Below are 72,089 nucleotides of genomic sequence, written 5' to 3' on the forward strand. Positions count from 1 at the left end.
CCTTTTTGGGGTCGTTACAGATTGGTATCAGAGCCCTAGGTTCACATGATCGGACCTATAGAGACAGTGTTGGGCTCAGACAGGTTAGAAGTGGTCAAGCACAATAGGAAATCATGTCCACTAGGATAGGGTCTTGAGTCCTATCTGCTATGATATGCCATGAGTGTTGTCTGTGTATGCTTGATATGTGGTGTTTATGTGCTAAAGTGGTATGTTATATGTTATGTTTCCAGAGTAAAGATGCGAGGAGCTCGTCGATCAGCTCGATTGACTGGAGTCCCACCAGAGAATGAGAGACCAGCTGCTCGTCCTCCTGCATTGCCAAGGGCAAGGTCTCAGAGATCTAGCAGGGAAGGTACGTCAATAGACCCGAGAAGGTCTGTCGACGAGAGCAGAAGAGGAACAGTGAGGGGAGAAAGATCAGAGGAAAGGAGGGAAGCTGTGGAGATTGATCAGTCTGGAGATGACAGCATGGGTATAGGCAGTTTTGAGGAAGGTATGGGAGAGTCGCAGGGAGGTGCTCAGGCCTCAGGTTTTGGTTATCCATCCTTGTTTCAGGAGCCAGAGTATCCGATGGAGGGGATGTCGGAGTACTCTCGATTTGACCCATATCCTACATACATGCCATATATGCCATATCCTCACTATTACCCATCATATCCACCATATCCTATGTATCCATCTTCCCCTACCCATCTAAGTGCAGCACACCTAGAGCCAAATGACCCAGTACTACCACCAGAACCAGTAGCCCCTGTTGTTGACAGACATGAACCTAGCTCATCTGGAGGTAAAGTCCAAATGACGGAGTACTTGAAATTGGATGCTCCTAAATATAACACGGGAGATGATCCATTTGATTACCTCAGAGCAGTTAGGATGATCACCAGCGAATTGGGAGCAGATGATAGGAGAGCCATTGAGATGGCAGGTTTCACATTAAAATGCAGGAAAGCCAGAGAATGGTTTAAGAATTATGTGGAGCCTAGAATGGACAGCATGTCATGGGGAGAGTTCGCTAATGAGTTTGCAGGGTGGGCTTTTCCTGACAGTTCCAGAGAGATGAAGATAATTGAGTTTGAACAGTTGAGACAAACAGATGAGATGACTGTTGATGAGTTCACAGATAAGTTCTTAGATCTGCTTCAGTACGTGGGACAGGCCTATGATACTGATCAGAAGAAGGCGAGGAGATATACCATGAGACTTCATCCCAGGTATTCTTCTTTGATCCTTCCAGCAGAAAAGGAGAGTTTTCACTCGATTATAGATGCAGCTAGGAAGATGGAAGCTAGTGCTAACAGTCAGAAACAGTCAAAGGCACAGGCTTCGGGTGCTAAGGCCCCCAGTTCAGGTTCGACAGGCAGTAAGAGATGGGATAGAGTGAGAGGAACAAGGAAAGGGTTCTGGAGTAAAGTAAAGTCAGGTCTGGGAATAGGTAGTGGCTCAAGCTCTGGCACAGCTCCAGTCTGCAGACGATGCGGAAAACCACATGGAGGAGTTTGTCGGTTGGGATCTACAGCTTGTTTTCGATGTGGACAGGAAGGGCATATTGCTCGGGATTGTCCGCAGATGACTTTTGCACCATCCCAGCAGATGAGTTCAGGCAGTGTGGTACAGCCAGTTGTACGGCCAGCAGCTCCAGTCATGCCTCAGACTAGTGGCAGAGGTAGAGGGAGAGGGGTAGCCTCTACTTCAGTAGCAGGTTCCCGAGGTGGAAATCCGGTAGCCCCAGCACGGATTTTCACGGTGACACAGGAGGAGGCTAACACGTCGAACACAGTGGTGTCAGGTAATCTCATCATTGGGTGTTCAGATGTGTATGCTTTGATGGACCCCGGTGCTTCTCATTCCTTTATTGCTTTGAGAGCCATAGAGCGTTTGGGTTTGATCAGTTCTGAGTTAGAGTATCCTCTCTGGGTCAGTGGACCTAGATGTGACCCATCAGTGGCAGTGTCAGTCTGTCGTTTCAGTCCAGTATTCATAGAGGGTAGATGCCTTCCAGCTGACCTTGTGGTTCTAGACTTGACAGATTTTGATGTCATTCTAGGGATGGATTGGCTATCTGCATATAGTGCTACGTTGGACTGTCGAGAGAAGTTAGTGAGTCTCAGAGACCAGGATGGGTCAGAGTGTGTCTTCAGAGGAGACAGGAGAGGTACACCCAGAGGTATGATTTCAGCCCTTCAGGCTCGTCGTTTGCTTAGGAGGGGTTGTCAGGGGTTTCTAGCTCATGTGAGGGAGCTAGATAGTCAGGTTAGGGAACCAGCCACAGTACCAGTCGTCCGAGAGTTTCTTGATGTGTTCCCAGACGATTTGCCAGGACTACCACCTGATAGGGAGATAGGGTTTGAAATTGAATTATTGCCAGGTACTAGACCTATCTCTATTCCTCCCTACAGGATGGCGCCAGCTGAGTTATCAGAATTGAAAGAACAGTTGCAGGACTTGGTAGATAAGGGTTTCATCCGCCCTAGTACCTCACCTTGGGGTGCTCCAGTGCTCTTTGTCAGAAAGAAGGATGGATCCCTTAGACTTTGTATCGACTACAGACAGTTGAACAAGGTCACTATCAAGAATAGATATCCTTTACCTAGGATTGATGATCTATTTGACCAGCTAGCTGGAGCAGGTTGTTTCTCGAAAATAGATCTGAGATCTGGGTATCATCAGTTGAGAGTCAGAGAGGCAGATGTGCCTAAGACAGCTTTCCGGACCAGATATGGGCATTATGAGTTCTTAGTGATGCCGTTCGGGTTGACTAACGCCCCTGCAGCATTTATGGATCTCATGAACAGGGTATTCAGTGAGTTTCTGGATCACTTTGTCATTGTGTTTATCGATGATATTTTAGTGTATTCCAGAGATGCAGAGGAGCATGCCCAGCATCTGAGGATAGTTTTGCAGACACTGAGAGAGCATGGTTTATATGCCAAGTTCTCAAAGTGTGAGTTTTGGTTACGGAGCATTGCCTTCTTGGGACATGTGGTATCAGCAGAGGGTATTGAGGTAGACCCCAAGAAGATAGAGGCTGTAGCTAACTGGCCCAGACCCACGACAGTGACTGAGATTAAAAGCTTTCTGGGACTGGCAGGGTACTACAGGAGGTTCGTTCAGAACTTCTCAAAGATAGCAGCTCCTATGACCAAATTGACTCAGAAGAACCAGAAGTTTATCTGGTCAGACCAGTGTGAAGAGAGCCTTGAAGAGCTCAAGAGGAGATTGACAACAGCACCAGTGTTAGCTCTGCCTGTCAGTCATGAGGATTTCACCGTGTTCTGCGATGCATCTCGAGTGGGATTGGGTTGTGTATTGATGCAGAGTGATAGAGTAATCGCTTATGCTTCTAGACAGTTGAAGAAGCACGAGTTGAATTACCCTACCCATGACCTCGAGATGGCAGCAGTTATCTTTGCACTTAAGATGTGGCGGCATTACCTCTACGGGGTTAAATGCGAGATCTTCACTGATCACAAGAGTTTACAGTACATCTTAAGTCAGAGAGAGCTGAATTTGCGGCAAAGAAGGTGGGTCGAATTGCTCAGTGATTATGATTGTAAAATCCAGTATCATCCGGGAAAGGCAAATGTTGTCGCAGACGCCCTAAGCCGGAAATCACTAGGCAGTTTATCCCATATAGCAGCAGAGCGGAGACCAGTTGTGATGGAGCTTTATAAGCTCTTTGATGAGGGATTACAGCTAGAGTTGTCTGGTACAGGTGCGTTGATAGCACAGATGAGAGTGACACCTGTGTTTCTGGAGCAGATAGCTCAGAGACAGCACGAGGACCCTGAGTTGATGAAAATTGCCAAGACTGTTCAGTCAGGCAATAGTGTAGAGTTCAGATTTGACAGTAAAGGGATCCTTCGCTATGGGAGTCGACTTTGTATACCAGATAGGGGCAGTGTGAAGGAAGACATTATGAGGGAAGCTCATAATGCGAAGTATAGTGTTCACCCAGGAGCTACCAAGATGTATCAGGATCTGAAAAGGGTCTATTGGTGGCCAGCCATGAAGAAAGAAGTGGCGCAGTTTGTGACAGCCTGTGAGGTGTGTCAGAGGGTGAAATTAGAGCATCAGAAACCAGCCGGAATGCTTAACCCATTACCGATTCCAGAGTGGAAATGGGAGAACATAGCCATGGATTTTGTAGTGGGTTTACCAGTAGCGTCCAACAGGATAGACTCGATATGGGTGATTGTGGACAGACTCACGAAATCTGCTCATTTTCTTCCAGTACGGAGTAACTATTCTGTGGATAAGTTGGCACAGGTCTATCTGGATGAGATAGTGAGATTACATGGAGTTCCATTGTCTATAGTTTCAGACAGAGGACCTCAGTTTACCTCCCGCTTTTGGCGGAGTCTGCAAAGTGCGATGGGCACGAGATTGGATTTTAGTACTGCTTTCCACCCACAGACTGATGGACAGTCAGAAAGGACCATCCAGACCATAGAGGATATGCTTCGCCTTTGTGTGTTAGACTTTGGCAGTTCTTGGAGGCAGCATCTACCTTTGGTGGAATTTGCCTACAATAACAGTCATCATGCTAGCATTGGGATGGCTCCTTATGAAGCATTATATGGGAGGAAGTGCAGATCCCCTGTTTGCTGGGAAGAGGTAGGAGAGAAGGCTCTTGCAGGGCCAGAGTTAGTAGACATTACCAGTAGAATGGTGCCCATGATCAGAGAGAGAATCAGAACAGCTCAGAGTAGACAGAAAAGTTATGCAGACGTTCGCAGAAAGCAGTTGGAGTTTCAAGAGGGTAATTGGGTATTGCTGAAAGTGTCTCCAATGAAAGGAGTGGTTCGTTTTGGGAAGAAAGGTAAATTAGCTCCACGGTACATTGGACCCTTTGAGGTGTTGCAGAGGATCGGAAATGTGTCGTATAAGCTGGATTTACCTGCTTCTATGGAGAGAATTCACCCGGTATTTCATGTTTCTATGCTACGGCAGTTTGTGTCAGATCCGAATCAGGTTCTGAGTGAACCTGAGGTGGAGATTCTTACAGATCTCACCTATATAGAGCAGCCAGTGCGGATTCTGGACACGCAGATCAGACAGCTAAGGAACAAGGAGATTCCGATGGTGAAAGTTCTATGGAACCACCATAATCTAGAAGAATGCACATGGGAGACGCGGGAGTCTATGCTCCAGCAGTATCCATATTTGTTTTGAGGTTTGTTTCCTCCTTTTGTTGTGATTGTTGTTTATTTTAGGAACATTCGAGGACGCATGTTCTTAAGGAGGGGAGAATGTAATATCCGGCTCGAGTCCGGCACCGGAATTCCTATTGTCTGATGGAATCCAGGGTGCTGGGAGTCGAGAAAAAGGGTAGGAGTTTTGTTTGCTAAGTGTTATGATGTGTTTTAGGGAAATGAGTTTTGAGTTGAAATGACCTAATGCAGTTGAGCCAAGTTCGGCCGCCGAAAGTAAGTTCGGCCGCCGAAAGTGTTTGGCTTCCGAAGGGAAGTTCGGCCTCCGAATGGTGCATGGTCTTGCCTGTGATTGGGCAGCCGACGATGAGTTGGCTAGTGAGCTGAGTCATGTTTGTTTTGACAAGTGTTGGCCTCAGATTCTTGCCATGGAATGCCCACGTTTTCTATGACTCATCTGCAAGTGTTTTGAGCAGCTCATGCAGGAGTTTGCTCATTTACCAACTTGTGAAGGTTTTGAAGCAAAAAGTAAGCTTTGGAGAGTTAGTGAGGGTGAAGAGAGTTGAACCGTTTTCCCTTGTTCAGAGTGTGTAGCTTCTTACTACAGGAGGTAAGTGATGTGTTGGCTATGGTTTTATATGTTTTCTGAAGGTTTTATGGGATAGGTGAAAAGAGAGATGCATGTTTAGGTTTTCAATGGAAGGGGTGTGATATATGCATGAATATATGTTTCTGTGTTATGTATGTTTTGTTGTTTGGGGTTATAAGCTAGTTTTGGACCCCTGGGAACATATACTTGAGTATATGTGTGTTGAATACGTGAAGGATGCATGTTAGAAAGTGTTGAAGGGAAGAAGGAGAGGGTTTGCCATGGAAACTGAGTTCTGGATGAACTCAGGTTCGGCAGCCGAAAGTTCATTCGGCCGCCGAACCTCTTGCATGGTGGCTTAGGCTGCCACAGCTTGCCCCCGTGAGTTTTGCATGTTCGGCTCTGTTTGGGGACTTCGGCCGTCGAAGGTGCCGCCGAAGGGTAGAGACTTTCGTCTCTGGAGTATGTTTTGGCCCCCGAAACTTGCCCCCGAAAGGGTTCGGCCGCCGAAGCCTGAGATTCGGCCGCCGAAGGTGCTTGAGTTTCGTCTCTGGAGAGGACATTCGGCCGCCGAACCTGCCGCCGAAAGTGTCCTGTCCAGCTTTCTTTTGCATGCTTTGCATGGATAGGTGAGTGAGCTTCAGGGGAGTCTTGGGGAGTTGAATAGAAGGATTGATAAGTTAGTTTGGTCACTCATGTGAGTCTATCTATATAGGTACAGACCAGAGGAACCAGAGAGAGCAGCAGTGAGTACTGCTCCAGAGGTTCAGAACCTGCAGAGTCAGTCAGTCAGATAGCCAGAGGTGAGTGGAACTAAACTCTAATCTTTTAATTGGAACATAAACTGCTTTCAGCATCAGTCATGCATCATGATTATGCCATAGGTTGCGTGCATTAGTATCCACGAATATGTTGCATTGCATAGTTCTCTGTTTATGTGAGTAAATGCTGAATGATCCAATAGTCACAGACAGGAAGTCCAGGAGCCTTTGACTACGCCCTGGCACGTATAGCAAAGATCAGGAGCCTTTGACTACGCCCTGGCAGGTATATAGTAAAGTCCAGGAGCCTTTGACTACGCCCTGGCACTGGTAAGTTCACAGGTGTTATATACGCATATACATATATGACAGGAAGACCAGGTGCTCGATTCTACGCCCTGGCACAGAGTTACTGGGACTATGTGGCGACAGGTTTACTCTTGATGTGAATTGTCTGTGATATGGTGCATTCCATGAGATCATATTTTACTGAGATGTTTTACTATTCTACTCACTGGGCTATAGAGCTCATCCCACTCCCTTAACCCCAGTTTTACAGGTTCAATGTACAGTGTACAGGGACAGTCCAGCAGAGTGCAGAAAAAGTAAAGAGATCTGTAATAGCGTAGAGTGGACATGTAATATTAAAGAGATGTAATAGTTGTTGCTTGACCTAGACCTAGTGATGTATGTTGTGTACATGATCTGTATATGTATATATGTTTTCTTGTATGTGAAAACCAGGCTTAACAGGTATGAGTTAACCCATCTAGAGCCAGCTCTAGTCAGGGATACAGAGTACAGCGTACATGAGTACAGAGTACAGAGACAGTGCATGCACAGGTTAAGCCTTGGTTCAGAAAAGAGTTTTATTTTCACATAAAATGTATGATCATGTATGAGGTTTACAGGTACACAGAGAGTATAGCAGGCTTGCTACGGGTTCTGGCGGCCTTAAGCCGACCTGAATCCTAGCGCCGGTGACGGTCCTTTTTGGGGTCGTTACATACCTCATCAAAACTACCATTCCTAACCTAAACATGCATCTCTTTCCTTAATCCCCATAAAACCTTCAGAAAACATATAACAAGGTCCGGATCTTCCCTTACCTCTATAAACAGGAAGATGAACGTTCTGAATCCAAGGAAAAACAGATCAACTCTGCTTCAACCGTACTCACTCTCAACCCTCACCTTTTTGCTTCAAACTCTCACAATCTCTTGACCACTAGCAAACTTCTGCATGAGCTGCTCAAACTACAAATAAAGCATGGGAGACGTGACCACCTTCTGGACATGATCTGGTGATAACACCTGTCCACAATGCTAACTAAGGGATACAAAACTGCTGGCTCAGCAACTCAGCTTCGGCTGCCGAAGCGCATGCAAAACCATGCTACATTCGGGGGCCGAACCTGAATTCGGAAGCCAAACATTGAGCACTTTCGGCGGCCGAACTTACCTTCGGCGGCCGAACTTGGCTCCTCTGCCTTGGGTCATTTCAGCTCAAAACTTAATTACCACAGTAAAACACATCATAACCCTTAGTCAAACATAAAGCCTACCCTCCTCTAGAAGTCCGACACCCCGGATTCCACCGGACGACAGGAATTCTGATGCCGACTTCTAGCCGGGTATTACAATAGTGTGGAAACTCTCCTTTTCTGCTGGAAGAATCAAGGAAGAATACCTGGGATGAAGTCTCATAGTATATCTCCTTGCCTTCTTTTGATCAGTATCATAGGCCTGACCCACATACTGAAGCAAATCCAGGAACTTATCTGTGAATTCATCAACACTCATCTCATCTGTCTGTCTCAACTGTTCGAACTCTATTACTTTCATCTCCCTGGAACTGTCAAGAAAAGCCCACCCTGCAAACTCATTGGCGAACTCTCCCCATGACATACTGTTCATCCTGGGTTCCACATAATTCTTGAACCATTCTCTGGCCTTCTTGCATTTAAGTGTAAACCCTGCCATCTCAATGACTCTACTATCATCAGCTCCCAATTCATTGGTTATCATCCTCACTGATCTGAGGTATTCAAATGGATCATCTCCCGTGTTATATTTAGGAGCATCCAATTTCAAGTACTCCGTCATTTGCACTTTACCTCCGGATGAGCTAGGTTGATGTCTGTCAACAACAGGGGCTACTGGTTCTGGTGGTGGTGGTACTGGGTCATTTAGCTCTGGGTGTGCTGCACTTGGATGGGTAGGGGAGGGTGGATACATCGGATATGGTGGGTAATAAGGAGGATAAGGCATATATGGCATGTAAGTAGGATATGGGACAAAACTAGAGTACTCCGACATACCTCCCATCGGATACTCTAGGTCCTGCGGAAAGGCTGGATAGCCAAAACCTGAGGCCTGAGCACCTCCCTGCGACTCTCCCATACCTTCCTCAAATCTGCCTATACTCATGTTGTCATCTCTAGACTGGTCAATCTCCATAGCCTCCCTAACTTCCTCTGATCTTTCTCCTCTAGCTGTTCCCCTTCTGCTTTCGTCGACAGACCTTCTAGGGTCTATTGACGTACCTTCCCTGCTAGCTCTCTGAGACCTTGCCCTTGGCAATGCAGGAGGACGAGCAGCTGTTCTCTCACTATCTGGTGGGACTCCAGTCAATCGAGCTGATCGACGAGTTCCTCTCATCTTTACTCTCTCTGGAAAACAACACAGAAGATCACACTTTAGCACATAAACATCACATATCAATAAGGCACATACATAACTCATGGCATTAAACAGATAGGACTCAATACCCTATCCTAGTGGACATGATTTCCTATTGTGCTTGACCACCTCTAGCCTCTATGAGCCCGACACTCTCTCTATAGGTCCGACCATATGAACCTAGGGCTCTGATACCAATCTGTAACGACCCCAAAATGGACCGTCACCGGCGCTAGGATTCAGGTCGGCTTAAGGCCGCCAGAACCCGTAGCAAGCCTGCTATACTCTCTGTGTACCTGTAAAACTCATACATGATCATACATTTTCTGTGAAAATAAAAACTCTTTTCTGAACCAAGGCTTAACCTGTGCATGCACTCTCTGTGTACTCTGTACTCTGTACTCTGTACCCCTGACTAGAGCTTGCTCTAGATGGGTTAACTTATACCTGTTAAGCCTGGTTTTTCACACACAGTAAACCATATATACATATACAGATCATGTACATAACAAAAGAGTTACAACACAAACATCACTAAGTCAAGCACATTTCTAACTTTATACACAACTATTACATCTCTGTTATATGACATGTCCACTCTAAGCTATTACACATCTCTTTACTCTTTCTGTACTCTGTGGATCTCCTCTGTATATTGTATACTGAACCTGCAAAACTGGGGTTAAGGGAGTGGGATGAGCTCTATAGCCCAGTGAGTATAACAGTAAAATAGTCATTAACACATGCTCTGATGGAATGCATCAAACCACAGACAATCCACATCAAGGGTAAACCTGTCACCACATAGTCCCGGTAACTCTGCCGTGCCAGGACGTAGAATCGAGCACCTGATCTTCCTGTCATATATGTATATGTGTATATAACACCTCTGTACTTACCATTGCCAGGGCGTAGTCAAAGGCTCCTGGACTTTGCTATACCTGCCAGGGCGTAGTCAAAGGCTCCTGGACTTCTCTATACCTGCCAGGGCGTAGTCAAAGGCTCCTGGACTTCTCTCAGAGACTATTGGATCATTCAGCATTCACCCACATCAACAAATAACGATGCAATGTAACATATTCGTGGATTCTAATGCAAACCACCTACTATATACTCATGATGCATGAACTATGCTCCAAGCATTTCATTACGCAATTAAAAACATTAAGTTTAATTTAGTTCCACTCACCTCTGGCTAACTGGACTGACTCTGCAGGCTCTGAAAACTCTGGAGCAGAACTCACTGCTGCTCTCTCTGGTTCCTCTGGTCTGTGTAAGCACAGATAAACTCAAATGAGGGACCAAACTAGCTTATGAACAACTCTATGAAACTCCCCAAGAATCCTCTTAAACTCACTCTAACATCCATGCAAAGCATGCAAAGGAAAGCTGGACAGGACACTTTCGGCGGCAGGTTCAGCGGCCGAAAGTCCTCTCCAGAGACGAAACTCATGCACCTTCGGCGGCCGAAGCTCTACTTTCGGCAGCCAAACCCTTTCGGGGGCAAGTTTCGGAGGCTGAAAGGCACTCTAGAGACGAAAGTCTCTAACCTTCGGCGGCACCTTCGGCGGCCGAACTCCCCTCCAGAGCCGAAAGTCCAACAGTTCGGGGGCAAGCTTGGGCAGCCGAAGCTACCTCCTCATGGGTTCGGCGGCCGAATGTACCTTCGGCGGCCGAACCTGAGTTCATCCGCAAGGCAGAAACTTGCTCTGCCTCTCGCCAAAAGCACCAAAACCCTCTCAATCTCAACCACCTCAATTCCTCAACTTGCATATACCCAAGTATATGCTCAAAGGGGTCAGAAACTACCTTAAAACCCCAAACACACAACACAAACAACACAGAAACAAGCTTTACTCACAAAATCATCAAAACCTCACAAATAACCCTATTCATGCAACTCTCCCCCAAAACCACATAAAACCTTCAGAAAACATAAAAACAAGCTCAGGATCTTCACTTACCTCTTGAAACCAAGAAGATGAACGATCCTAACGTGGAGTTTTGGAGCAACTCTCCTTCAAACTCTCCAAACTTCACAACTTTGAGTTTTGAGCTTAAAACCTTCAAAATAACATAAAAACTAATCAAACCTTTGCAAGATTTGATGAAAACATGTAAAATACTCAAGAAGGACAGAGTCTCACCTCAGAAATCGAAAGGAATCGGCGTGCCTTATCCTTTCAACTGACTGAGGGCCTTTTATAGGTGGCTAGCCAGACCACCTTCGGCGGCCACACGTGAAACCGAAAGCCATGCATGTTCGGCGGCCGAACCTCAACTTCGGCGGCCGAACCTGGCTTTTCTGCCTTGGTTCATTTCACTCAAAAACTCATTTCCTTATGCTTTAAAACTTATGAACATATCAAAACAAGATAGAAAAACATAAATCTAACCCTTCTAGAGTCTTCCGGCATCCGAAACTCCATCGAAAAATAGAATTCCGACGCCGGACTCTAGCCGGGTATTACAGAAGGCATCTACTCATAACTCGCACTAAACTCATCTGGCAGACTGACTTTGCCTGATGGATCACACTTGAGTCTATTGACCCAAAGAGGACATTCTAATCCCAGAAGCTATCAAACCTTTACTTTCTATGGCTCTCAAAGCCCTAAGGAAAGCAAAACATCAGAGTCTCTAATAGCAGACACATCAAAACATGTGGAAGTGAAAAGTATCTGTCACCGCCATGTCCGATGTGTGAGCCTCCTGCTGCGTCAAAGCGAAGATCCGTGCTGGTACTGATGGACCTTCACCTGGGGAACCTGTGGAAGAAGGAGTGATCTCGCCCCTCTGCCTCTGCCCTGTGCCATGGCTAGAGCTCCTGGCTGAGCCACTCTGTTTGAGGCTGTCTGCTGGGACTGTGTTATCAAAGTCGCGGTGGAACACTCACGTGCTATGTGCCCCTCCTGTCCGCACCTGAAACATGCTGTTGTCCCTACTAGACAGACTCCTTTGTGCCTCCTACCGCACCTCGTACATCTAGAACTATCCCAACCAGAACTCGAGCCATCGCTAAAACCCATACTAGATTTGACCCTCTTCCAGAACTCTCTTTTCTTTGACCCTTTCAGGCCTCTAACTTTCTTTTTATTCTTTGCAGCAACCTCACCCAAAGGGAAACGATCACTATCCTCTGGGTAATTTTCTACACTCATGTTTTCTGTCTGCCCTAGCTGCTCAAAGTTACTCTCCTTACGCTCCCTTAAGCTATCTGGAAAATCCCATCCGGCAAACTCTGTAGCAAACTGCTCCCAGGATAAGCTTTCTACCCTCGGGTCCACATACTGTTTAAACCATTCCCTTGCCTTCTTACATTTCAATGTGACCCCTGCCATCTGAATGGCTCTACTCTCACTGGCTCCCAACTCATCATTTATCATCTTGACCGTTCTGAGATACTCAAAAGGGTCATCACCTATCTCAAATTTGGGAACATCCAACCTCAAATAGTCTGTCATTTGTACCATACTTCCTCCAGGTGAACTAGGCTTGGGTGTTTGGACAACTGGGGCTACTGGTTCTACTGGTGGTGGAGGAGGTGCAACATGCCCTGGGTTAGGGTTTGCTGAACCTGGGTAACCAAAGAAGGGTGGAAACATGGTATACTGTGGATATGGCGAGTAGAAGGAAGGATAGGGCATAAAGGTGGGATATGGGTTATACCTAGGAAACTCCGATGTACCACCCATCAGATACTCTGCCCCCCAAGGGTAGGGTGGATACTAAGGTGGAACAAATCTCGAGGCCTGAGTGCCTCCTTGAGACTCACCCATATCTCCTCCTAACCTACTCATGCCAAAGCTACCATCTCTGCTCTGCTCATCCTCCTCTACTTCCCTCATATCCCCTGACATACCACTCCGAACGACTCCCCTTCTACTCTCATTAACAGACCTTCTAGGGTCCCTTGATGTACCTTCTCTGCTTAATCTATCTAATGTTGCCCTTTACAGAGCAGGGAGATGGGCATCCATGTCCTCATTCTCTGGCGAAGCTCCATTCAATCTAGCAGATCGACGAGTTCCTCTCATCCTGCCTTTGAAAAGCACAACATCACACAAAATATCATCAAATAATCCATGTGAGAACATATGAATCCTCAGCACATATCAAACATATCAATAATGCACATGCAGCTCATCATGGCATTTCACATCATCATGCAAGACAGGACTCCACATCCTATCCTAGTGGACATGATTTTACCTATTGTGCTTACCCTCCTATACAAGACAACACCTCTTTCCGATGTGGGATTTCTCTAGTCCTTGAACAAAGATGCTCAACACACCGTACTCTTGAGGCCCTATGCTCTGATACCAATCTGTAACAGCCCAGAAATCGGTACCCCTCTGTAACGGTCCGAACCATCACTGGCACTAGGATCTTGATCGGCTTAAGGCCGCCGGGACCCGTAGCAAGCCGACTATACTCTCTGTGTACCTGATAAATCCCATACATGATCAAAAATACTCAACAATCCTGTAAAACTTTCCAGGCTTAACTACTGCTATTCAGATATGCAAATCTAAAATGGCCCTCAGGGCCTATACCATTGACTACTATCTGTTGTGGGTCAAGGGATTGAAACCCTTTTAATCTGTAACACAATCCACTGGTATCTCATCAAAGCCATACATTAAGCCTGATACACACATTTCTCATCAAGAAACGTAAAACAGGATTCATGTACAAGGGATTAATCATACATCACACTAAAGCAAAGACATTAGGGAAAGCACAAGTCTATCCAGTAAATGACAGTATATCTCTATACATTACATTACAAACTAATCTTTAATTACATCATGTCCACTATACTATTACAAACATACATTCATGCATATCTTTTCTCTTTACTCTTGCTGACTTTGACTTTCCATAGCTATCTTAGCACCTGCAAAACTGGGGTTAAGGGAGTGGGATGAGCTCTATAGCCCAGTGAGGAGGAACAAATAAACAATTCATTTATTACATACGCTTATGGAATGCATCACATCACAAACATATCATCTCACGGATGAATTTGTCACCAATAGCCCTCTACTATATGTCATAATATGTCCTGCTGTGCCAAGGAGATTAGGTCATCACCTGGACTTCTCTTATCTGTCTCATATCATAACATGTCCCACTGTGCCAAGGAGACTAGGTCATCACCTGGACTTCTCTGATCTCTGATCTGACAAGCTGTCTGTCTAGGTCATAGTACCAGGAGCGACCTGGACTATCCAGGAGCGACCTGGTATGGCTACCTCATGCCATATCTCAACTCATAATCTCTGATCTCATATCAAGGGCTAAGGATCATCCAACATTCATCCACATGAACAACATTTTATGCAATGCATCATATTCGTGAATTCTAATGCAACACAACCTAATACATAACATGGCATTTTATGATGCATGGATCATGCTAGAAACGTGTCCTTGCTCAATTAAAATATCAAGTTTAGTTCCACTCACCTGTAACCAATGCTTGGCTAACTCTGGGCTATCTTTAACTCTGAAACAGCTATTACTGCGAAACCCCTCGGTTCCTCGGGTCCAATCCTACAATGGAGGACGCAAATGAGGCACCAAATATACTCTATGCAACTGATAAACAACTCCCCAAAACCCTTCTAGAACACCTCAAAACATGCATGCAAAACAAGCAAAGGAAGGTTGGACAGGACACCTTCGGCAGCACCTTCGGCGGCCGAATGTCTCCTCCAGAGACGAAAGTCGGGCATGTTCGGCGGCCGAATCCTCCTTCGGCTGCCGAACCTGAGTTCATCCAGAACTCAGCTTCGTGCATAAACACGCCTCCCACACCTTCCAATCCTTCCTAACATGCATCCAACCTCTCTAACTCATCCATATCTCAAACCAACAAGCATATAGGAGCTTAAGACAACTTAAACTCCAACAAACAAGCTCAACAAGCAAACATAAAGCATAAAGGGTCCATAAACCCTAATATGCACAACTCATGCAAACTCAAGCATTAACTCCCCTTCCCTTCATAAAACTCATAGAAAACAGTATAAAAACCAAGGATCTCCACTTACCTCTTGAAGAACAAAGGCTGGTGTGATCCAAACTCGAAGATATGGAGATCCAAGCTCCAAACTTCTCCAAGCTTTCACTCTTCACAAACACATAAAACTTACTTAAAACTTGTTTAACTTTGAAAGATTTGATGAAAGACCATGAAAACAATCCAAGGAGATCAAGAACTCACCTAGGCCAGAAAGAGAGAAGAATCCTCCTCCTTTTTTCTGGACTCGGTGCCCTTAATAGATGAATAACCGCCTCAGCTTCGGCAGTCGAATCGCATGCAAAACCATGCAACGTTCGGCGGCCGAACTTAGACTTTTGGGGGCCGAATCTCGGGCACTTTCGGCGGCCGAATATTACCTTCGGCGGCCGAACATGGCAAAATGCCTCCTTGGCCTTTTCTCTTCAACACTTCATCCATTTCCATTCTAAACCTTTAAAACACTTGAAAACATTTTAGAAAACCTTTCTCTTACCCTTCTAGAAACCTCTGACATCCTCGCATTCCACCGGACGGTAGGAATTCCGATGTCTGAATCTAGCCGGATATTACAATTTCAGTTGTGAGAATTGATTATTGAAGCAAAAATATATTTATTCATTCCAATAGATTGGTTCTAGTTATGGGAGACGCTCCTCACAACCAATCTCTCCTTAAATGTAAATTAATTAGGAAATATTCGCTATTTAACCCTAGTCAACAAGCAATCCAAAAAAATTCTATTGGGTTTAATTTATCAACCACCTTAAGAATTAGAGAGATCCAATTCTGACTAACAAACCAAACGACGTGGTGAGTTTAAATTAGATAATGCCGTAAAATTTGGAACGAAACGTGTGAGATCGCGTATCTTTAATGGGAAAATCTTATTTTCTTTGTTTTCACAGACTGTAGATTTTCTTAAGAGTCTGAGCAAGGCTCACGTCAAAGATTGACTGGGTCATTTGGCAGTTTCTATCTAGAGCCTTAGGTAATTTTTGGTAGTGGACGAATAAAAATAGTCAGTAGGTTTATCCAAATCGTTGGTTAAGGCTTTGTTTAGCAGTTTTTTTCAAGATATTTGTCAAATTAACTGATTCTTTGTTTTACAGTAAAAACATGACAACAGACACAAAATTAATAGAAAGTTACTTACATTAGTGTTAAATATGAAGTATATGCTAAATCTGTACTCTATTATAAGAATACCATTTGTAGTTTTATCCTTTCGCTTGTATCCCGATTTTTTATTTCTTTTCGACTCTTTTTTTTTATATTTTTATTTTTTTAAAAGTTGGGTGAAGGCGGCATTGCAACATACAGCAAGTAAAGGAGGCGGAGGAGCAACAACCTTCTTAAAAATATTGCACTTAATCCTTTTAAATATTTTAAAATTTCATTTTAATTTTTAAGCTTTTCAAACTTTCATTTCCCACTTCAAAACTTTATTTTTAAGCCAAGTTTCAACTCATGTTTCCATCCATATATATATATTATTTCTCTACATATAAGTATTACATTAGGCATAGTTTTACATTTTATGGTTTAATTGGATTTTAAATGTTATTTATTTTTGTAGTCCAAAAATAAAATTGAAGAACCTAGATAGCAAAAATTATGTTATATAAACTGATTTCAAATTAGGTTTAATGATCTTGAGGTATAAAAATAATTACTTGTTTTATATAAAAATTTTATTAGGATAGAAAAAATAAAATAAATACCGTCTCTATTTCATATCTCTTTTTCACTTTTTTCTTTTGTGGTTCTAAAATTATTGTTTACTTTTTATTTTACATTATATTATTATATAAATTGACTATTATAATTTCATTTTATTTTATTTTAAAAATAACTTCTCAAATTATTTTTTTAAGTGAATATTTAAAATATTTTTTAATACTTAATAAAAGTTAAGTTAATAAAAAAATTATGAAATAGATTATAAATTTAAAAAGTGTTTGTTTGTTTTGAGGAATTGGAAAGTTATAACATATATAATCTAATATTTTCGAGATTATGCGTTGACATTGCTATGAGTTGTTTCATAATATGACTATGAATAATTTGTTTTATATTACAGGTGTTCTATATGTATTAGGCCATCAGATTTTAGCATGGAGTGATTTCTTCACAGAATCCTAGTCCAATTATAACTTTCCTACATGTTTTTTGTAGAGGGTTATTCGATTTGGTGCTACTCGAGTTATTATTCCTGGGAATTTTCCAATCGGTTACATGCCCATATATCTTAGTGGATTTCACTCGAATGATTCTAGTGAATACAATGAATTTCCCTCAAAGGACTGAATAACTTTGCAATGTATCACAACGAGCAACTCCAGCAAGCAATTAAAGAATTGCAAGAAGAGAATCCAAAAGTGAATATGGTATATGGGGATTACTGCAGTGCCTACATGTGGATTTTGAGGAAAGCTGCATTGCTTGGTAAGTCTTTAAAATTAGTAAATTGTGGGTTCAACATATTTGCATTACTGAAACTGACACTAGGTTACTTGTTTCATGGAAAAGGTTTTGATCCAAAATCACTGCAAAAAGCTTGTTGTGAGAGTGGAGGTGATTATGAATTTAGTCTAAATAGAATGTGTGGAGCTCCTAATATAGCAGTTTGTGATAAACCTCAAGAACGTATAAGTTGGGATGGAGTGCATTCAACTGAAAAGGCCTATTTCTTCATGGCACGATGGATCATTCGTGACATCTTCGAAAAGCTTCAGTGCATGGCTTGATTGTTAGATAAATTTATATACTAGTTAGATTATTGAGTAGTAGAAAGTTTGTCATTTAATTAAGTTTTTGTGGCTTTCAATTTTAATGGAATGAGATTGAGTTAGTTAAAATTTTTTCAGATGTTCTATCTACGAATATTAGTTCTTATGTATTTATTGAATTCATTGAACTGATATCTGCTAGTAGCAATCCTTATGAAGTAATGAGAGGATATCCATGCATGAATTTATTTAGCATTTGTAAATTGGAGGCCAGTTGCCCCAATCAATGCAATATCAACTCCAAGAGTATGGCAAAGCCAGAGTGTAACTGGGTGTATATATGTTGGTTATGGTCTCTTGTTGATAATTGCTTCTTCTGATCAACCCAGTCTTGTTTCTCAACCATTAGCTTAGGGACTTATTTACAGAATGATTTACAGTTGGTTGGATTTGGTATAATAGTGATACTGTTTCAGTTGGCTTTTCTGTGTTATTTATCTTCTGGAGCCTCTAATTTCCATTACTGATTGTGTTCTTTGAATTGGGTTAACTGGCTTTAAAAGCTTCAATGGATTGCTTGATTATATCATAAAATTTTAGATTAGTTTAGATTAGTGAATAGTAGAGAGTATGCTGTCTAACTTTGTTTTAGCAACCTGGGAAACCTATTATTTTAGTAATGAGAGGATAAAATCATTGATATTTTTTTATTGGATAGAATACTTTAACTATTGATAATTATAATATTTACATAAATAAATTTTATTAATCTTATTAAATATATAGTCATATTTTTATTATTAATTATTTTAAAAGTATAAAATCATTACAAACTCCTACTATCAAATTTTAAAAGTTAAAATAAAAATATATTTGAAAATGATGTACAAAACTTTCACAAATATTTACAAGGCATATGCTTAAAAGTTTTAATTTTTTTTAATATTTTATTTAAATTTATGTATACTTTTATTTTTATTTTATTAATAATTTAAAAATATATATATATTTTTGCAACATTCACTTAAATGTCTCGTTTCAATAAAAGTTTGAGGGAGTGGGATATGATCTTACTTAAAAGTCGACTACATAAAAAATAGAATATATATAACATCAATTAATTAATAATATTGGTTATAAATTTTTTTCATTTTATTTATTATTAAAAATAAAAATAAAATATATACATTAAAATTTTTATTTTATTATGATTAATAAATTATATTAAAAAATTGTAGGAAATTAAAAAGTCACATACTAATAATAATAATAGAAAATTCAAAAGTTATATATAAATTGTAATAATAAAGATAATAAATTTTTTTATTATAGATATATTAATTAATAATATTATTAAATATGAAAATATAATTTAAAAATAAAAATAAAAATAATTTAAGAATACCTTTAGTGTACCTGTATCAATCTAAATATGTCATTTGTCAATCTGCATAGTCCGTTTCAAAACCCAGCTTTTTATATATATACTAATAGTTTACCGACACAACGATATTAAAATTTTATATATTACTATTGTATGATATTAATTTATAAAATAATTTTTTTTTGTATAAATTCACCGTATCTATTAAGAGAAGTAAAATATTTCTGATATTTTAAACTCAAAATAATAATAAGCACCATCAAACTCAATTGCAATATTTAAAATTAAAATTTTAGTATTTATTATATATTATTAATATATAATAATAAATTTTATTCAACAAACTATATTTTTAAAAAAATAAAGTTTATTAAACTACTGTGGATAGCAATAGTAGAGGAGAACGAGAATAATATATTTTATCGTAATATCTTTTAAATATATCAAATTTTTAAATGTAAAATCTAGTATATCAATCATGCTAGCCGAATATTATTTTATAATAGTATGAATGGTTTCACAATAACTATAGTATAAAAATATTTCACTATTAAGAAATAAAAGAATAGGATAATCTCTCCAAAACATTTAGATAATTTATCATCTAATTTCAATTTAACTAAGAAGGCTGAGTTGATTTTGGAGAGTAATGCAACCATACCTCTCATGCTAGATGCTAAAAAAATAATAAGAAATAAAAATTTCAAGAGCCATTTAAAAATAAAGGAGAAAGATGTATAAAAGAAATATATAGAATAAAGATTATACTAATGGTTGTGGTAATAGATTTTATATAGAATGCATAATGAACGATATATCTTTATGAAAAATGATGAGATTAAAATTATTGCGGTCATTAATATAATAAATTGTAGTAATTTAAGTTTAATTTATTTAATATTTGTAATAATTGATTTAGAGTATTAGAATCACAATTTAATTTATTTTTATTATATTTTAATTATGCATATTTATTAACTTTTTATAGTTATTTGAATTAATAAAATTTTAATTTGATAATGTTATACAATTAGTTCTATTATTTTTTTAATTATTTTATATTTTTATCACAATTTATATATTTTTTTAATAATTTTAATTGATTATATATGTTTATTCTATGTAATTATTCACATCATATATAGGGTATTTATAATTAAATTATATTAATTATAATTTTATAAAATTATTAAATAAATAATAGTAATATTGTGAAATAATAAAAACTTTTTATATGATATTTTATTATAAAATTATTGCTATACAGTAAAAGTGATTTTTTTAACTCTCTAAATTTTTTTTATACGGTGTTTACTCAAATTTTATAAATATATTTTTAATATTTGATTTATTATTAAAAGAAAAAATACAATAAATTATTTTAATAATAGAAATATAATAAATTTTTTATTATAATATTAATAATACTATATATTAAAAAAATAATAAAATATTAAAAGGTCATATAATATGATAATAATATTATATTTATTATAATTTATTATATTAAAATATAGTAGAAAATCAAAAGATTATACAGTAATAGTGATTAAAAAGTAATAAATTATTTTTATTAAAATAAATATAAAAAAATTATATTAGAAAATAGTAAAAAATCAAAAGGTCAAATATTAATATTAATTAAAATAATAATAAATTATATTTATTACATATACATTAATTATTATTTTATATAAAAATAAAATTATAAATATATAAAAAAAATTATAAATATATTTGCACTACATATCACAAATATTTAAGATTAATTGTGTCACTTATCAATCTCTCATCAACCTTTTTAAAATTCAAGTATATATATATATATACTAATAATATAAATATTATAGTTAAAAAAATAGATATATATTAATTTTTTTATTGATTATTTTAAAGATATAATTAGTTTTTTAGCTTTAGATTTTTTAATTATAAATTAATATATTATATTAAAAAATTAAAAAGTGAAATTTAAAGGTGATATAGAAATTGTAATAATAGAAATAATAAATTGCATTTATTATGCACATATTAATCAAAAACATTATTAAATATAAAAATATAACTTAAAAATAAAAATAAAATATATTAAGTGTATCACTTGATACAAATATAGAAGTTTAGATGTATCACTTGGTATAAATGCATCAACTTAAATATGCCACTGGTTAATCTCTCTCTAACTTATTTTAGACTTCAATTTTATATATATATTTGGATTAGTTATTTTAAGTCTAGGAAAAAAGATAGAGTATGCTTATTACAATTGATATCAAAATCACTATTAAGTGAGAAAATGTGTAGAATCGAGTAGACCTATGAGAAACGTTACTCTTGGAACGAGTTGGAGCCACCAAAGTATGAGCAAACAAAAATACCTAAAGATCTATTTCTAGCTTAATAATTATAATCAATATACTACAGCACATTAGAGTTACAATGAGAATGCCACAAAAAATTTAGTAGTAGAAAAATATCAAACCCATTAAAAAGGAAGAGCTTAGTAAGGTATGTAATAGTGCATGATGTTCTGAGATCTAGAAAATAGGGTTTATAATGGGTGTGTAAACTTGGTCAGGGAGGATCACGTATCCCCTTTTATCTCTTTTCCTTTTGTCTGCTAGTGACGTCTAACCGCCTCTCTGCTATAGTGACATCTGTCTCTATCACTCAAGCCCGTATGTACGGACGCATCAGAACACCCTTCCATGCTAGGCGGCTATTTAATTCCTCCCGACCACGTGTTGTTAAGGCTGCAAAATGACTGGGCTAGTTATTCTCCGTCACATCACATCACCGGGCGGGATTATCTCCTGTTGGGCCTGTGCTCATGATCCCTCCGGCCTGCCCTATGCGTCCAGGCTAGGACTGGCGGTAGTGGATCGGTCTGCTTAAGGATGGCCCAATGGGCTTTGGGCTTGTGTTCTTTTTCGGGGCACGGCCTCACCCCTAGGTGTAGGAAGCCCGACGATCATCAAGTGTCTCTTTACCTTCTCAGCAGTTATTCCATGAGTGATGAGGGGGTAAATTCCTAGGCCCCATTATGACCGCGGCGGGGCCCGAGGGCAACTTCTGTCAAAAACGTCATTTCCTTGTCTTTACTCTTTTCAAATTCAAAATCCCCAATTTTCTCCACACTCTTCACTCGCTTTACTCTCTGTACTTCATCCCCTCCATTTCCTACAAAAAATCTCTCTGAGGTACATCTCCTGTTCTCTTGGGAGTCCTCAAAACATAAAAGTGGGTAGCATAATAATTTTATTAGCTATCTATGCACAAGCAAATCTATGATTATGTTACTTCCTATGACACATGCTAAAGAGCTAAATCAGCTACCTTAGCTCCATCTAAAATATTCTAACCCATGCCAATTCAATGTCAAGTTTGGGATGACATCACCATGGATTTTTCATCAAATGCCTTCCATTGTCTAGTGGCAAAACGATTATCATGGTTTTTATTGCTAGATTAAGCAAATACACCCGCTTTATAGCATTATCTCATCCTTTCACAGAACAAATGGTGGCCGAAAAATTCATTAATGGGATTTGTCAAGCTACACGAAATGCTAGACTATCACAAGTTATAGGGATCTAATATTTATCAGCAATTTTCGGAAGGAATTTTTAAAAATGTTTGAAACATAGTTCAAAATGAGTTCTTCTTAACCCTCATAAATTGATGGCCAAATAGAAATGGTGTATCAATGCATTGAACAGTATTTGAGATGCTTTATGCACAAATAGCTAGCCAAATATTTTTTATTCCCTCGTGAGCACAATTTTGATACAACACAACCTATCATGCATCCATTAGCATGACACACTTCTAAGCATTATATGGCAAACCACCTCCATCAATCCCCTAATATGTTGTTGGTAATAGTGTGGTGCATGAAGCCGACCAACAACTTGCCTCTTGTGATGTAATATTGAAACAACTTAAACTCAACCTCCACAGTGCCAGTAACAGAATGAAACAAAATGGCTAATGCACAATGACGTGATGTTGAGTTTCAAGTAGAAGACTCGGTCTTTCTCATACTACATCCATACATGTAAGTTCACTATTTAAACAGGCACATTAGAAACATGCAAGCCATTATTATGGACCATACCAAGTAGTGTAATGTATTGAGAAAATAGCATATAAGCTTCTGCTTTTAAATAGTTCAAAGATTCATCTTGTCTTCCACATTTCTCTAATTACAAAAAAAAAAAAAAAGTCTAAGATACTACCAATGCTAATTTGCTACCCTTAGTAAACAATAGACACATTGTGGTTAAACTAGGATCCATATTAAATACACGTTAGGTACAACACGGATCCAAGTTCATTGAAGAAAATTGATCAAATGGAAACATTTATTTGGTGATAACGCCATATGAAAAAATGTTGAAATGACTCACAACTGATTTCTTAACGAAGATAAGATTTTAGCTTTAGATGGAGGTAATGATACCCTCAGAAAATCTTCAAGGAAGCCTCCATCCTAGGTACCATGGGTATGTGGTACCATGATATGGGCATGTGATTAAATCATAAATTATTATCCAGTATTTTATATGGCGGAGCTTCATTCCCCATCTTATCTAATGGGGAAAATTTCTCAAAATTGGACGACTCTGATCTTTATTATATTTACCGATATGATAATCTGATTAGGGCCGTTTTACACTCATTGATTGATTAACAATCTGTTGAATTCAATTTTTTTTTTCAAATATTTTTTATATTAAAACATGAGATAGATGCTTAATTACTACAATATTATTAATCACAGATACGTTTTTTGGACTGATGGAGAAGAACAAAGGACCAACATGCTTTGCATGATCGACAATTTCGCGGGAGAGATAATGAGCAGAAAGTTTCCCACTCATCATAGCTCGTAAATACCCATCTTCTTGAGCTCATTCTCATGCTGGAAGAGGTGCTTTTGGAGGCTGGTTCGTTCTTTTTAATTCTCCTTTTCTTTGTTCATTAGCCTTAATTATTCATTTCAATATCTGGATTTTCTTTAAACTTTGTTCGTTGCTGTAAATTAGCCTTAATTATGCATTCTATTATCTGGGTTTTTCTTTTCCAGCTTCTTTTCCTTCTGGGGAGTTGTTTTAAGCTATTTCTGAGTGTGGTTACTGGGGTTTTAGATGGAATTCTTTTGAGTATTGCATCATCATGTTTGAATGTCTATTGGTAAAACTCTTTGAATTTATCTCCTCTTCAAATATGTGTATTTTAATTCTGCACATGATTGGATTCTTCAAGTAATTGGTAGATTAAGATGGTCTTTTCATTTGATTAGGGTTTTAATTCTTGTATGGAAAGCATACTGTTATATTGTGGATGAAGTCCTAATGCATGCTGTAGAATTTAGAATGGAAATTTGGGGATGAATTCTTGAACTTGCACTTGTATGGGGAATTTGGAAATTGGGAAATCTTAAGTGTTTTTTTATTTTTTTTATTTTTTTTATTTTTTATTTTTATTTTATTTTTAACTTTATCAATTGAAATTACACTTTCTAGACCTTCTTAGTATGTCAAATTCATGATAAGCAGATTTTCATCCACATTCGTCAAATTTCATATCAATACGGAATCCTCCATTTTAATTTCTCATCCATACACAAAGTGACATAATTGTCTAGGATGTGATTTGTTTGTCATTCATTCTTAATTTCTCATCAATGGATGGATGCTACTTATATAGACAATTCCAGTTGAATTTCTCTGACAGAAGGGATTTATATACTAAGAGGTAGAACGTGCAAAAAAAAGAAAGCACACGCTCAGACATGCACCTATATACATAATTTTAATTTTGTAAAATCTTGTGAATTTGGATATATTAACTTTTCTACTTTTTTTGGAGAATTTAGTTGTATTGCTTTCAATGTTCTTTCTCAGGTGAAAGAATGGATGAGGAAACAGGGCAACCTTCTGTTTCATTGCGCGACAAAATGTCTAACTGGAAAGCTCAGGCTTTGGAAGCATACAAAAGAAAGCCAATCTCACACTGGATTCTTTTACTTCTGAGTGTTGGAGCAATGCTTGTGGCATTTCCTGCTTCAAGTCTACTTTCGCGTGTTTATTATGCAAATGGGGGTACAAGCAAGTGGATTATTTCATGGGTGGCAGTTGCTGGGTGGCCTCTAACTGCTTTAATTTTATTCCCCACTTACTTCTTTTGTAAAACTTCTCCAACTCCTCTGACTCTAAAACTTCTTGTCTCTTATATTTTCCTGGGTTTCTTAAGTGCTGCTGACAACCTGATGTATGCATATGCATATGCCTATCTCCCAGCGTCAACTGCCTCTCTTCTGGCTTCATCATCCCTGGTGTTTTCTGCTCTGTTTGGATATTTTATTGTGCACAACAAATTGAATGCTTCAATTATAAATGCTATTGTGATAATTACTGCTGCTATGACCATAATTGCATTGGATTCGGATTCTGACAGATATGACTATGTCAGTGAGCATCAGTATATTATGGGTTTTATATGGGATACCTTGGGATCTGCTCTCCATGGGCTCATTTTTGCTCTTTCAGAGCTAGTTTTCATTAAATTGCTTGGAAAAAGGTCCTTCCTTGTTGTATTGGAGCAACAGGTCATGGTTTCTTTCTTTGGTTTTGTATTTACGACCATTGGGATCATTGTGAACAAAGATTTTCAAGCAATGAAATCCGAGGCCAAAAATTTCGAAGGTGGAGAAGTTTCGTATATCCTGGTTCTTGTCTGGAGTACAATTACCTTTCAGTTGGGGGTACTGGGAAGCACTGCTGTGCTTTATTTGGCTTCTACTGTGTTGGCTGGTGTTCTCAATGCAGTGAGGGTACCCATCACAAGCATCGCCGCTGTTATTTTGCTGCACGACCCCATGAGTGGTTTCAAGATTCTCTCATTGATAATAACATTCTGGGGATTTGGTTCTTACATCTATGGCAATTCCTCTGCTAGTAAAGTTTCCTCGTCGTAGCTTCTTGTAAGTATCTGCTGCATTTTCAGTTATTTTTTCTTTGCGCAACATATAAATGCTTGATGATGCAATTATCAATTTTTTGCTTTTCATCAGATCCTGGAACTTATCTTAGAATTTATAGCATATTGCATGTATATATATTTATCAAATGATGCTTATAGGCTTACACTCTTGTTCATATAATTTAAATTTATGGAAGGAGTTTTGTAATAAAATTCCATAGATTGAATAAGCAATATTTGTTAGCACAATGCTGAAAATTTCTGGCTACTATGGTTGTAACTTGTAAGCTAAGCAGAGGTTCAAGTTCTTTTCTGTTAGAAACTGAATTATTATGTTCTTTTCTGTTAACTTTTTGGTTAATTAGTCTTTTAAATTTTCTATTAGCTCTTCCAGATATTCGTAGAAAATCTCAAATAGGTGTAATAAATTTTAATTTGTTAATGGATATCTCATCCCTAATAATGTATAATTTAAATTAAACATCAAAATTACTTGATTGTCGTTAAATGAGAACAAAGATTCAATGAAAAGTTAATCATTCTCAAACTTTTATATTTTTAAATGGAAAAATGTTTATAAAAATTTCAAAATTTTTACATTTTTTTACAATTATATTCTTAACTTTAAAAAAAAAAAAAAAAAACTAATATACTCCGTACTAATAAAGTTTTTATAATTATGTCCTCTGTCCAAAGGATACCCAACAAGAGAACTCAAAAGGACAATAGGTCAATTGCCAAGTAGCTCAGAAGAAACCAGAGGCAGCAGACTAGAAAAGAGAAGGCAAACTGAAAATGATGGGCGTCACATTGGAGGGGTCATGCCTAAAAGGCTACACAAACTTGCTGGCTCGGATCAGAGAAGAGCGTCTTACATTTTGGTTTCCCAAACTAGGCTTGCATGTTGAGAAAACCGCTTCCTCCACACCTGCAAGACCTAAGCAAAGATAGAGCCACAGAAAAACATAAACTAAAACTCAAAAAATGAAAAGGCAACCCTAAAACCATCTCAAATCAAGCATCTGTTGCCAGAAAACAAAGCCAAAACTTTTCATAATCCCTACTGGGCAGTGAGGAGGGAAACCCACTGTTGAGAGAGAGAAAAAAATTCCTAAGCTGCTCGACCAAAGAGTCAAGAAATAAAAGCCCAAAAGACAAAACTAATATGGAGGTGAGGTTGAACAAAGAATCAGAGGAAGCAGCTTCACTGCACTAGCAACCGGACCCTATACAGAGCCATCTCAGGGGAGGTGATGAACGAATTGGATAAAGCACAGATACATCAAAGATAACAATCATGCCTACAAATTGGTGTTTGCAATAAAGCAATCCCAAGTGGGTGTAGCAAGCCTAAGAGGATCAACATCAACCAAGTATAGTATCGTGGTAGGGACACATATGAGTAGTGGATAGTGCTCTTTCATACATTCGGACTTTACAGATTGGATACCTAGAAAGAGGCACTGATATCATCTCCAAGAGAAGACTAATCCAAACATAGATGAAAACAACACCTCAAGCTAAATTAGGAGAGGTGAGGATACCACCACTAAAATGAACAAGGCTAGGGATGGCAATGAGGGTATCTGTGAAAATCGCACAATGCTCACCTAAATTTAATTATTATTTTTCAAAATATTTTACAAAATATATTTTTATTTTTAGATAATTATTATATAAAAAGCTTAGATAATAAATATTCACCTTTAAATTTCAAACTTCACTGAATTTATTATGGATATTAATTTTTAAATTTATTTTCATTCTAAACTCGATTATTTATTATTTAAATTAAACTATTAATAGAATTAATTGGATCCACTCCATTATTATCCCTAAACAAGGTGCCTTTTATTTATTTATTTATTATTATTATATTATAATATATTATATTTATTTGATAATATTATTTACAACACTTTTTTATAATAATAAATATTTTTATTTATTTTTCTTAATATATTTTATTTTTTTAACGTATTAATTTTATAACACTATAATTAAATACTACTAATTATAAACTTATTGATAATTTGTTATTATGTTTTTTATAAAATTATATTTATATTATATAAATAATTATTAAAAACATAAAATATTATAAAATATATTTCGAATTATTTATCAGTAATATTTAATTTTAGTGCTTCAAAATTAAGATATAAAATATAATAAAATATTTTATTATACTATTCAGAATCAACTCGTGAACGTCACACTCTCAAAGCAGCCCCAGAAGCAACCCAATAGCGAAAGTCTCAACATAGCCAGTCTTGGAGTTCAATAACAGCTACCCTGCTGTTCACCACATCAATCTTTATTGACGTCTCAGACATGAACTTATCCTTCTTGTTAGTGGAGATAATTCTCAAGACTACATTTTGGAGATCTTCAACAACTTTGACCGCCGCTCCTTGAAATTGGTAGCGGAAAATCAGCTCTTGAGGTGTCGGCGGCTGCTTCTTCTTATCCTCGATCACGGATGGGGCTTCAGGATTAGCATTCGTGATTGGCGGTTGTCTCATTTGATGTATTGCTCATGCAAGCAAAGTGCAGATGCCTGTTGGAGATACAATTTTCCAGCCAGAGTTCCAAATTTTAAAAAGCTCCCCGTTTCTTTTTTTCTTTTTGAGAGGGTTCGGCTGGACCTTTCAGTAAGAGGAATGGAATTTATTTCCAAGTAAACGATTCATTTATTTCAAATTTGTCATCCAATTTAAATCAAAGTACGGGTAGCTCTATCTTATTATTATTCGTTTTTTTTTTTTTGTTGTTTTTTACTGCATAATGCATAATCAAGCAATATCTTTGGTACAAACAGATTTCAATGATTCAGGCATTTCTATTAACCAATTACAAGGAAGAGAATTATGGAAAGCAAGTTTTGCTAAGCAATGGGCAGCAACATTTCCTTCCCTGCATATATGACTGAATCTGATGCCAATCAAGTTATTTAACATAGTTCGGATAGAGACAATCGAAGACTGAATACTCCATGGAATCACTTGAACTGTCCTCCCCCATATAAGCTGTCATGGATAGCTCTAATCAAGATTTGAGAATCTGATTCAAAAATAACTGATTTCATCCCCTTGACTTAGCAAGAATAAGTGCTGTCATTAAAGCTCCTGCTTCTCCACTTAGTGGAACAACCAGGAACGTTCCAAATCAGATGATTATGTTTAGATAATTATTTTACGTGTGCTTATATTAAATGTCTAAGATCAACAAACAAAACGAAATTAGGTAACCGTATTTTAGCTTATTTTATAAATCCAATCTAAAATCGCTGATTGATAATTCATATGGAAGTTTTGAAGTATAAATTTTCTTCGGATCCGTTAACAGCATAAACCACAATATAAATTAAATACTAAATATCATTGAGGTTAAAATGTAATGAAGCAACTATTTTTAATTAAGTCATTGAGAAAAACAAATTCTGAATCACTTTGTATCCATATTTCACTTAACCACTTTAACCTAGGGTTTTAAGTCCCAAAGCCAATTCTCTCTGATATTCTCCTTTCAGTCTAGGGACTCAATTTCAGTCTAGGGTTTGAGTCCCAAAAGTACTCTCCCAAAATTTTCTTCTACATGGTATTTAACTAATTATTATTATTAAGATCAAAATAGGGGAGCTTGCCCGTAGATCCTTAACTTCAAAAAAAAAAAAAAAAACTCATCAAGTGGGAGGATTGAAAATGATGGGGTTATTTCATGGGATATGAAATGATAAAATCATGAGATTGATTAGAAAAATCATTGGTTTGACTAGTCCTTGTATTAGGTGCGGTAGATGAACAAAATAAAAACCGAAAAATCTAATTTGACCTTCTATAAAAAAAATTAAAACAGAAAATATTAAAAGAAAACCAAACTAACAAGAAGTTTAAGTTGATCATTTACTGAAAAATTACGGTGTTAAAGTTTTTTTTGTTGAGAAATGAAAATTTCATTTGAACTATTATAAAAAAAATATTAAAAATGTAATTAATAACAAAAATTTAATTGGTCAATTAAAAAGTTAAAACTTGGATTCTTTCCTTCTACAAAATATAAGCCTAGCTCTTGCTAAGGAAAATATAGAATATAAATTCAAGCATTACACAGGTCAACGTGTTCATTGCCACATGATTTTTTTCAAGGTTCTAACACGCCACTCATATTACTGTTAATCCAACTTCAATATGTGCCTTTACATTAACGATCAGCTTTAAATTCATAAATATATGGATAAACTAACTAGTTACATTCAAGATAATGTTCCGTGGTGCATATTATTTGTAAATAATGATGTTCGACAGATGAAACTAGTAAAGAAGTTGATAAAAAATAAAGTTATGGAGAACTCTTGAGTCTTGACAATAAAGATTTTAGGCTAAGAATAAGGTAGAATTTAGGCTAAGAATAAGGTAGAATACATGCATTGTGAGTTCAACACTTGCAGAAGGTGAGATTCACAAGATTGAGTTTAATACAATCACTTCAAATATTTAAGTTCTATTCATAGTTTTAAATAAAGTTGTTAGCATTCAAATTATGGACTCAATATTCCAACTATTATCATAACTACACTAACCATTTTGTTATTGAATATTTATATTTAAACTTCTACTACTTTATGTATTTTTATATGGCAATAATCGAAAAATATAAAAATAAATATAATTAAAATTATATTATTAGACCACAATGGAGCTAAAAATCATATCAAAATTGGAAGGTAATTATTGAATATTTACCTTTTCTTTATTTTTAAGCGGCAACGGCAGCGGCGGCAACGGCAACGATAGCAGCGGCAAGCAGCAATGGCAACGGCCGTGAGCGACAACGGCGGTGGCGGCATCTCTCATCTCCCTAGGTATTTTATCTGCAATGGAACCTCCACATGCTACATCAATGAATCTCCTTTCGAATGGTAGCAAACCTCCATAGAAGAATTCTATGAGTGATTTGTCTGAAATATCATGTTGAGGACAATCTGTACATAACCTTTTAAACCTTTTCCAATAGTCATATAAATCCTCAGATTGTTTTTGCCTAATGCTACTGATCTCTCTTCTTATGTCAATGGCCTTAGAAGTTGGGAAGTATTTATTCAGAAAAGCTATTACCATATCATCCCATGAAGTGATAGATCCAGGTGGTAAGTAAAACGACCAATCCTTAGCATAATCATCAAGTGAAAAAGGAAAATCTCTCATTTTAACATGTTCTTCAGTTATGCCTTGCGGCCTCATGGATGAACAAAAAATGTTAAATTCTTTTAAGTGCTTGTGTGGATTTTCATTCTCTAAACCTCTAAACTTAGGGAGTAGATGAATCAAACCTGTTTTGAGTTCAAAAGGAACTGTCAGAGGTGGATAAGTGATGCAAAGAGGTGCTTGATCACCTATAGGGGCTGTCAACTCTCTCATTGTTCTTTCTCTTGGCATTGGTGACCTTATTGCTGGATTTCCTTGTATTATTTCCCCACGGACAGCATGTTCAGCATGAGCAGCAGGTTGTGCCACGTTTTCAACCATTTCTGCGGCTTGGTGGTGCGATTCAGAGAATTCAGAAGGATGGTCTGCGATGGGGTCTTCTTCCTGCGTAAATTCGGTAAGGCAGAGTCTCCTTGTGTCTAAATCTGGTCATGAAAGAAAAACAAATTAGTTAAATCAACTCCCCGACAACGGCGTCAATTTTTGACTCGCGGTTGTCGAAGCCGATCAAAAATAACCTTTTCAGTTATCAACAATATTACAACTGTAGATAGTGGTGAAATGATCGAATCCACAGGGAATTGAAAACTTACCTATCTTTCTTATCAAAACCAAGAGAATAAACTGAAAGCAAGAGAACTAAAGGCAAATCAAACTGAAAGCGGAATAAACTGACAATAAAAGTAAAATGGGGGTTTTGAGATTGATTGAATTGATCTAATACCGAAAGCAATAAAAGAAGGCGAATAATAAAAATAAAGAGATTCAATAATGAGAAAAGCTCTAGTTGAAGAATCGGATCCACTTCAGTTGTTGGGATTGATCATTGAAACTTAGGTTCCTTTATTTGATTCAATAAATTAGTTGTGGAGATGGAAAGCGCTTCTCACCACCACATCTCTCCTTAAATATAAACCAATTAGGGAACGTCCTCTAATTAATTACTAATCAACAAGTTGCCAAGGAACGTCCTTGGGACTTAGGCATTAAAATAACTGTCAATTGCATTAAGAAATAGAGAGACCTAATTCTAGCTACCTAAACGCATCGTGATATTGCTAGATTATATAACTTTCTTAGTTTTTACACAAAGTGTTCTTGTGTTTGAACAATCCAAGCAATTACGAACTCAAAATTATTCAAACTAACAATATATTACCTTGCAATCAAGAATCAAGTGGCCACATTGATCATAATAACAAAGCAATAATGGAATCAAGCATGAAATTGCATAAATATTGAATAAACCAAAGATAACAATGTATGTTCAGATCTCACAATCCATAAAACAACTAAAGTTTCACCTAACCTTCAACTAGAATAAAAGTTTTCAGCCACTCATGGCTGAACCAAAATAAGAAAATAAAGAAAAGCAAGAAGAGAAAGAAGGAACCGAAGATGGAGAAGCTTGGAGAGCCTTGCGCCGAACCTTGGAGAGAATGGGGAAGGAAGATGTGCGGCAGCCTTGAAGATATGTATTTATAGAGTTAAGGTGCTGACCTAGGTCCTACTTGCTGCCCAAGTTGTTAAGTTGCTGCCCTAGAGTGGCTTGTCGCCCAAGTGCTTGTGAAGGGAGAGAGGCACGCGGCGAGGTCTTCATGTGCAAGGAGTGTTTCCCTAACTTGCCTTATTAGGTGGAGCCTTCTTTTGAATTTCGAAATTTGAATTTTGAATGCTTGAAAGGCAAGTGCATCTTCTTGAGATTTGGCTTCCTCAATAAGGAAAAGGCTTCTTGAAGATTTGAATTTCAAACTGCTCTGCACTTTCCTTGTCTGCCACTTTCCTTATTTAGCACTTTCCTTATTTAGCTGAATCTTGATTTTGAATTTTGAATGCTCTTGAGGATTTGAAATTTGAATTTCAAATTACTTTCCTTATTTGGCTCCTTTCAAGTTGCACTTGGCATACTTGCTCTCCTTTGCTCCATTTTAGGCAATTTTAGGGGCATTTTCACCGAATTATCTCTTTACACCATTTTCTGCAGAATAAGATCAAAATCACAAAATTAGGCAGAAAAAGTGTAAATTAACATCAATATCATCATATGATAAAATGGTCTAAATTATGCTCTATCAGTAGGTTTGCTTCTTCATTTTTTTCCTCAAGGTATTCTTCGATACTGGACAGCGACCCCCTGCTCTCCGAGCTCGACTTCTACAGCCCGTAACCTGGCCAAATATTTTTGCATGACGGGGTCTTTTTCCTGGTATGCTCCTGTTATTTGGTTGATCACAAGTTGGGAGTCACTGTTTATTTTGATGTCAATTGTCCCCACTTCCAATGTTATCTGCATTTCACTTATGAGGGCTTCATACTCTGTCACAGTATTAGATGCAGGAAACCCAAAGCGCAGAACATAGCACACCCTGAATCCTTTCGGTCCTTTCAAAAGTATCCCTGCCCCACTACCAGCGGTGTTGGATGCCTCGTCTGCAAATAGATTCCATATGAACTCGCATGGTTATTGATCCCCTTCCTTCTCTTTTGCTGGGCTCGGTGGCCTTTCACTCTGTTCCTCTTGGTCCAAGCTGAAGGAGCACTCAGCTATGAAGTCAGCTAAGGCTTGGGGTTTGATGGTAGTCCGAGGCCGGTAAATGAGACAGTATGGGCTAATTTCCATGGACCAGACTAACATCCGTCCTAAGATCTCAAGTCTATGCAAGATTTTCTTCAAAGGCTAGTCAGTCATCACTACCCCTTGGTGACACTCCAAATACACTCTGAACTTCCTTTACCCCTAGCAATACGGCAAATGACAACTTCTCAATGTTCATGTACTTGACCTCGACATTCTTGAGCACCTTACTAATATAGAAAATAGGCTTCTATACCCCAGCTTCATCCCTTACCAGCACAGTGCTTATAGCTTGTGCAAAGGCAACTAAATATATCAGAAGTTTCTTTCCAACTAAAGGGCTACTGAGCACATGTGTAGAACTGAGGTATTGCTTAAGGTTTTTAAAGGCTTCTTGGCAATCCTTTGTCCACTCAAAGTTTGAAACTTTCCTCAGCTTTTTAAAGAACGATAAGTATCTTTCTGTAGATTTTGACATGAACTGGTTGAGCGCCACCACTCTTCCTATAAGTTTTTGCACATCCCTCATGAAGGTCGATTTGAGCATTCTCAATATGGCCTCTACCTTCTCCAATTTTGGCTCTATGCCCTTCCCACTGACCATGTAACCTAGAAAATTTTCTCCTCTGATAAAGAAAGCACACTTCACCGAGTTTAAACTCATCCTATATTGCTATAGCACTTTGAATACCTCTTTTAGGTCGGCTAGGTGCTACTGGAAGGTTTGGCTCTTTACTACCATGTCATCAACCTAAATCTTCATGTTCCTTCCTATCTGATCCTTAAAGATATTATTCATCAACTGTTGGTATGTCACCCCTGCGTTTTTCAGCCCGAAGGGCATGTCCTTGTTATAGTACATCCCATCTTCAATAATGAATGGGTCTTTTCTTCATCTGACCTATCCATGGTGATATGATGGTATCCTGACATTACATCAAGGGATGACATGTAATCAAAATCGGCTATAGAATCAACCACTTTATTAATATCGGGAAGGGGATAACAATCTTTTGGGCAGGCCTAATTAAGATTGGTAAAGTCTATACACATTCTATATTTTCTATTGACCTTTTTGACTGGCACAGGGTTGGCTAACCACCGTGGGTACATGACTTCCCTAATGAATCTTGCCTCCTTCAACTTATGTACCTCTTCCTTTGTGGCCTACTGTTTCTCCTTCCCGAACACTCTTTTCTTCTGCTTTATTGGTTTGGCTCTGGAGAGGACATTCAATTTGTGCGTCATCACCTCGGGGTCTATCCCTGGCATGTCTGAAGGCCTTCAGGCAAAACTTGAGGCATGTCCTCTGATAAGAGCCATTGTTGTCTCTTTCTGGTCTTTTTCAAGGCTCGCGTTGACATTGAAGACCTTGTCACTTTCTTCCTCAGACAGTGGGAATGTCTCCAGCTTGTCAACCGGCTCTGTCCTGGCTTCCTTCTTCTCATCTCGAACCTCTATGACCTTTAGGTTTATTTCTTCTCGCAGGGTGCCTGGTTCTTCTACAGTGGCCAAATATACAGCCTGAGCCTCCTCCTGCCTACCTCGCACTATGCCCACCCCTGACTCTATTGGGAATTTCATGGTTAGGTATCGGATGCTGGTTACTACCTCGAAGTCATACAACATCGGCCTTCCCAAAATAGCATTATAGTTCAGGGGCTGCTTCACCATAAGGAATACTATATAGTGGTTGCCGGACAGGGGTGGTTCTCCCAGCGTCAGGGCTACTTTCACCTTCTCTTCTACCACCATGGGGGTTCCGCCTATCTCCTTAACCAGGGCTCGATCCCTTACTAGTTGCTCTTCGGGTATGTTCATCTGTTGAAAGACCCGATAAGGTAGCAGATTTACCTTGCTCCCATCATCCACCAAAATTTTGCAAACCTAGAAGTTATGAATGACGGTCACGATGACCAGGGCATCATCATGAGGCATTTGGACTCCATGGGCATCTTCTGGAGATAAAAAGATGGTCATAGGGGAGTGTTCTACTATCTGCATGATTTCGGTACTGCTCCCTTCTCCATCCTGCTCCTCTTCTTCCCCTTTCTGCTCATTCGTCCCCCAATTCCTCCTACGATCATGTTAATCATCCCGCTGGAGCCGTCATTCACAGGTCCTCCTGTCTGATTGTGAGGTCTCTCTACCACCACATTTTGCTGAGGTCTCTGCCCCTCTGGTTTCTTCACAAAGTTTCTAAGATGCCCCCTTTTGATGAGCCTCTCTATCTCATTTATCAGTTGGTAGCAATTGTTAGTGTCATGGCCATACGTCCGGTGATATTGACAATACTTGTCTGGATCTCTTCGGTTGGCCTTGGCTTTCATGGTTTTGGGCCATTGTATAAAGTCCTTGTCTTGTACAGCCACAAGCACATCGACCCTAAACACATTCAGAGGAGTGATTACCTCGGGGATCCAGGGGTGGTACGACCTTTGCTCTTTCCTCTTCCACGGGTGCCTGTTCAGCGTCTCTAGCCCCCGATTCTACCTCCTCTCCTACCTTTCAGGTTGTCTGTCCTCCACTGCCTTCCCCCTATCTCCTATTTCCCTGGAGAACCTACTGGTGGTTAAGGCGTCATCTTGCCTTATGTATTTTTCAGTCCTTTTCATTAGTTCGGCTAGGGTGGTGGGCGGCTTTCTACAAAACGAGCCAAAAAATTTCGGTGATGTGGTCCCTTTCTACATGGCCTCTACCACTCTAGCCTCATCGAGCTTAGGAATCTACAGGGCTTCAGAGTTGAATTTGGCTACATACTCCCTCGGAGACCCATTCCTTCTTTGTTTGACTGTCTCCAAGTAGCTCATTTTTTTCTCCGTCAGGACCCCTGCAATGAACCTGCTGATAAATACACTAGCCAAGTCCATGAAGCTCTTAATGCTCCCTACTTCTAGGTTGTTAAACCATGCCCGAGCTAGTCTGGTGAGGGTGGTAGGAAAGACTTTGCACATTAGAGCATCAGAATGGGTCTAAAGCTCCATAAACGGTTTGTAGTTGAGGACATGCTCTCGGGGGTTTCCCATCCCATCATATGCGGCCATCGACGGCATCATAAACTTCTTAGGAATAGTCTCCTGTTGCACCCATATCACGAACAGGGATGAGGTAGGTAGTAAGGGGGCTTTTATCCTATGCCCCCAGTTCTGCCAAGAGCTGCTCCCTCAACCTCTCCAGTTTTTTGTCTACATCCGCTTCTCCCCTTCTCGACCGCTTCTCCAGGCGGTAGCCTCACTCTGGCTCTTCACTTCTTGATCCTTGCATCGGCTCGGAGGAATAGCTTTCAACTTCGTCGTTTTCAATGAGCTCTCTTACTACTCGACCCTTTGCTCTAGCCTTGGGCTCATTTCTTTTGCAAGCCTCTCCATCTTCTTTGTCTGTCCTCCTTCTACTTTGCTGAGGGACTTGGTGGTTCAAGGTAGGCTGAGGTTCATTAACGTTGAAGCCCTCGGCCATAGGTGGTACGCTCAATGGGGTGTTGAGTCCCCTTTGCTGTAACATTTGCCCCAGCCAATGGGCAGTGTTTTGTAGTTAAAAAACTATGTTTTGTAGCTCTTGGTCAGATAGAGTGGTTCTAGGCACGTACACTGCCAAGTTCCGCGAGGGATTAAACAATACAAGTGGTTGGTTTAATGGGGCTGTAGGGCTAGAGAATGAAAATTATGGACCTTCAGGGGTGGATCTCAAGTCGTTCGGGGTGTTTTCGATGTGGTTTTCACCGCGGTTGGCCATGTGGATCTCAATGGTTATTATAAGGATGAAAACTCCGGTGATGAAAAAATTCTCTTTCATTCCCCACAGACGGCGCCAATTGATGATCTGAGATCTAAAAGAGAGTCGGATTAGGGTGTGTGTAAGATTGGTTTCTATTTTCTTTGCGTATCCTTTTATTCCCTTTACCTTTTGTCATTTTGTGATGTGTAACCGCCACCTTGCTACAGTACCCTGTACTGTTATCATGCGTATGGATGGACGTATGGTCCTTCCCTCTACTATCAGACGGCTATTAAATTCCTTTCGGTGTCTACCTTAGCATGATCCCAAATGTGTGGGATCTGTTGCTTCGTGGGCTTAGCTGATCGACCAAATCGGGTCTTTTTCTGTTGAGCACAGGTCCGTTGGTATGAGCCTTGAACCGACCTCCTAAGAATGAATCAATGCTTTAGGCTGTTGCAGGGGTCAGGCTTGACCTTTCTGTTGTGGGTCTAACCACAGCTTTGGCGTTCGAGGCCCACAGGTTATCAGCCGGTGATATCTTTTATCAAACAACCGGCTACATCATCGCTAGATATATTTATCTCCATCATTTTATAGTATAAAAGGAGAAAAATCACAAAGGCAAAAGTATACTATTTTTTTACACTACTCAAACTCTAAACAATTTATTACATTTATCCCGTTCTTCAGTATACTGACTGTATCGGAGTGGCTGCCGTGAGCATCCACTACCTCACGTTTTATTTCTAACAAATCTAACTAATCACAGTACAGCTCGGTTTTTCGACTATATCAATTATTATTTTAAAGTCAATAAATCATATAATTTTTATGTGTTTTGCTTTTTTTTCATTTATCTAGGTCTAGTTCTTCATCACACGAAGATAAGCTTAAAATAAAAAATGGAAATCCGTTTTGAGTCTTTTTTGTTTTCTTTAACAATAAATTTGTATAAATATTATTGAAGTATATAATTAATAATATATATGTTGCATGAAATTATATATTATTTCTATTAAAAGAAAGCTTTTTATTCTATTATGTTGAAAATTTAAATTAACTATATTATAATGTTTTATTCATATGTTTTTAAATTTAATTGTCTGTAAGGATTTTAAATTTTATTGCCTGTGACAAATGCGAACCAAAACATTTATCAAAATATGGAAAAGTTCCATTTCTTGGGATGGAAACTACTGTCTGCTCAGGAACTTGAATTGACAAAACAAAATAAATAACAAATATTGATACACCTTCAAGAAGTTTAAACACTGTATATGGGTCAAGCTCTACAAAACTTGGAAGAATAAGCAATGCCTGATATCCTTACACCAAATACGAGGACATGAGATTCCAGCTAATTTTCATGTGGTTGGGCATTGATGCCACAAACCGAAGAAGATCCGGCTTTGCATCAAGTGCTTGGCAGAGGTTTTCAGACTTTTGATTTAAGACATCAACAAACTTTGCTATGTTTGGAATTACAAGCTCCCTACAATGGAGGTGTAACAAGGGGACCTTTGACAGCACACTTCCCTTCTGAACATCTAGACCTTCTGGCCTACGCAACTTGTATGGTTTCCCAGAAAATGGCTCAATATCAACTTGAGGCATTTGCTTCCATCTCTGGTGCACAAACCAACCATACTTGTAGTCACCAACAATGGGAGTCCCAAGAGCTTCAGCACAGTGCACCCGCAGCTGTATAAAATATTGAATAAACAAAATCAACATCAATCGATATCCATATACATGTCATAGAGCTTTTCTAAGGCAATCCAACATCAACCCCCTCACAGGTCACAGCAACACCCCTCACCCAAAAGAAAAAATAAATTAAAAATTTAAATAGCTGTGTTCATATACCTGATGCTTTCGCCTAGTGAGTGGACGTAGCTCAATCCACGAGCATCCATTTATTTTAGGACCTAACACTCGGTATTCAGTTAAAGCCTCCAAACCTGAACACTGAGTCAGGACAACTCTGTCTGTCTTCCCATCATTAAGAAGCACCTATAACAACCAATGATTGAAACGAATAATTTGTCCTTGAAGATGTCGCAAGAGATGCCAATTATCATTTCCAAACACACACATACACAGAGAAAGAACCTTTGTAAGAGGAGCCCGAATTAAGCCTTCCTTTTCCTTGGGAGTGCCTATAACCAATGCCCAATACCTTTGATACATTGCTTCACGTGCATCATTCCAAGCCTAAAATTTCACAAAATGTATTATTGTTATAAACCAACAGGCGGAAGCATTAAACCATCTCCTTATTGATTTTATGAGACACATACTGTTGTTTACATAACAAGACCAATAACTGAAGTACCTTACAACAGGAAATTGGATTATTTTGGTCACTAAATAACCACTGAAGAAGACCAATGCTTTCTCTTGTTCTCCCCAATAAAATGAGACCACTGCTCTCTGCGTCAAGGCGCTGCACCTGGTAAAATTATTTTCATGATAAAAACTATATCCTCATTTTGGAGATTTCCAAGAGCAAGAAAACACTAATTCAAAAAATAAATAAATAGAACAGATAGAGAAGTCCAAAATAGCAAGTTTCACGTTTGGCTAACAACTACTTTGAAAATGAACCTGACCTCTATGATTATGAATCACCTAATGAGGAGAGCAACTTACCAATTTAGGGCCTTCATCATAATCATAAGACAAAGCTGCAGCCGCTAATGCATCCATGCTATTGTGAACTGGGAGATTCCCCTAATAAATTTATGACACAAAATAAATCATCAGGCAACAAATTTGTAAAGACAAAGATCAATAAGAAAAAAATCACGAGGCTAAATATTCTAACCTTGACGGGTACTTTTGGGGGTTTGTTTAGGACAATTAGAGCTGAATCCTACAATTTGAAAAACAAATTGTTAAAAATTATTAACATAAGGCAAAAAGACTTCAAGCGCATTATTTGGCACATGACATCAACCAAGCTAAAACTCGCATATGCACAATATTCAGAAATATCATTTAGAAAAGGGAAATATAAGTCAAATTCAACGTGCCTTGTACTGGACAAGCCTTTGTAAATATTCAATCTCATCAGCATTTGGATATAAAGTTCCACTTGGTATGACACCAAACCTCTTCGAAATGCTAGTCTCGGCTACTGATACAGGTATATGAATTCTTGCTCCTTCCTCCATAACATCACTAGGTTTAATCTGTATGCAAGCTATGTTATAGAATATTAAACCCACATAGAATCACACAAGTTTACAGAGAAATGAAAAGCAAAAAGAGAGAGAGAAGCATAGTAGACTATACATACAAGCATACCTTTCTAATAGATGTTGGTCCTCCCTGTTTGATGGAGTTACTACAACTCGGCAACTGCATATGGACCTGGTAGGAAAAGGGGGTAGAATTAGACAAATGAGGATTTTAACCCATGGATAAAGAGAGAGAAGATTAGGGGTAAGAAATATACTTACAAGGCCCTTGTTAAAATGTGATTGGATTGTAGAGTCGGGGATTTCATTGAAGTAATATTTGAGCCAACTAATAGCGGTGACATGAGATGCCACCATATTCTTTCCAGGCAAAGGGAGGCGAGGAAATGGGGGCAAGGATAGGAGCTGGCGTGGCTTGGGACCGTCTTTTGGAGAGCCCAAATGGGCAACATTGTTGGAGACTCTGATAACTGGTTTCGCATAGGCAGGTGGTGGAGGAACTATTCTTGAGTAGCTTCTAACCTTATATAACATCTGATTGCAATGAATGTTCTTCCACATTGTTGGGGCATGCTAAAGAATGCAAGATGAAAAGAAACAATGGGAGAAATGCCTAAGAACAAAGAGAAGAAATGAGAATGTCAACAATACCATTTGCTAAATAGGTTAACAGGCTAATTCGTCAGTCCTTATGATCTGGCTTGGGACCAACATATAAAGTAAAACAAATAATCAAAAAAGTATATATATAAAAAAGGATGTTGATAATTAAATCGATAAAGTATCTCCTTCGAACATTATCAACTCCTTATCTAGAGAAACCATTTTCGGTTAAGCATCCGGTGTTCAAACCACCCAAAACCTTACTCATGAATGATGAATATCTATAGCTAAAGTTGCCAAAAGAAATCATATTAGTCCTAACACACTAGATAACAAAAATGAAAGAGTAGAATGTAACAGGGAAAATTAGTGCAAGCAGTACACTAGGCGTGGATCCAATTCATTGAAAAGGCAAATAACTCATAGAGACAAATAGACAAACATATGGTGTTCAGAAAAAAAAATACCCAAGCAATTGTTTCCAAGGAACCCACTTCGATGAAGTTGACAGGAGAAAGTATACTTGTTTGGTTCTTTCCTTTTTTTTTTCCTCATTGACTAAATGGTTTTATATCTGGAAAGCCATTGCATAATCTTACACAGTTGGGATTCTTTGATATGATATCATCGTTAGGCCTTCAGAAAATATCTCCCTACTGTTTTCTGAGCTTTTAAAAAGTTAATGATTTTGTCCCATGGTTTTTAAGCGTGTTTAAATGGTATTTTACTATTTTAAAACACAACCATTTAGCTATTTTTTTATATATTTAAAAATTATTATTATTTAAATGGTTTCAATTATGCATTTGGTGGAGGCTAAATTATAACTTTAATGATGACAAATAGAGCATACCTGTCATTATATTATCATTTTCTATGGAAAGGTTTTACGGCTAGCACCATTAGCTTTCCACTGGAGGTTGCCAGGAAACGACTAATGGTGGAAGCTTTGCAGGGCAAGCGTCCACCTCACATGGCAGCAGCACTTTCGGAAGTCATTCTGGAGGAGGGCTTGATAGCAGGCTGGGGTGCGAGTTGTTCAAAGGTCATGCCTTCTTCTGGCATCACTTGGATGTTCTGTTGTTGGTTGATAGATGGCTTTTTTGACTTTTGGCGCAATTCCCTTTCGGGGCAAATGATGAAATCATTGGTCATAAACACAAGGTGAAAAGTAGCAATTAGTGTCGGAAAGTTGATACCTAAATGGATTAGATACGGATAGGGATGTAAACGGGTAGGGTACCCGCGAAAATTAAATTATCCGAACCCGAATCCGATTTATATTAGTAATATCCGAATCCGTTTCGAATCCGATTTAAAATTAATTTAAATTATCCGAATCCGTTTCAAATTCAATTATTATTATCCGAATAAAATCCGAACCCGTTTAATCTTATATATTTTAATTAATAATTTATATAAAAAAAATTTTCATTAATAATTTTCATTTAAAAAATCTAATATTTCTAAAAATATTTAAATTTAAAATTTTAAATAAAAATATATAAAAAAAATTTATAAATATTATTGTAAAATATATTTTTTATATTAAATTAATTATTTATATAAACGGATTCGGGTAGTGGGTACCTGTACATAAAATCCGAATCTGATCCGAACCCGCAACGGGTATTATTTTTAAAATCCGAACCCGTTTCAAATCCAATTATAACTACCCAAATCCGTTTTATTAGGATTCGGTCGGATCGGGTACCCGAAAATACCCGATCCGTTGCCATCCCTAGTCTTTCCAAAACGAGAAATTTTACCATAAAACTACAGCCAATGGACTGAAAAACATTTAATGTTTTTGACATTTTTGTATTTAATTTAAATATTTAAATTTTAAGTAAACTGATAAAATGTTTACATTTAAATATAATTTTAATTAATTTTTAAAAATTAAAACTAAAGATACCATATCGATTGTTAAAACTATATGGTTAATATATTAAATGGTTATAAATTTTGTTTTATAACAATAATTATAAATATTTTATAATACATATGTTATTTAATTCATAATGATAATATATATAAAATAATTAAAAATAATATATTTATTATTATTAGCAGAAAGAGTACAAATAATAATGATAAAATTGTGTATTTCTATTATATATATTTTACAGAGATATTACATCTATATATAGAAAAGAGTATGAGCTAATTATGATAAGAATAATAATCGCTATGATTATACTAAACAAATCTCCTATAATCATGCAAAGATTGATTTTCTATAATCATGCTAACACCCCTTCAAACTCAAGGTGATAGCGCATGTCATCAACATAATTTTATAACTCTGAAATACCAAATGAATCATCTCCAGTGATTATCATGTCATCAACATAAAGCAACAAAAGGATAATACCACTATCAGTTCGACGAGTAAATAATGCAAAATCATGTGGGATAGAGATAAAACCAAATTGAGTAAGAGTGGAACTGAATTTGGCAAACAAGACCCGAGAAGCTTGTTTCAATCTATATAAGGCTCACCAGAATTTGCAAACCTTGTGAGGAGAATGATAACTAGGAGGAGGATGCATATAAATCTCTTCTGTTAAATCACCATGAAGAAAAGCATGTTTGAAATTCATCTGAAAAAGTTTCCATTTTCGAACCACATCAATAGCTAAGAGACTGCGAACAGATGTTAATCTGGCCACCGGAGCAAAAGTTTCTTCATAGTCAATATCATACTCTTGAGTGTATCCTTTGGCTACTAAATGGGCTTTGTAGTGTTCAACAGTGCCATTAGAATGGGTCTTGATTTTGTAAACCCATTTGCAACTAATAGGGGTCTTGTTTGGTGGAAGATTAACTAAATCCAAGTATAAGTTGTCTCTAAAGCTTGAAGTTCTTTGGTCATAGCTTGCTACCAAAGAGGGTCAGTACTTGCCTCATGAAAAGAACGAGGCTCATGAAGGGTTGCAATAATAGAGTAACAATGGAAATCAAAAAGAGAATGAGGAGTTTCTCTTACCCGGATAGAACGACGGATAGTAGTGGTAGGAGGAGATGCAAGCACAGGGTACAAAATCAACAACTGGTGCAGGTTCAATAGGAGCAAGTGGTGGTGGGCTAATATTAGAATCACCTGCATCAAGACTAGGGAATAATTCATTGAAAGAGTCAGTGAAAAACTAGGAGTCAGTAATGACAGATTGATGAAATTTGGAAAGAGAAGAAAACATAGTATTTTCCCAAAAGGTAACATGATGAGAGATGCGTAACCAATTGGAAATGGGATCCCAACAACGATACCCTTTGTGTTCAATGCCATAACCAAGAAAAAAACATAGATGAGCACGAGGTTCTAATTTGGTATGTTCATGAGGTTGTAAAAGGACAAAGGAAGCACATCCAAATGGCTTAAGGATTGAATAGTCAAGAGGTTGTCCAAACAGCTTTTCAAAAGGAGATAAATTATGAAGAACCAAGGTAGGAAGGCGGTTAATAATATAAACAGCATGAAGAGCGGCTTCGGCCCAAAATTTTTCTGGACAAGAAGCAAAAAGAAGAAGAGCATGTACAGAATCAAGAATGTGGCGATGCTTGCATTCGGCTCGCCCATTCTGCTAAGAGGTGTGAGGACAAGAACGTTGGACAACAGTGCCCTGGTGACTAAGTGATAGAACATATTTTAGTCCTTTTTATCTTGATATTATTGATGATTATTTACATGATTTCTGCTTAATTTAGTACTTTTGACATTATTTTGCAGAAAATGGTGAAAAATGACATTTTGGAGAAAATACCCTTAAAACTGCCTTAAATGGAGCAAAGGAGAGCAAGCCTGCCAAGTTGAATTCAAGTGAAGCTAAATAAGGAAAGTTCTAAATAAGAAAAGTGGTAAAGAAGGAAAGAACATTCAGCCAAAGCAATTTGAAATTCAAAATTCAAATCTCCAAGTAGCCTTTTCCTTATTCAAGAAGCCAAGTCTCAAGTTGCCATAAATGAAGAGCCAAATAAGGAAAGTATTTTGAATTTCAAATCTTCAATATTCATATTCAAATTTTGAATTTCAAAATCCAGCTTATTAAGGAAGCTAAATCCAAAGGTCACATGCTTGCCACCTCATGCCTTGCACATTCAAAATTCAAATCACAAAGGAGGCTCCACCTTCCTTATTAGTGCATGGGCGGCAAGGAGAGTATGAAGGCAAGACTTGGGCATCTTGGCCAGCATCTTGAAGACACTTGGGCAGCAACCAAAGACCAAAAAACCCATTCTTGTACAAGCCACACATGCCCCACGTTTTTCTCTTCACACATGTGCATGGATGGCACATCTTGGACTAAGGGCATTTTGGGCAGCCTCTAAAAACGTGGGCAGCCTCTTGAAACCCTAAGACAGCACCTTAGAACATATTTAAAGATCTCAAAGAGGCCATCCAAGGCAGATTGGACAGCAACTCCTTCTCCCCCATCCGGCCAAGCAAGGCGCACCAAGTCTCCATCTCCAATTCGGTTCATCTTCCTTTGTGTTCTCCTTTTATTTTCTGTTTTGTTTCAGCCATGAGTGGCTGAAACCTTTTATTCTAGTTGAAGATTGGTTGAAACTAAGGTTGTTTTATGGATTGTGAGATCTGAACATAAACTATTTGTCTTTGATTAGTTCAATATTCATACAATTTTGTGCTTGAATCTATGATTGCTTTGTTGTTTTGATCAAATCGGCCACTTGATTCTTGATTGCAAGGTAATTGATTGTTAGTTGGGATAATTTTTAGTCCGTAATTGCTGGAATTATTCTAACATAAGAACACTTGGTGTAATAACTAAGCAATTGTATGATCTAGCAACATCTCCATGCGTTTGGGTAGCTAGGATTGGATCTCTCTATTTCTTCATGCAATTGACAATTGTTTTGATGCCTAAGGCCCAAGGACGTTCCTTGGCAATTTGTTAATTAGTAATTGATTAGAGGACGTTCCCTAATTGATTTAATCATAAAGAGAGACATGGTGGTGAGAAGCGTCTTCCACCTCCATAACTAATCTATTGAATCAATCAAAAGAACATAAGTTTCAATGATCAATCCGAACAACCAAAGTGGATCAATCTCTTCAACTAGACTTTTCTCATATTGAATTTCTCTTTTATTTTAACTACTTGCCTATTTAATTGCTTTCAGTAGTTTGCTAATCAAATCAATCTCAAAACCCCCCTTTTTACTTTTATTGCACTTTACTTTTGTTCCGCTTTCAATTACTTGCTTTCAGTTTCTCATCCAGTTTAATCTCTTGGTTTTGTTGAGAAAAATAGATAAGTTTACAATTCTCTGTGGATTCGATCCTTTACCACTATCTGCAGTTGTAAAATTGTTGATAACCGGAAAGGTTATTTTTGACCGGCTTCGACAACCGCGAGTCAATGACACTATCAGATTATTGTTGTCTTTGGCAGCCTAAAATGGATGGCAAGTGTTTCACTTGGATGTCAAATCTGCATTCTTGAATGGTTTGCTGAATGAGGAGATTTATGTTCAGCAACCTGAAGGATTTGAAGTAGAGGGTCAAGAAGACAAAGTATACAAGCTCAAGAAAGCTTTTTATGGCTTAAAACAAGTTTCAAGAGCTTGGTATGCAAGGATTGACTCATATCTAATCCAAAATGGATTCGGGAGGAGTGAGAATGAGCTAACCTTGTACGTAAAAAACATTGGAGTGAATCTCAGCTGATTGTGTCACTTTATGTTAATGATATGTTGGTAACTGGTAAAAATTCTCAATTATTGGATGATTTTAAGTTGAGAATAGAATCTAAATTAGAAATGTCAGATTTGAGAATTATGAGCTATTTTCTTAGGTTGGAAATTGAGCAAGGTGTTGATGGTATCTTTGTGTCTCAAAGGAAATATGCTCCTGAAATGCTGAAAAAATTCAATTTGGATCACTGCAAGTCTGTAGCTATTCCTCTTATTGTGAATGAGAAACTTAGCAAGGATGATGGAGCTGAACCAGCAGATGCTTCACTGTACAGAAGTTTGGTTGGTAGTTTGCTATATTTGATTGCTTCCAGACCAGATTTAATGTATTCAGCAAGCTTGTTGTCTAGATTCATGCATTCTCCTAGGGTACTGCTAAATTTGACTTGTGATTTTAAAGAGGAAAAGCTGTCAAACTTGAAGGTTATGTGGACAGTGATTGGGCTGGAGGTGTTGATGATTCAAAAAGCACTTTAGGCTATATTTTTTTTTCTTGGTTTGGGTCATTTCTCATGGAATTCAAGGAAGCAGGAGGTGGTTGCTCAATCTACTGCTAAGGCTGAATATATTTTAGCTGCTGGTGCCGCAAATCAATCAATTTGGCTTAGGAAGCTACTGAAGGATTTGGGAATTGAGCAATGTGAACCTATGGTTATATGGTATGATAATAAATTAGCCATTGCCATTGCAAATAATCTTGTTCAGCATGGGAGAACTAAGCACATCAAGGTGAAATTTCATTTCCTAAAGGAAGCAGAGAAGAATTCAAAGATCAATCTACTGCATTGCAAGTCTGATGAACAACTTGTTGATATACTTACAAAGGCATTGTCCAAGAACAAGTTTGAAGAACTAAGAAAGAAGCTTGGAGAATTAAAGAAAAATCCCAAGGAGGAGTGTTGACTGATGAGATTTTTCCTAGTTACTTAGGTTGCTTAAGTCTTAATTAATTGTTTTTAATAAAGTCACTTTTTGCTGTAGATGTAATGATGAAAAAGGTTACGTAGCTGATTATAGTAAAAATCACCATACTTTAGCCATGCTTTCTTATTTTACTTGTGAGAGTTGCTAATCTCTCTTGTAACTTGTGTAATCAGCCTCATTTTGTTTATATAATCATTGAATGATCGTCACTCAGTAGAGTATGAGAGAGCTAGAAAAGTTTTTGAGATGCTCTGTTTTCTGTCTTAATTCGTCACTGATTTTAAATATCTAATCTTAGTATTTAATTATCTATTCTCCGCGCCATCTCTCAATAATGTTTAAACGAAAATTTATGTATTTTACTGCCTGTGCTTGTTGGTTACTTTAAAACAACAGGGCTAATCCGTGTTTGGTGAAATACCTTGAGGCAGAACTAAGAATCTCTGCCACTCGAGATTTGAATCCTCTTCCAAGGGGCATTCACCTTTGGAAGAAACTCGCGTAAAATCTTCCATGTTTAGTTGGTTTTTATGCATGTAGTACTCAAAATATTTACTACTATTTGTTTTATGAAATGCAACTGACCCATTTTTTTTTACCTGGTACCAGTATTATGCCTGTTCTGTCTTTACATGATCATTGAAAAATCACAAACGAGTGGCAGATTCATCTCTCGGTTTGTAAGGCGTAGTAGGGATGGCAACGGATCGGGTATTTTCGGGTACCCGATCCGACCGAACCCTAATAGAACGGATTTGGATAGTTATAATCGGATTTGAAACGGGTTTGGATTTTAAAAATAATACCCGTTGCGGGTTCGGATCGGATTTGGGTTTTATGTACAGGGTACCCACTACCCGAATCCGTTTATATAAATAATTAATTTAATATAAAAAATATATTTTACAATAATATTTATAAATTTTTTTTTATATATTTTTATTTAAAAATTTAAATTTAAATATTTTTAGAAATATTAGATTTTTTAAATGAAAATTATTAATGAAAAATCTTTTTTATATAAATTATTAATTAAAATATATAAGATTAAACGGGTTCGGGTTTTATTCGGATAATAATAATCGGATTTGGGACTGATTCGGATAATTTAAATTAATTTTTAATCGGGTTCGGAACGGATTCGGATATTACTAATATAAATTGGATTTGGGTTCGGGTAGTTTAATTTTCGCGGTTACCCTACCCGTTTACATCCCTAGGAAAGACCCTAACGCCACTACCCTTTCTAAATTCTTGGTCTTCGTGGTGCCATTTTATTAATTTCTTCCATTTTAGCTTTTGCATTTCTTCTTTGGTGAATTGGGTTCCTTTTCTTGTCCACTACGGGTGGATTTGATATTTGATTTGAGCGTTATTGCCTCGATTATATGCATCTATTTTCCTTGGAAGATTTTAGAGAAAAAAATTTAAATAATTTTTATAAAAATTATTTATAATTTCATCTTTATATATGATAAAAAAAATTTTAAATAAAAATTTCAAAAAAAAAGAATTTAATTTATAAAGATGAAGATTTTTTAAATTAAAAAATTTTGAATTTTTTTATTTCAAACAAAACTTTTACAAAAAATAAATTTAATTGAATTAAATTTTTATAAAATTATTGATTCTAAAAGTAAAGTTTATGTATATTTTAATTAAAATAGACAAATGGTCTATTTTAATTTTTAAAGTGAGCAAAACACTTTTTTTAAGTTTTTAAAAGATGTTCTTTAGTTAATAAAAAAATAAAAAAAAAGATATAAATCATAAATTCAATTAATGTATAGGATCTTATAATTTATTCTTTATTATATTTTAATTTCATTTTTCTAAAAATTTTAAATGATACTTTATTTATTTTTTGAATTTCATAACATTATTTTATTCATTTATAATTATATAAATTTACATAATTTATTTATAAACTAAATTATGAAAATGATATTAAATTTATTTAATCAAGATTTAAATAACTATCATAATATTTGTTAAAGATTTTAATGTAATTTTTAACAAAAATTTAACTTGTGTTAGATTTTAAATTTTTTATTTTATTTTTAAAAATTTAAGAGATTAAATGACCATTTTATTTGATTAAGATTTAACTTTTTACAAATTTTTTAGGGATTAAAAGGTTTTTTACCTTTAAAGTATTTACAGATAGAATTTATATAAATGAAAGACGATTTTTAATAATTATATTTATATATTTAAGTATATATAATTTTTTTATTTTAAATTAATATAATGCATGATTTTTTATTTTAAATTAATAAAAAATTAAGGTGGCAGCATTATAAAAAAAATAAATATATTTTCTTATTTTTTTAATTGAAAATAACTTTTAATATTATATAAAATGAAGATGCGTTCTCAATTTTCTATAAAGGATAAAATAAAGAAAATAAAAATAAAACTGGAGATAAAAAAATAAAAAATTATTTTTTATAACTAAATGCACTCTAAATTTCTTTTAATCTAAATATACCCCTCAACTATTAAAATAAGTCAAAAAAGCCTTTTAAATATTTTAAATTAGATCAAATATAAAAGCTAAAATAATCCTTTTGCCTAAAATATATATTGACCTGAAAAACATGGATTTGAAATTGTTCATAAAATAATGTTATTTCATATTCACTTCAAAAGGAAAAAATAAGTAAAATAATGCAATTTGAAATCAATAATTTATTAAGTATTTGCTTTATAGTGATTTTTTTTTTTTAAATCAATCTTGCTTTATAGTGATTGATGGTAGTGGGTTTGGTTTCTTTCCCTTATGGTTGCCAAAGATTACTTTTATTTTCACGTTGTTGTTGCTATATTCAGAACTAAAAATATGCAAGGATTGTAGTAAGGCTCTTTCATGTCTTAGCTTTCAATTTTTGCTTTTAGCTATATCTTAGGTTATTCAACAATGAGATACAAGTTTATTTTTCTTTTTTCAGACATCTTTTTCTTAATGTTAGGATTAGAATTGCAAATGTATCAAAATATGAATGAGCCCTTTTAAATCTCAGCTCGATAAAAAAAAATCGAACAGATTCAATATATTTTTTAAATGAGTCAAGATCAAATTTAATTTTTAAATTCTGTGAGTAAATGAGCAAAATTTAAGTTTAATAGTATTTAACTCGCACTAAAATAGTTTTCAAATTTAACATATTGAGTAGACTCACGAACAAATTTATTGAGCAAACTAAATTCAAGAAAACTAAATTCACAATCAAGTTCAAACCTACATAAATTTTTATGAATTTTTTAAAGTATCGATTGATATAATTATACTCTTAAATTAACTTACATATATCATTTATTTGCAAATTATCGAGCTAGCTCGTTCATATATTTATTCAATTAAAATTAAATTAATTTTAAATTTATTAATTTTAAACTAAAATTTATTAGAGATATAAACACATCAATTGTATAAAAGCTTGAGTCATCTTGACGAGCAAAATTTGAGCACTTTATAAATGAATTTAGCATGATTCATTTACCCCTAGATAGGATGATTTGCTTCCTCGTATTTAAAGGAAAGAAATGGTTAATAAATTTATACACAAAGACATCTAGGGCACGTGGTCATTAGAAAATTTCTTTCCTTATACTAGGAGTAAAAGTTTTGACTAATACTAAATTAGAGAAACTACCACTCTTACAGGAAAAAAAAGTTAGAAATTAAGCCTTTATTTATTTATAAAAAATAATTTATATTTAAAAATTAATTTATATAAAAATATTTTAAATAGAAAATATAAAAAAATATTTTTCATTAAAATAAATTATTTTTTATTAATTAATACTAATTAAAAAATAAAATATATTTTCTCCGTTTTATAATTATCATACACTATTTTTTATATATATTAAAATCAATAAAGTATTAATAAATTTATATATAGTCATCTTAATGCCCTTGTACAATATGCAATTCTATTAAGAAAAAAATAGAATTTTATTGATAGATTTCAATTTATTTCATGATAAAATTCATTTGGTTAAAATTAATTTAAATATAATAAAATTTAAGTCTTTTATATTAAATAAATTAATAATAAATTTAAAATAATTTAATTTATTTATTATTTTTAAATTAAAAATAATTTTTTTATAAATAATAATATTTTTATCATATTTATTAAAAAATTATTATTATTATTTTTTAACATTTAAAGATTGAATTTTACATAATTTTTTACAGTTGAAATATAAAAATTATTTTTTAAAATTAATAAAATAATATAACAAATTTTTTAATATTAATTATAAATACATTAACTATTAATAATTACTTTTAAATTAAAATAATTTTTATAAAAAATAATTATTAATTAAAAATAAAAAAAAATAAATTTAAAATTAAAGATAAAAAAAAGAAAACAAAAAAATTTTTAATAACTAATTAAATAATTTTAATATAAATAAATTTAAATAAAATTATTTTTGTAAAATTTTAATAATTTTAGTAAAATTTATTTTTAATTTAAAATTAATACTCATAAAAATTAAAAAAAATTATATTATAAATTTTAATAAACACAAATTTTATAAAAAATTTTATTTTTTAAAAATTTTTTTAAAATTTAAAATTTCAAAAATTTTAAAATATGAAAAATAACTTTTTCTTAACATGATTTAATATTTTTTTTAATAAAAAAATATTTTTCATTTTCAAATATCAAAAAATATAAAAAATATTTTACAAACAATACATAAATAGTTAATTTTCAAAACTTGAAAACCGTTTCGTTTGAAAATTTTCCTTATTTCAATTAAGAAATTTACCATATAATTTTACTAATTTAGCTAAACTGGACCCTTCTAATAAACGGATTGAGGTTGAACCTTCAACCATTATCTAAAATGACAAACATTAGTTGGCTTTTAAAGCTCTCATTATCAGAAATTTAACGGGGAAACATGTGTCCTCAGGGAGGTGATACATACCTTTATTTATCTCCAATAACCAGGAAATATATAAAACAGAAATATTTATATATTCCATATCCTTCCAAATCACCCGAGTTCCCTCCATCAGGAAATGAGCAGCTTCAGTTCCTTTCCGCACCTCCTCCATACAAGCCTTAAAGGTCTTCATTACACAGCTAAAATACTGTCTTAATAGAAGTTTGTTGTACATATGCGCAGTAGATAAAAAATTCCTTGTCAGCAAACATAGAGACTGTTTCACCATCAGCTGTAGCTAATGCTATAGCATCATCTTTAATTTTTAGGACCAATGTCCTTAAGGGAACATATCTGCTCCTCTCCCATTGCAGACATGACGCTCACTACGAGGTCCTTCCCCTCAGCAAACCCATCTTTAATCTATATACACAATAATATAAACTCAGATTTCTACAGCATAATAATCACTCAATAGAGAAAAAGATCAACCTCTGGGAAAAAAAAAAGTGCAAAGGCAAAAAGGCATCTAAGCAAGCACTTGATAAAGGAATGCATGCACGATACCTGGCTGAGCAGATTTTCATCGGTGGGAAGCCTGAGATCGTCCTTGGTGTTTCCAGTTTCAGTCAGAAGACTCACCTATAGGATGTTGAATCACAATTAGTTATGATAATTATATTTCGAGCAACTAGAATCATTGCAACTAAAGTCAATTAAACCTTAATCCTCAACAATGCAACTATTATGCTAATTTCCTTCCTAAAAAATGTATGTCCAGCTCTTAGCGTTCTTCGACCTCCATAAAAATAGAGCAACATCCAATTTGTATTAGAAATCAATTAAGCCTTAATCCCACTTCCACTCTCAACTGTGAAATTTAAGCACTCTTCACTTCTTATACAAGACGTGTTCAGACAGAAGTTTGTGAAGTCAAAAAGAAATTATATCATAGTGGAAAGGAACAATAATAGGAGAAAAAATCATAATAAAAAAGCACGCTTTGGGATAGATATTCTACTGGTTAAAACAACCATTTGTATACCAATAATTTGGTAGTAAAATAATCATCTAAAACAAAATGAAACCAAATTTCCTCAGTCATGTGAAAACTAAGCAACTAAACACACTTACAAAACCATCTTCAGAGATATCAATCAGCTGATAATCAGTACGGTTAACATGAGGAACCTGTGAAATACAATAGATCAATAGAAGTAGAAGAACAACCAGCCAAGTAACTTGTACTGAATTAAAAACATAAATACAGCAAACAAAATAAGCAGAGACTGGTATATTTGTATTACATCACAATTGTGGGATGAAGGAACAATATCTTCAAGTTTTTTTCCATTGAATATATCAATTCCAACAAAATGGCACTTAGCATGACCATGTTTTCCCGTCTTTGATGTTGAAACCTCCATAACCTGTTCTCAAGGAGAAAAGAAAGGCATAAAGGTAATAAGGTGACAAATTACCCAAAAAAAAATAAGGAAAATAAAATTTAAGTTTTACACTGCTACAGTAAGGATATTTCTATAAGCTATCACATATTCCATTATTATCTTCTACACAAACTATTACCTATGCTTTAATATCAAATCTAAACTGAAACCTTAGGACTTTTTGGCTTTAACCTATAAGTAAGATTAATTTTGAATGTTAGACTAAAGACAGCAGTAAAACTGAAGGATAGACAGTTGATAGAAGGTATTTAATACTAGAGAACTAGCTTCCCAACTCAGTAAAACTGGATATGGAACCTAATTATTAGCTTAAACAATAAATGGCACCTACCAGCTCTTGTGCTATCAAGTGAACCAACATGTCACCATGAGAAATCTCAATATGTTTCTCTAATGAAGAGAACTGACTTAAACATTTTTCAGACATACAAACTTTATCATTAATACATCAATTCTTTATGAGGCAAAACTGCAGCAGGTATAAATCAGAACTCAGAAATTAGATAAAATATGACATACAATGAGATAGTACCCATTGTATGGAAGTTTCAAAAGGGACGTATTTCACATCTCCATCCAACATGAGACATGGTTGTGAAAGAGGCCAACATCAACATCCAGAAGGCAGAAAAGTTGTTCACTACAACAGTTGTATATACAATGTTTGCATGTTAACCATTGATTGTTACGGGTAGGCCCCTCTATAATCAATGGCTGAAATAAAACCGTTGTAAATTAAACAGTAGTGTTATAAAATTTCTCCAGAAGGTAATATGATGCCAAGTGCTTATATAAATTGCCAAAAGTACATCAACCATGATTATTTATCTTTTTCATTTGGTCAGTTCTCTAATATTGGCTCCAAGAAATATATCAAGGGCATCTCACACATGCACCATGTGAACCTGCAAACTTGTATGGGATTTTAAGCTGCTGCATATATCAGAGTCCGATTTCCTGATACTAAATTACAAGTAGGAGATCCACAGTGTTACCTTCCTAGCCTCTAGAAATTGCCACCAAAAAATAACTAGAAACACTGGCAAAGCATAAAATTCCATGTACACAAAACCCCATATATCTTAGGATAGAGTATCAATTTCAATCGCAACTTTCCTCTTTTAGACCCACAAAAATATATATTTACTTACCAGCAATCTAAGAGAGAGAGAGATCAAAATCATAGAGACCTTACAATAATTATCTAGCACTAAACTATAGAAAACAGAAAATCAGACTTAACCCATTAGAGATCTGGTGAAAATAACACAATAGCAGATGCAAAATCCAAAAAACAAAAAACAAAACCTTGCAGGGACGGTTCTTGATTACGATGTAGCCATTCTTGCGAATGGTACCAGCTTGTTGTGGAAAGGTCTTGGAGGCTCCAGCATCGGCCTTGGACTCGAAGTGGTGTTCCTCGTCCGACATAGCGTTTTTTCTTTCTTCTAGGGTTTGTTTTCAATTCAATTTGTCTCTTGTGAGAAATGGAAGAGGATGAATTGCGGAAAGCGCTCAATTCACTTCCTCTTTTATGCAAAAGGGCTCGAGAATCAGAGGATCATCATTACCTTTTCCTCTAACCATGGTTAATCACATCTCTCATCTCGCCCGTTCATTCATGCCTAGAGTTTAGCTGCCTTTTTTTTTTTTTTTATTAAAAAATATCGTAAATATTATATTGTGATAAGATTTGTTTGTATATTTAATTTAATTGGTCTAAAAAAAAGGTCAATTTCGTAAGAAAAAAAAAATCCATAAGAAAGAACAAGAACTTTCACTTTGTTAGGAAAAATAATTAATTAAATAAATAAAATTTTAACACTTTTTGGTGTTTTGAAGTCATTGAATTGTATCACACATTATAAATAATACTGTAAATAAAAGAACTATTTTTTCATTTTAAAGGCACAACTCCTAATATATATTTAATAATGTATAGTAAAATATAATATAATTAAATATTTTTATTAAAAATGATAAAAAAAAAATAAAAAAACGGATAGACGTAAGTTTTTCTCTGTGGCCTCTTTATAACTTGATGTTTTCGCCTTTTTTTTTTCTTTAAATCTAACTTATTCTTTTCCCTTTCCATAAAAGACGATATGCGTCAATTGACTATTGATGAAAAAGAAAATATTATTATTCCTATTAAGAACTTCAAAAATATTCCAATCGTCACTTATGATTTCTTTATATTGGGAATGTTTCTCGCATACTATCCAATCAATTTTTAGAATATACAGACCTCTTTGACAGATTTATGACATTCTTTAGAAGAGTATATATTATGGAATTAGAGGCAAAAAGATATATGTTTCAGTTTGTTAATAATGTTGATTTTGAAAATATAGTGAATGGGCCCCTTGGTGATACAATCAATTCCTGCTTGTTTGAAAAAAGATATAAGGTCATGAAAATCCTCTCCATATCCCTTTAACTCATTCTGATTTTTGGGTTCTGATTAAATACATCCTTTTCGATTATTATAATGAGACGTTAGCTAAATTGGTCAGAAATTTTGTTGGTCACTATAAAGAGTGTGATATGAAAAATACTTCAGCTATGTCGTCGGACCCTATGAGAGTTAAAGTTTGTTTGGACATTCGGCAACCTTTAAAACGACGGAAGAAGTTTGTTGGAGATGATAGTATTGTGTTTATTGTGAAGTTTCAATACGAAAAGCTGACTATTTTTTGCTATCTATATGGGAAACTGAGTCATGTAGAGGCTTTCTGTGACTTGCAGCTGAGGTTGAAGAAAAAAGATATCAAGTTTAGTTTGGGTGATTTCCTCAGAGCACCTATTCGTCGAAACTAGAGACCGACAAGCTTGTGGCTGCGTGATTTTGACAATTCTGCTCCGCTAGGGTTTGTGGCAGGATTAGCATCAACTAGCAATTTTGAAAATACTAATTTAGCAACACATAATATGCAATTCTCCTTATTTGGCAAAAGTCAATCCATTGTAAATAAGAAGACTGAGGACCATATTATGGACACGGATAAGAATTTTGTGGGCCAAGGCAATTCTGATAAGCTTGATGAGGAGATTGCAGCCCGAATAAAAGATGATGCTAAAAAAAGGCCAAGAAACACTAAATATAACGTTGTTATAGGTTTTCCTTCCTCTCAACAGGATGCCTCTAACAACACCCCTGCGAATGTTAATTTAACTGGCAACAGTGAAGCGGCTCATCCAGTCAAAGGTCAGGATAGCCGAAAACAATGATCGTCCTATGTTGGAACTGTCGAGGACTCGGCAATTCTCGGACAGTTAATGCATTGAAAGATTTGGTTACTAGTTACAAGCCAGACATTTTATTTTTTATGGAAACAAAAGCTCTTAGTTCTCATATGGAATTTTTTCATAATTTTTTTCATTTTGATGGTTGCTTCTCAGTCAATAGACAAGGTTTGAGAGGAGGCCTTTCGTTAATGTGGAAGAGCCATGTGTCTATTTTTGTGGTTGGCTCTTCTTCAAATTTTATTGATTCAGTTGTTTCGGAAGGTAATGTTCAATTGAGGTTTACTAGTTATTATGGATTTCCGGAATCGTAACGACGACATCAGTCTTAGAACCTTATTCGAGTTTTATCTCGTAGAAGCTCTCTTCCGTGGCTTTGTTCGGGAGACTTTAATGATTTATGCTCGAGAGATGAGAAAGAAGGAGGAGCATCTTTGCCAAATTATCTTATGCAGGAGTTTAGACGAGCACTTGAGGAGCATCTTTGCCAAATTATCTTATGCAGAGGTTTGATTTTGAATGATTATAAATTTTTGTTAGACTCTAATTTCTGTTAGATGGATTCGTCGTAATGCTACTCTAGCTGCTCATACTTTGGCTAGAGAATCTATTAGGCATAATCGTCTCTTTGTTTGGGATGATATCCCTCTTTGTTTGATGGAATTTTATTAATATAATCCGTAACTTTGCTTTCAAAAAAAAAAAAAGATAAGGAAACGGAGCATTTTGCCTTAAAAAAATATTTAAATGTGTTTTTAGAAGGAAAAAAAATTCATGTTTAAAAAGTAAGTTAATAAAATAATTTATTTATGTTATAAATAAAGAGCAAAAAGTGAGAGATAGAAGCTGTAACGACCCGAAAATCGGACCGCTACCGGCGCTAGGATCCGGGTCGACTTAAGGCCGCCGGGACCCGTAGCAAGCCAAACATACATCCTGGAAACCTGTTTAATCCCATACATGATCAAGAACATACATAAAAATTAAAACTTTTCTTTCATACATTCTATCATACGCCGAACTCAACCTGTGCATGCACTGAACATATACATAGTCATATCTTGACCCCTCTGTGGGATCTCATCGATGCCCCCAATGGGTGGCATAACATGTGTTGAGTTGGCTAAACATAGTCATCAATAAAGCTCTAGGATCATGTAATAAAAAGGGATTACAACATCCATAGGGTCAAGCACAACTTCTAATCCTCAATATCATTACATTACACATCTATACATCATTATACAGTTTGTCATGTCCACATTCTAACTATTACATACATATGACTTTACTCTTCTTGACTTCTCTGTCTAGCCCGTACCTGCAATCCTGGGGAATTAGGGAAAGGGGTGAGCTACAAGAGCCCAGTGAGCGGAATAATAGAAAACAATATTTAAAATCTCATGCCATTATGTAATGCAACACATCACAACTAATCACATCTCGGATGGTATTGTCACCAATAGTCCTCTACATTCCAAAGTGCCGGGACGTAGAATGGGTACAACCGGTCTTTCTCTTAACATAACATATCATGCATACCAATTTGCCAGGGACGTAGAATGGGTACAACCTGGACTTCCATACCATATCATGCCGTAGCATCATCATACCATATGAGGACTAAAGGATCATTCAATAACCAATCCACATCAACATCATAAATGCAATGCAACATATTCGTGATTTCTAATGCAAACAACCTAATTCATCACATGGCATTCATGATGCATGAACATGCTCAACTGTATAGTTCATTTGTTTTAAAACATAAAGGTTTATTCTACTCACCTCTGGCCGAAGCTCTACTGACTCAGAAGCAGCTGAACTCACTGCTGGGGTCCTCGGTTCCTCGGGTCCGAACCTACACAGGTGGACTCAAATGAGGGACCAAACAACTAGAACATAACTCTAAAAACATCCCCCAAAAACCCCCTAAAACACCTCAAAACCATCATGCAAAAACATGCAAAGGAAGGCAAAACAGGGCAGGTTCGGCGGCACCTTCGGCGGCCGAAAGTCCCTCCAGAGCTGAATCCCAGGCAGGTTCGGTGGTACCTTCGGCGGCCGAAAGTCCCAGACAGAGACGAAAGTCTCTTTTCGGGGGCAACTTCGGCAGCCGAAAGGCCTGCCTCCCCAGCCATGTTCGGCGGCCGAAAGTTCCTTCGGCTGCCGAACCTGGTTTCTGCCAAAGGGCAGAAACTTGGCTCCTTTAAGCACATTTGCCTCCCAAAACTTCCAATCATGCATTTAGCTCAACCAAAACATGCAAATATACATACATTGGCTCCTAGGGGCTTCAAACTACCTAAAACCCCAACTACAACATACAACAACAACACAAATCCAACATACATTGCTCAAAACATAACATTAACTCAAAAACCTAACTATGAGCTAAACATGCATTCTACCCCAAAGATCTTGCATAAAACTTACTTTAAACATGAAATGAGCTTAAGATCGGCTCTTACCTCTTGAAGATCGAGAGAGAGAGACGTCCTAAACTCGGAGGTGGGAGATTTTGAGTTCTTGAACCTCAAAGCTCCAAAACTTGCTCAAAACTTGGAAATCTTCAAAACAAGATGAAAACTTGTGAAAATCATGAAAGATTTGTAGGAAAGAACTCAAGGATGATGAGGAATGGTGGAAAGACTCACCTTGGCCGAAAATGGGGAAAAGCTCGCCCGTTTTCGGCTAAGGGACCCTTTTATAGTGGCTGGCCAGGCCACGTTCGGGGGCCGAAAGTGCCTCCGCATGCATGCCATGTTCGGCGGCCGAACTTGAGGTTCGGCGGCCGAACCTGGACTTTCCTCACTTATGCCTTCGGGGGCCTAAAGCACTCCCGAAGTGCATGCATGTTCGGCGGCCGAACTTTGAGTTTCGGAGGTCGAACCTGAGTTTCCTCCAAGGGTGTTTTTATTCAAAAACTCATTTCCTCTTTACTTAAAATCATCAAAAACATTAAAACATATCATGAAAACATGGTTTTACCCCTTCTAGAGGTCTCCGACATCCGAGATTCCACCGGACGGTAGAAAATCCGATACCGGAGTCTAGCCGGGTATTACATTCTCCCCCCCTTAAGAACATTCGTCCTCGAATGTTCCTCAACTAACACATAGCATGGCATACACATAACATACATGAAACATACAAGAACTAACCTTATAAAAGATAAGGGTATTGCTGGAGCATGGACTCCCGTGTCTCCCAAGTGCACTCTTCCATATTGTGGTGGTTCCATAGGACTTTCACCATCGGGATTTCCTTGTTTCTTAGCTTTCTAATCTGGGTGTCTATGATCCGCACTGGCTGCTCAACATAGGTGAGATCCTCTTGGATCTCCACATCAGGCTCACTAAGAACCTTGCTCGGATCCGACACAAACTTTCTTAACATTGAAACATGGAAAACCGGATGGATTCTTTCCATTGAAGCAGGCAAATCTAGCTTGTACGACATATTCCCAATCTTTTGCAAGATTTCAAAGGGTCCGATGTATCGCGGGGCTAGTTTACCTTTCTTCCCAAAGCGAACCACTCATTTCATTGGAGACACCTTAAGCAATACCAGATCCCCCTCCTGAAACTCTATCTGCCTTCTGCGGATGTCTGCATAACTCTTCTGTCTGCTTGCAGCAGTCTTGATTTTCTCTCTGATTATAGGTACCACCCTGCTGGTAATCTCTACTAACTCAGGCCCTGCCAAGGCCTTCTCTCCAACTTCCTCCCAGCAAACAGGTGATCTGCACTTCCTTCCATATAAAGCTTCATATGGAGCCATCCCGATGCTAGCATGATGGCTGTTATTGTAGGCAAACTCCACCAAAGGTAGATGCTGCCTCCAAGAACCGCCAAAGTCCAGCACACACATTCTAAGCATATCCTCGATAGTCTGGATGGTCCTTTCTGACTGTCCGTCAGTCTGGGGGTGGAAGGCAGTGCTGAAATCCAACCTAGTACCCATGGCATTCTGCAGACTCCGCCAAAACCTGGAGGTGAACTGGGGCCCTCTATCTGACACTATCGAAACAGGAACCCCATGCAGCCTGACGATCTCATCCACATATACCTGCGCCAACTTGTCCACAGAGTAGCCACTCCTGACAGGAATGAAGTGAGCAGATTTGGTGAGTCTGTCCACAATCACCCATATGGAGTCCAATCTGTTGGACGCTGCCGGTAACCCCACTACGAAGTCCATAGCTATATTCTCCCATTTCCACTCTGGAATAGGTAGCGGGTTAAGCATTCCAACCGGCTTCTGATGTTCCAGCTTCACCCTCTGACACACTTCGCAGGCTGACACGAACTGTGCCACTTCTTTCTTCATTGCTGGCCACCAATAAACTTTCTTCAGATCTTGGTACATCTCGGTGGCTCCGGGGTGAATGCTGTATCTTGCATTATGAGCCTCTCTCATAATGTCTCCTTTTAGCCCTATGTCATCTGGTACACACAATCGACTCCCATAGCGGAGGATCCCCTTATTGTCAAATCTGAACTCACTGTCCTTGCCTGACTGAACAGTCCTGGCAATCTTCACTAACTCTGGGTCCTCATGCTGTTTCTGAGCCACCTGCTCTAGAAACACGGGTGTCACTTTCATCTGAGCAACCAAGGCACCTGTACCAGACAACCCCAACTGTAGACCTTCATCAATGAGCTTGTAAAACTCCTTCACCACTGGTCTCCTCTCTGCCGTGATGTGGGATAGACTGCCTAGTGACTTCCGGCTTAGGGCGTCTGCCACGACATTCGCCTTACCCGGATGATACTGAATCTTGCAATCATAGTCACTCAACAGCTCTACCCATCTCCTCTGTCTCAAGTTCAAATCTCTTTGACTCAGGATGTACTGCAGGCTCTTATGATCTGTAAAGATCTCACATTTTACCCCATAGAGGTAGTGCCTCCACATCTTGAGTGCAAAGATTACTGCTGCCATCTCAAGGTCATGCGTGGGGTAATTCAACTCATGCTTCTTCAGCTGCCTAGAAGCATAAGCAATCACCCTCTCATTCTGCATCAGTACACAACCCAGTCCCACACGGGACGCATCACAAAAGACTGTAAAGTCCTCATCACTAGATGGCAGAGCTAAAACTGGTGCTGAAGTCAACCTCTTCTTAAGCTCTTCAAAACTCTCTTCGCACTGGTCGGTCCACAGAAACTTCTGATTCTTCCTGGTTAGTCTGGTCAGAGGAGCTGCTATTTTCGAGAAGTCCTGAACGAACCTCCTGTAGTAACCTGCCAAACCCAAGAAACTCCTGATCTCCGTCACTGAAGTGGGTCTAGGCCAGTTACCCACAGTTTCTGTCTTCTTGGGGTCCACCTCAATCCCATTCTCTGACACTACATGCCCCAAGAACGAAATGCTCCTCAGCCAGAACTCACATTTAGAGAACTTGGCATACAAGCCATGTTCCCTCAAGGTCTGCAAGACCAACCGCAGATGATGGGCATGCTCCTCTGCATTCCTGGAATACACTAAGATATCATCTATGAAGACAATAACGAAGTGATCCAGGTACTGGCTAAACACTCTGTTCATGAGATCCATGAATGCTGCAGGGGCATTGGTTAACCCGAACGGCATTACAAGGAACTCAAAATGCCCATATCTGGTCCTGAAGGCTGTCTTCGGCACGTCCTCATCCCTTATCCTTAGCTGATGGTACCAGACCTCAGATCTATTTTGGAGAAACAACCTGCTCCGACTAGCTGGTCGAATAGATCGTCGATCCTAGGCAACGGGTACTTATTCTTGGTAGTGACTTTGTTCAACTGCCTGTAGTCGATACAAAGCCTAAGGGATCCATCCTTCTTTCTCACGAACAAGACTGGTGCACCCCAAGGTGAGATGCTCGGTCGGATGAAGCCCTTTTCTACCAACTCTTGCAACTGTTCCTTCAATTCCTTCAACTCGGCTGGAGCCATCCTGTAGGGAGGGATAGAGATCGGTCGGGTTCCAGGCATCAGTTCTATCTCGAACTCTATCTCCCTAGCAGGTGGTAAACCTGGCAGCTCGTCTGGGAAGACGTCTAGAAACTCTCTAACCACTGGCACCAAGGCGGGCTCTCTAACTTGACTGCTAAGCTCTCTCACATGAGCCAAATACCCCTGACATCCCTTCCTAAGCAACCTACGAGCCTGAAGAGCTGATATCAGACCTCTAGGTGTACCCCTCCTGTCTCCTCTGAAGACAACCTCTGACCCATCCTGAACTCTGAACCTGACTACCTTGTCCCTGCAGTCCAAGGTAGCACCATGGGTAGATAGCCAGTCCATCCCTAGAATGACGTCAAAATCTGTCAAATCTAGAACCACTAGGTCGGCGGACAAGCATCTTCCCTCAACAAACACAGGACTACACTGGCAGACTGACTCTGCCACTGATGGATCACACTTGGGTCCACTGACCCAGAGAGGACACTCTAACTCAGAGATCATCAACCCCAACCTCTGGACGGCTCTCGGAGCAATAAAAGAATGAGATGCACCAGGGTCCATCAAGGCATACACATCTGAACAACCAATGACTAAATTACCTGCCACCACTGTGTTAGATGCATCTGCCTCTTGCTGAGTCATCGTGAAGATCCGTGCTGGAGCTGATGGACCTTCACCTCTGAAACCTGCTGAAGAAGAGGCTGCCCCTCTCCCTCTGCCTCTGCCACTGGCCTGAGTCATGGCTGGAGCTGCTGGCTGAGCCACACTACCAGAAGCTGTCTGCTGAGACTGTGCTCCAAAAGCTGCCCTAGGACACTCCCGAGCCATGTGTCCCTCTTGCCCGCATCTGAAGCAGGCTGCTGTCCCAGCCCGACAAACTCCCCTGTGTAGCCTACCACACTTTGCACAAACTGCGTTATCCGCACCAGAGCTCGAGCCACCCCCTAGTCCCAGACTGGACTTTACCTTGTTCCAAAACTTGTTCTTCTTGGGCTTCCTAGTGGTGTTACTCCACTTTTTGCTACCTGAAGCTGCTGCACTGAAAGAAGAAGAGCCTGGGGTCTTAGAACCAGAAGGTTGTGCCACTGACTGCTTAACTGTTCCCTGAACGATGGCACTGGCCTCCATTTTCCGGGCCATATCCACTATGGCATGGAAGCTCTCCCTATCTGCTGACTGGATCAAAGAGGAATATCTAGAGTGGAGTTTCATGATATACCTCCTTGATCTTTTCTGGTCTGAGTCAAGGTTTTGCCCTGCAAATGGCAACAGCTCCAAGAATCTGTCTATGAACTCCTCTACACTCATATCATCAGTCTGCCTCAACTGTTCAAACTCTATCATCTTCAGTTCCCTTGAACTATCTGGGAAAGCCCATCCTGCAAACTCGTTTGCAAACTCCTCCCAAGACATGCTGTCTACTCTGGGGTTCACATAATTCTTGAACCATTCTCGTGCCTTCTTGCACTTAAGAGTGAATCCAGCCATCTGAATGGCTCTACTATCATCAGCCCCAATCTCATCTGTGATCACCTTAACCCTCTCAAGATACACAAACGGGTCATCCCCTTTTTCATACTGGGGAGCACCCAACTTCATGTAGTCGGTCATCTTGACCTTGCTCCCACTGGCTGAGCTAGGTCTAGAAGGTTGAGCAACTGGGGCTGCTGGTTCTGTAGGTGGTAGAGGTGGTGCAACATTTTCTGAGGTAGGGTTTGGATAGTAAGGTGGGGGTGGATACATTGGGTATTGTGAATATGGTGGGTAGTAGGGTGGGTATGGCATCTGTGTGGGATAAGGGGTGAAGCTAGGGTAATCCGACGTACCTCCCATCGAATACCCGGGATTTTGTGAGAAGTGTGGGTAGTGGGGTGGCTGAACAAATCCCGAGGCCTGAGTGCCTCCTTGGGACTCTCCCATTCCCTCTTTTGACATACTAACTCCCAAACTGCCATCCCTCCTCTGCTCTACGTCCATATCATCCCCCATGTCCTCTGACGCTCCTCCCTGAACTGTTCCTCTGACTGATCTGCTTCTACCCAGATCCAAAGACCTTCTAGGGTCTCTCACTGCTCTGTCCCTGTTGGACCTGCTTGACATTGCCCTAGGCAATGTAGGAGGACAGGCGCTCATGCCCTCATCCTCAGGTGGCACTCCAGTCAATCGTGCAGATCGACGAGTTCCTCTCATCCTGTTTTTCTGAAAGGCAGCACATAACAAGCAAACATCAGCATCATAAGGTTCATGTGGGCACACATGAACCCTCATCACATACATATCATTCATATCATAGCATTAATGCACATGTATAAAATCATGGCATTTCACATCATCAAACAAGACAGGACTCCACATCCTATCCTAGTGGACATGATCTTTCCTATTGTGCTTGACCTTCTATATCATCTATGAGCCCGACATTCTAGGTCCGACCATATGAACCTAGGGCTCTGATACCATTCTGTAACGACCCGAAAATCGGACCGCTACCGGCGCTAGGATCCGGGTCGACTTAAGGCCGCCGGGACCCGTAGCAAGCCAAACATACATCCTGGAAACCTGTTTAATCCCATACATGATCAAGAACATACATAAAAATTAAAACTTTTCTTTCATACATTCTATCATACGCCGAACTCAACCTGTGCATGCACTGAACATATACATAGTCATATCTTGACCCCTCTGTGGGATCTCATCGATGCCCCCAATGGGTGGCATAACATGTGTTGAGTTGGCTAAACATAGTCATCAATAAAGCTCTAGGATCATGTAATAAAAAGGGATTACAACATCCATAGGGTCAAGCACAACTTCTAATCCTCAATATCATTACATTACACATCTATACATCATTATACAGTTTGTCATGTCTGTAATACCCGGCTAGATTCCGGCATCGGAATCCCTACCTTCCGGCGGAATCTCCGTTGGAATCTGGAATTCTGAAGATGTCAGAGGCTTCTAGAGGGGTAAAACGTGTTTTCTAAAATGTTTTTAGTGATTTTATGGTTTTAAATGGAAAAGAATTTAGTTTTGAAAAGAAAAGACCAAGGAGGCATTTGCCAGGTTCGGCCGCCGAAAGTGAAGTTCGGCCGCCGAACATGGAAAGGCTTCGGGAGCGCCTTTGGCCTCCGAAAGTCTTGTTTGAACGAGCCAAGGTTCGGCCGCCGAAAGTCAAGTTCGGCCGCCGAACATGCATGAGTTTAGGGGGCACGTTAGGCTGCCGAAGGTCTTTGACCAGGCCACCTATAAAGAGCCCTCAGATCAGAAATGGGAGAGTTTTCTCCCCATTCTCGAGCTTAGGTGAGTTTTTGTCCTCCCTTGGCCGTTTTCATGTTTTTCTTCATCTCCTTCATGTTTTCATGAGTTCCATGGTGGTTTTGAAGAGTTTTCAAGCTTAGATCAAGTTTTGGGAGCTTGGAGCTTTTGGAGCTTGGATTCTCCACACCTCCGAGTTAGGGATCACACCACCCTCGATCTTCAAGAGGTAAGTGTAGATCTTTGCTTTCCTAGTGTTTTTATAAAGTTTATGAAGGTTTTAATGGTAGAGTATGGGTAGATATGCATGTTAGGATTTATGTGGGTTTTATGCCCAATGTATGTTATGTGATGTTTGTGTTGAGGAGTTTATGTTAGTTTATGCTCCTTTATGCTTGTGGGAGTGAGTATGCATGATTGGGAAAGAGTATGTGAGGATTTGGTTGTTTTGATGGTTTTGGCCTATGTGGGTCATAAACTGTCTATGTATGTTTTGTTGTTGCTTTTGGAGTTTAATCAAGTTGTTAAGCTCCTTTGTGCATGGTTAAGGGTTTATGCATGTTTTGGTATAGTTGGGTGCTTGCTTTTGGGTGTTTGGAAGGTTTGGGAGGCTGGAATGCATGTGAAGCTGAGTTCTGCCCTTCTGGGAAGAACTCAGGTTCGGCCGCCGAAAGTGGCTTCGGCCGCCGAACCTGTCTTTGGATGCATGGTTTGGCCGCCTAACCTTGCCCCCGAAAGTTGAGTTTTTGGCTTGAAAGCAGACTTTCGGCCGCCGAAGGAAGGATTCGGCCGCCGAAAGTGCCTGACTTTCGTCTCTGGAGTGGGACTTTCGGCCGCCGAAGGTGCCCGAGTTTCGTCTCTGGAGGGCAGGTTCGGCCGCCGAAGGTGCCACCGAAAGTGCCCTGTCCAGCCTTTTCATGGGTGTTTTCTATGCATGTTTTAGAGATGTTTAGAGGGGTTTTTGGGGGTATGATTATGAGTTGTTTAGAGTATGTTTGGCACCTCATTCGAGTCCACCTGTGTAGGATCGGACCCGAGGGACCGAGGAGGCCAGTAGTGCTAGCAGTTGCAGAGTCAGTCAGCGTCTGCCAGGAGGTGAGTAGAACTAAACTTAATCTTTTATTTTACAAAATCTAATGCCTAAAGCATGTTCATGCATCATGATTACATGTAATAGGATTGATTGCACTAGTTTCACGAATATGGCGCATTGCATTATTTGATGTTGATTCAGGAGGTTTGGACCAAGGCGACTTCAATAGCCCATTTCTGTCATGGAGTCTTGGGTAAGTCCTTTGAGAGCCGGACAAGTACATATAGGAAAGTCACTGTGAGCTCTCTGTGGACTAGGTGTAATACCCGGCTAGACTCTGGTATCGGAATTCCTACCGTCCGGTGGAATCTCGGATGTCGGAAGCCTCTAGTAGGGTAGAAACATGTTTTCATAAAATGTTTTAAAGCATTTCATGGTTTTAAGTATGAAAATTAAATGAGTTTTTGCATGAAAAGTCTTTGGAGGAAAACCCAAGTTCGGCCGCCGAATATGCATGCGTTTTGGAGGCACGTTAGGCCCCCGAAAGCATGAGCGAGGGAAGTCCAGGTTCGGCCGCCGAACCTCATGTTCGGCCGCCGAACATGGCATGCGTGCGGAGGCACTTTCGGCCCCCGAATGTGGTCTGGCCAGCCACTATAAAAGGGGCACTTAGCCGAAATGGGCGAGCTTTCTCCCATTTTCGGCCACAGCTAGCTTCCGACCTCTCTCTTCTCAATCTAGTGTTCTTCCTTCAAATCCCCACCATTTTTCTTGAGTTTTAAGCTTGCATTGAAGGTTTTGAACTTTTGAAACAAGTTTTGGAGCTTTGGGAACCCAGGAGCTCATTTTCGTGGATCTCCAAGTTTAGGTCGTCTCCCTCTCGATCTTCAAGAGGTAAGAGCCGATCTTAAGCTCCTTATATGTTTTAAGTAAGTTTTAAGTTGTTTTATGGGTAGAGATGCATGTTTAGGCTTGTTGATGAGTTTATGGGTTTTGATGTTTTGATGAACAATGCATGTTGTTTGTGTGTGATTGAAGTGTTGTAGTTGGGGTATTTGATAGTCTGAGACCCCTAGGTGTGATGTATGGTGTTTATGCATGTTTTAGAACAAGTTTATGCATGATTGGTGAGTTTGGAGGCAAAGATGCTTAAGGGAGCCAAGTTTCTGCCCTTTGGCAGAAACCAGGTTCGGCAGCCGAAGGGAGTTTCGGCCGCCGAACATGGCTTGGGAGGCAGCTTTAGGCTGCCGAAGCTTGCCCCCGAAAGTTGGAGTTTCGGCTCTGTCCGAGACTTTCGGCCGCCGAAGGTGCCGCCGAACATGCATGAGTTTCGTCTCTGTCTGGGAGTTTCGGCAGCCGAAGGTGCCGCCGAACCTGCCTGACTTTCGGCTCTGGAGGGACTTCCGGCCGCCGAAGGTGCCGCCGAAAGTGCCCTGTCCAGCCTTTTCTTGCATGTTTTCTAGGAGTGTTTTGAGGTGTTTTTAGGAGGTTTTGGGGGTATGTTTAGAGTCTTGTTTATGTTTGTTTGGTACCTCATCTAAGTCCACCTGTGTAGGTTCGGACCCGAGGAACCGAGATCCCCGGCAGTGAGATAGCTGCCTTTGAGTTGTTAAAGCTTCAGTCGTCAGGTGAGTGGAACAAATCCTTAAGTTTTAAAGTAAAGTAAATGAATAAAATGAATGAATATTAAAGCATGTTCATGCATCACAAATGCCATGCAATATCTTAGGATGTTTGCATTAGAATTCACGAATATGTTGCATTGCATAATTTGATGTTGATGTGGATGGTTGTTGAGTGATCCATAGTCCTCTGATGTTATGTTATGATGGTATGTTATGAAAGACCAGCGAGGCCCATTCTACGCCCCTGGCACTATGTAAGAGAAAGACCAGCGAGGCCCATTCTACGCCCCTGGCACTTGGAATGTTATGTTATGTTATGTAAGAGAAAGACCAGTGAGGCCCATTCTACGCCCCTGGCACTTGGAATGTTATGTTATGTTATGTAAGAGAAAGACCAGTGAGGCCCATTCTACGCCCCTGGCACTTGGAGATGTTGAGGACTAATGGTGACAATACCATCCTTTATGTGATTAGCTGTGATGTGTTGCATTTCATGAAAGCATGAATAAGAAAAAGAAAAAGTTAAGTAATTTTGATAATAATAATATTAATAATAATTTTGATAATAATAAAATAAATAATAATAAACATAAAAATGGTGAAACTAAATCACATGTTTTTATCTTTCTGCTCGCTGGGCTTTATAGCTCACCCCCTCTCCCCTAACCCCAGTCTTGCAGGTACAGAGTAGATAGAGAAATCAGCAAGAGTAAGAGAAGCTTATGTAATAGCCTAGTGGTGGACATGGTTTGTTTGTAATGTAAAAGTATGATATGTTATGTAATGAAAGTTTAATAGTGTGCTTGACTAGAGTCTGTTGTATTCCCTGTACACATGGTCTAGTATGAGATATAATGTTTTTATGATGTTTATGTTATCTAAGCCTATGATATGTTATGTATGCACAGGTTAGGCTTGGAAAGAAAAGTTTTAATTTTTATGTATGTTGTTGACCATGTATGGGATTAAACAGGTTCACAGGATGTATGTTTGGCTTGCTACGGGTTCTGGCGGCCTTAAGCCGACCTGAACCCTAGCGCCGGTAGCGGTCCGGTTTCCGGGTCGTTACACTAGGTACCCCGTCATGTATGTGAAAGTCCTGTGTGAGCTCCTTTGGGGGAGCCGGGCACCGACAGAGGGAATTTTGAGGTCATGTCCGATCCTTGAGAGTAAAGGATGCTAGCAAAAAGGAACTCTCAAAAACAATCCGTGGGGAATATTTATCTGCATGAGCCCCGAGACGGACAAGATACAGTTATGTGATTTCTTTGTGTTATGACGCATTTCATGAGAGCATGTAATTAATGAACTGTTTTCCTTGTTTCTACTCACTGGGCTTTTTAGCTCACCCCACTCCCCTAACCCCAGTGTTGCAGGTTTGAGGTTGATCGGGAAGTCTCAGAGCAAAGGTTAAGCTTATGTAATAGTTTTAGATTAGCACTTTTAGTGTGGACATGTATTATATTTGATATAATGATTTGTAAGAGAATGTAATGTAAAGTTTAGTAGAGTTATGTTTATGGATTAGTACTATGCTTGGCCCTAAGACTTGGTTAGTCCCTGTTCGATACGTGATGTATGTAATGTTTTAGATGTTGAGTTATGTTTGAACTAATCTTGTGGCATGTGTTGTGTACCACGCTATGGTAATGGATGATGACCCCAGTGTAGGTCTTATGTTTGTGGTTTGAGGCATGCACAGGTTAGGTTCTAGTTCTTTGGATGTAACTCCGGCTTGATGTATGCTATGTAGACCCAGCTAGAGTTTGGATGAGGGCTCTAGTAGGGGGTTTCTTTATGTTTTCAGTTATGTCGCATACAGGTCAGGCTCGGTATATACATCATATGTTTCAGTTTTTATGTTAAAGTTTTGTTCATGTATGGGATTTGACCAGGTGATAGGAGGTATGTTTGGCTTGCTACGGGTCCCGGCGGCCTTAAGCCGATCTGGATCCTAGCGCCGGTGGCGGTTCGGGCCGTTACGGTAGGGTATCGGTTTCCGGGTCGTTACAGATTTGGTATCAGAGCTTTGGTCCTCGAGAGTACGGTGTGTTGCACATCGGAAAGAGGTTAGTTTAGAGGTCATAGAAGGGCAAGCACAATAGGAAGAATCATGTCCACTAGGATAGGATGTTGAGTCCTGTCTTGTACGTATGATGATGTGATATGCCATGATGTTATGCTATGTATGTATGTATGCCATGTATGTTGCAAGTTCATGTGTTTTCACCTGAACCGCATGATGATGCTAATGCATGTATGCTTGTGTGTTGTTCTTCAGAGGAGCCAGAATGCGAGGTGCTCGTCGATCTGTGGAATCGA

The 72,089-nt window shown here is 38.0% G+C and overlaps 4 protein-coding genes across 8 annotated transcripts; 1 reads left to right on the forward strand and 3 right to left on the reverse strand.

Annotated features, from left to right (window-relative positions):
• The first annotated feature begins 23,939 nt into the window (after window positions 1–23,939).
• LOC110617638 (probable purine permease 5) lies at window positions 23,940–26,702 on the forward strand. Of its 2 annotated transcripts, none has more exons than XM_021760564.2 (2): window positions 23,940–24,267; window positions 25,244–26,702. In XM_021760564.2, the coding sequence occupies exon 2, from the start codon at window positions 25,252–25,254 to the stop codon at window positions 26,314–26,316; it is 1,065 nt and encodes a 354-aa protein (XP_021616256.1). In that variant the 5' UTR covers window positions 23,940–24,267; window positions 25,244–25,251; the 3' UTR covers window positions 26,317–26,702. The 2 variants fall into 2 exon arrangements, with proteins under 2 accessions (XP_021616256.1, XP_021616255.1); XM_021760563.2 differs by having other exon boundaries at window positions 23,944–24,283.
• An 8,685-nt stretch (window positions 26,703–35,387) lies between these two features.
• On the reverse strand, window positions 35,388–36,433 carry LOC110617827. The gene is made up of 2 exons (XM_021760835.1): window positions 36,119–36,433; window positions 35,388–35,990 (listed from the first exon to the last, which is right to left on the reverse strand). The coding sequence occupies exons 1-2, from the start codon at window positions 36,431–36,433 to the stop codon at window positions 35,388–35,390; spliced, it is 918 nt and encodes a 305-aa protein (XP_021616527.1).
• Window positions 36,434–39,037: 2,604 nt separating this feature from the next.
• Window positions 39,038–42,710, reverse strand: LOC110617637 (RNA pseudouridine synthase 3, mitochondrial). Of its 4 annotated transcripts, none has more exons than XM_043957198.1 (10): window positions 42,480–42,710; window positions 41,285–41,596; window positions 41,130–41,195; window positions 40,856–41,014; window positions 40,648–40,695; window positions 40,473–40,553; window positions 40,156–40,272; window positions 39,933–40,034; window positions 39,687–39,833; window positions 39,038–39,521 (listed from the first exon to the last, which is right to left on the reverse strand). In XM_043957198.1, exons 2-10 carry the CDS (start codon window positions 41,582–41,584, stop codon window positions 39,147–39,149), a joined length of 1,395 nt encoding a protein of 464 aa, XP_043813133.1. In that variant the 5' UTR covers window positions 41,585–41,596; window positions 42,480–42,710; the 3' UTR covers window positions 39,038–39,146. The 4 variants fall into 4 exon arrangements, with proteins under 4 accessions (XP_043813133.1, XP_021616254.1, XP_043813132.1 ...); XM_021760562.2 differs by having other exon boundaries at window positions 41,285–41,636; window positions 42,480–42,709; XM_043957197.1 differs by lacking the exon at window positions 42,480–42,710 and adding an exon at window positions 42,094–42,342.
• Window positions 42,711–53,151: 10,441 nt separating this feature from the next.
• LOC110617639 (eukaryotic translation initiation factor 5A-like) lies at window positions 53,152–56,239 on the reverse strand. The gene is made up of 5 exons (XM_021760566.2): window positions 55,957–56,239; window positions 54,487–54,609; window positions 54,314–54,370; window positions 53,747–53,821; window positions 53,152–53,602 (listed from the first exon to the last, which is right to left on the reverse strand). Exons 1-5 carry the CDS (start codon window positions 56,077–56,079, stop codon window positions 53,498–53,500), a joined length of 483 nt encoding a protein of 160 aa, XP_021616258.1. The 5' UTR covers window positions 56,080–56,239; the 3' UTR covers window positions 53,152–53,497.
• Window positions 56,240–72,089: the final 15,850 nt, after the last annotated feature.

The sequence above is a fragment of the Manihot esculenta genome, chromosome 6 (assembly GCF_001659605.2).
Source record: "Manihot esculenta cultivar AM560-2 chromosome 6, M.esculenta_v8, whole genome shotgun sequence".
NCBI lineage: Eukaryota > Viridiplantae > Streptophyta > Magnoliopsida > Malpighiales > Euphorbiaceae > Manihot > Manihot esculenta.

What these genes read in the sequence shown, in the direction of transcription:
- LOC110617827 (XM_021760835.1), bottom strand. Translation starts at nt 36,433, where the DNA reads ATGAAAGCCAAGGCCAACCGAAGAGATCCAGACAAGTATTGTCAATAT. An exon ending in GCAGGATGGAGAAGGGAGCA is followed by an intron (nt 35,991 to 36,118) that starts GTACCGAAATCA and finishes CATAACTTCTAG; the next exon opens with GTTTGCAAAATTTTGGTGGA.
- LOC110617638 (XM_021760563.2), top strand. Translation starts at nt 24,256, where the DNA reads ATGCTGGAAGAGGTGCTTTTGGAGGCTG. An exon ending in AGAGGTGCTTTTGGAGGCTG is followed by an intron (nt 24,284 to 25,243) that starts GTTCGTTCTTTT and finishes GTTCTTTCTCAG; the next exon opens with GTGAAAGAATGGATGAGGAA.
- LOC110617637 (XM_043957198.1), bottom strand. Translation starts at nt 41,584, where the DNA reads ATGTGGAAGAACATTCATTGCAATCAGATGTTATATAAGGTTAGAAGC. An exon ending in CACATTTTAACAAGGGCCTT is followed by an intron (nt 41,196 to 41,284) that starts GTAAGTATATTT and finishes TTTTCCTACCAG; the next exon opens with GTCCATATGCAGTTGCCGAG. An exon ending in AAAGGCTTGTCCAGTACAAG is followed by an intron (nt 40,696 to 40,855) that starts GCACGTTGAATT and finishes TTCAAATTGTAG; the next exon opens with GATTCAGCTCTAATTGTCCT.
- LOC110617639 (XM_021760566.2), bottom strand. Translation starts at nt 56,079, where the DNA reads ATGTCGGACGAGGAACACCACTTCGAGTCCAAGGCCGATGCTGGAGCC. An exon ending in TCAAGAACCGTCCCTGCAAG is followed by an intron (nt 54,610 to 55,956) that starts GTTTTGTTTTTT and finishes CCTTGAGAACAG; the next exon opens with GTTATGGAGGTTTCAACATC. An exon ending in ATATCTCTGAAGATGGTTTT is followed by an intron (nt 53,822 to 54,313) that starts GTAAGTGTGTTT and finishes AACATCCTATAG; the next exon opens with GTGAGTCTTCTGACTGAAAC.